The sequence below is a fragment of the Narcine bancroftii genome, chromosome 4, assembly GCF_036971445.1.
Source record: "Narcine bancroftii isolate sNarBan1 chromosome 4, sNarBan1.hap1, whole genome shotgun sequence".
Classification (NCBI taxonomy): domain Eukaryota; kingdom Metazoa; phylum Chordata; class Chondrichthyes; order Torpediniformes; family Narcinidae; genus Narcine; species Narcine bancroftii.
In genome coordinates, this window is record NC_091472.1 from 285868974 (window position 1) to 285924436 (window position 55463).

At 42.3% G+C, this 55463-nt stretch overlaps 1 protein-coding gene across 2 annotated transcripts; it reads left to right on the forward strand.

Moving 5' to 3' along the window:
• Positions 1-7660: 7660 nt before the first annotated feature.
• Positions 7661-46143, forward strand: LOC138762053 (protein mono-ADP-ribosyltransferase PARP14-like). Of its 2 annotated transcripts, XM_069935272.1 has the most exons (12): positions 7661-7741; positions 7841-8077; positions 8172-8393; positions 13008-13086; positions 13880-14029; positions 18841-18903; positions 26446-26625; positions 31792-31998; positions 36016-36642; positions 37481-37626; positions 40612-40789; positions 41427-46143. In XM_069935272.1, exons 2-12 carry the CDS (start codon positions 7868-7870, stop codon positions 41705-41707), a joined length of 2343 nt encoding a protein of 780 aa, XP_069791373.1. In that variant the 5' UTR covers positions 7661-7741; positions 7841-7867; the 3' UTR covers positions 41708-46143. The 2 variants fall into 2 exon arrangements, with proteins under 2 accessions (XP_069791373.1, XP_069791374.1); XM_069935273.1 differs by lacking the exons at positions 7661-7741; positions 7841-8077 and adding an exon at positions 13632-13773 and having other exon boundaries at positions 8292-8393.
• Positions 46144-55463: the final 9320 nt, after the last annotated feature.

Consider the following 55463-nt stretch of genomic DNA (forward strand, 5'->3'; position numbering starts at 1 on the left):
ATCTGCAAAAGAGAGGCATTATTAGTTTTACTGTCAGACTTCCATCTCAGGGTGCTAAGGAACAGGATGGGGAAGCAGAAGATCAACAGACTCCAGGGCAGGATGTAAGTTTATATGTGCATTGTGGAATTGGTGATCATAAAATATTTTATATTTTCTTTTTCAATCTTGACATTGATTTTCTGTTTTGACAGCATATGGTTTTCGTAGGAAACCAACCCACTTCAGGAAAAGGTACTTGTCCTTAAAACATTAAAGCATTGATTCACTCTAACTGATGATTGCTGACTGCAAAAGGGCTTTCTTTCAAAAGCATCTTTCCACAAATTGATTAATGTTGACTTGAAAACCTTGATGTAAAAATATGTATAACTGAGTGGCAAAAAAAAAAGCTGAAATAAGTGCTGCAGGGTTGATGAAAGTATTTTGGTTATGAATACATAAATCTAATATTAATTTGGGTCGATCCACATAAGCAGGAAGGAGACGAGAAGGATCCAAAAATGAGAGGAATGTTGCTCCAGCAATGCTCCAAAACATCAGTGCACAAAATACTGTCCTGAAGAGTCATTATCAGATCAGAGCTGTAAACCTGGACCTTCATCCCAAGGATTCATGAGTCTATGCAGACTGATGGGCTTACTCGGTGATGGCAAGTGAGGTACTGCACTCATTTGCTGTCACATGCATGAGCATCAAGGGGCTTAAAGGACTGATCTGGTTTTAGTTAAATGTGTGATAAGCTGGGCTGCTGCAAGAGAGGAAGATTTTTTTCCTGAGTGGCTTTTTTTAAAAAAAAACTTATTTCCTCTTGCACTATATCCCACTTTGCTGATAATACTCTCAAGGTTCCCTTCCTCAGATGATTGGTTTGACCCTGTGATGTGTTTGGAAAGTATCAGGTGAGTCTGGACACAAGTGTTGCAATCAAAGGTAACTTTATTGAACACATGGGAGACAAACAGGGGAAGATGTCAAACAATACTTAATTACTCTACTACTAAACAACTGCAGAGACATTCCCATTGAACCAAGACTGGACTCTGATACTACCGGCCACCTATCTTCTACACACTCATGTACTTGTACATACTCTACCAACTGACTTTCAAACAAACTTGCAGTTCCCAGAACCAGTGCTGCTCTCCCCAACCACTGATCTATCACAGTACTACGGCTCAGCTTAAGTGTAGTGCACACCTTGCCCTCGACTCTTCCAGTGATATCCACAGCAGTGACCTGGCATGGACTGATGTCTAGGACTTGGATCACAAGGCAGAGAGAAAGAAATGTGCTGTGCATCGATGTTTTATACAGTCTGAGCTGGGCATCCAGCCAATGATGACCCTGAGTAATTTAAATTAGCCAATGGCAAGGTGTGCACTAATGAGTGGCTGGAGTCCAACCTTGATTGGCAGGTGATGCAATTTCCAAGTAAGTTTCAGTCAGAGGTGCAAGTGACCATCCTCATTCCACAATGTTCCAGACAGGAAGGCTATGTGTTCCTCAACAATCTACAAATAACATTGCTGTTTATTTGCACAATATTTTTTTGCCAAGTCTCATTCTTCTCTAAGCTCATGCCCAAACTTCCCATGCCACATCAGGTCTCAGTCCTTATTCCCATGTCTCCAGTGGCATATCTAGGGAAATTAGTGTCTATGGAAAGCACTGAATTACACCCTACCCCCCAATTAAAACTTACTTCACCCCACCACCATCCCTCACTGCCACCACGCCATCCACTTTGCCTTACCGCCCTTCTCCCCGTGACGTGCTCCTTGTCCTCTCATTTTGCTGACCCCATGTCTCGGAGGGAGGGAGGGAGGGAGGTACGCACCGCGTACATGTGTGTGAATGCCAGTCAGCGGTCATTGATTCTCTTCCACCTCGCAGCATCCCATGCAACCCAATGCATTGCAGCTTCCGCGGACATTCACCTGCCGCAAGTCAATGAGGCGCGTGGTCTTTTGTGGCTGAGAGACAAAGACTTTGTGAATGAATGAGGCTTGACTGAGAAAATAAAAGTGACTTTGAATTCATAGATACGACAGGGGTTGCCCATTTGCCGAAGATGCATCTTCTTAGAAATTTTTAAATTTATAGTTTTCTACACTGTTTTCTGCCAAATTTTCCTTTCGCCTTTTCAACTAATTTGATTCATAATCTTCTTCAATTAAATCCTTCCCGAAAAGGATTGATCGCTAATATTTATAAGAGCTTACTTAATTTGTGTCCTATATCCAATGATAAAATTAAAGAATTTGAGCAGCTACTTTCTGACTTTCTGATGATTTATGGGAAAGAATTTTTTGACTTGTCAATACTTCTTCAATTTGTGCCTGTTATTCAGATCAAGGTAGTGTACAGGACACATATGTCTAAGGACAGATTGGCCCATATTTTTTCCTAATACAAGTCCTATTTGTGATAGATATAAGTCAAAGTGGCCTCTTCGGATTTATATGTTTTGGTCCTGTTCAAAGTTAGCTAAGTTTTGGCAAGGTGTTTTTGAAACTTTAGCTAAAGTGTTGGACATAGATTTACAGCCTAACATTTTCACAGCTATTTTTGGGATCAGAATATTGGGATCAGGCTTTGCACCGGCTTCAGTCCTTCGGACAGTAGCCTTTTCAAGCTTGATGGCAAGGAGAGCTAGATTACTCAAATGGGAAGATTGCAATCCACCTACGTCAATGGCTTTCCTCCATTATGTGATGATTAGATTTCGTCGGACATTTGATACTACCTTTAACTTCAAAAAAACCTGGCAACCATTTAGTTAATATTTTCGTTTGTTGTGTTTCTTTTTATAACCCAAATGTGCTGTGTTTACTCAGGAAGAATCTCTTTTCTATTACCTGAAATTACTCTGAGTGGATTGACCAGTTGTTTTTTTTTTTAATTTTTCTTCATCAGTTAGATTTTTTGTTTTATGCATTAACTTTTTATTTCTTTACTCAATCTATATGGAAATGTTCAATTAATTTGAAACTAATTGCTTGCTATATTCATTACATTACTTTTTCATGTTTTCTGTATATTCTGTTTTTTTTTGAAAATAATATTAAAAAAAGAAAGATGCAACAAGGGTTGCAAACTTTACAGAAAGTGTATTAAAAATATACACTTTGATCTTTATGAGATAATATTAACACCTTTCGGGGGAATGATATTGTTACAAGCCCAGAGGACCCTAAAACCCAGCAGCAATAGATATTCACCAAGGCAAATGGTTACTTAAACAAAAGTTGCTTTTAATTATCTTTAAATATGAAAACAGAATCACACTCGAACTTATCACTATTGACTTAACTAACCTAACAACCCCCTTCTAATTCTAAGCGTACTTGTATGTAGTATGTGCGTAAATTCAGAAAAGTTATTTGATTCACAATCCAATCTCACTTCTCATTTCTCGAAGTTCATTGGTTGTGCACAGAATTTAACATTTATGATGTTCACCAGGCTTTGGTGCTTGAAAGGTAAATGGTTACTGCTCAGGAATGTTCTTGTCGGTTTTCAGAGAGAAATGTATTGTTTGCTGGGCGCTCACGACTGATTACTTATAACCAGCCACTTCAGTGCCTTGCTGAAGAAACTTGACCCATCAGGGTTCTCCAGATGATAACCTCTTTCTTTCAGGTCACCACAGAGTTCCTTTTTGTTTCTCTTATTTGAAGTGAAACATTAGGCAGCCAGTCCTCTTGCATGAAGCACAAGGAATTTGACCAGACTGAACTAAGCACTCACAACCCATCTTCCAAATGGGATTTTTGCACAAGCATTCCAACTTGTCCTATTCCAGTCCCAGCTGCTGCTGCTGACTATAGAACTGCAGAACTGAATTTCCTCTCTCCCTCTGAGACAAAGCCTGTTTTACTCTCTTTGCTTGCAAAACCACATCACCCTCTTAGAACAGCAAGTTCCACTCCAGACAGCCTGTGGTCACCTGTTGCCTTTTTGTAAACAACAATCCATTAGTGAAGTCTCTTGGGCACTCTCAAAAGCTTTTGCAAAGGCCCTTTGCGCCGGCCTGTCTAACATGAGCAGAGCTCCAGTATTTTAAATAAGTTTTAAAGTGTTTGTATGTGACCTACATTTAAAAAAAAAACTTCCCCAATTTATCTCCCAAAAACATATCTATATACAATACAAATGCAATATGCAATAGCGAACATTCTGTGGTGGCAGGATAGGAGAGGGGGGAGGATTGGTTTCCCCTGGGGAGGCCCCACCTTTCAGTGTCTATGGCATATTATGCCACAAAATAATCCTTTCTCCTGCTGCGTAGCCTGGTTGCTGACATTCCCTCAGCAGCCTACAGAGTTAAAAGACAGGAAATAAACATATTTAATGTAACAAGACAATCCACCATCGCTGTCATAAATAGAACTGGAACCTATCATGCCCAAGTAAATATTTTAACACTGTGGGTGAATGGGCCCCTCCTACCTAATCCTGAAATATTGAATTTTCAATTTCAGTCATATGAAAAATAATCGACTGCCAACAACTTGCTATCAGTGTTCTAAAAATTTACATCCCCACAATGGATAAAGTAATGAGAGCAATGTGACAAAGACAAGATATTCCTTTATTGCAGTAATGGAAATGGGAATAGATGAATGGAAATTTCACCGTTTCACAATATTTAAAGATTATAAAGTCCCTGTGGCAACATCAACACTTTTGTGGTGGCTAAAATAACCCATTTTATTTTTGATTATCCCATGTTATTCTCCTAATGTTACATGCCAGAATTGCAACAGTGTTAATTAGCACTTCCTGCAGTAATTCATGGCAATTAGGTTTTTTTCAGCATGATTCATTTGCTTCAGGCGCAGATACCATGCAGTCAATCGTGGGTGGAGTCAAGAGCCAACAGGCGGACAAACTCTCCCGACCAGCTGCTTGGGGGTCCTGGTACTGCCTTTATTTATGAATGAAGTGTATCTACTAATGAGAGAACTGCGTGTGTGGAGGGCGGGCAGGTGGGTTGAAAGGGGGAAGGGGTGGGAAGTAATATTGTAAATTCACTCTGCACTTCATTTCACTGTACCACTTTTTAAAAACTAATTTCATAAACAATAACTAATGGTTTTTACTTTGTGGGTTTTATTTGGCTCCATCCAAAACAGAGCTGCATTAGCACTCTACAGGATCGGAAAGTTGATCCAGACAAATCCCAATATTATTTACTCTTTCCATCAAAAATACCCATGAAATTATATTTCTCTAATATTCTGGTCCAGTCAACAATGACAGACATTGTTTACTCTTGTGAATGCACCAACAGTCTTGATTATAATGCTGCCTTATGATCCTTCTCTCCATGCTATTATTAGTTTTTCTTTCTTTACAATGTTTAGTCATGCAATATGCACAGCATCGTGTATTCATAGAATTGAAGCAGAATACCACAAAGCGGATGTCTGATTTTAAAATGTATTTATATCTACCGTTGGCTATCTTTAATAGCTGAATTTTACTTGGGACACAAAGCCCTGAAAATAGGTAGGTAAAGTTTAGAGTCAAGTAGGTCGTGAGTCATTGGAGCTCTCCTCCTCAAAATATGGTGGAAAGCCAAATCTTTGAACATATTTAATTTAGAAATGAGTTGCTCAGAATGTGGAGTTGAATGTGGATCATAAATGGCAGGGCAATACTCAAGAGCCAAAATGACTTGGCCTTTCTCTCGCTTTGTATGTTTGATTTATGTTGTAATGTTTATGTGTTTGTATTAAAATTAGTTAAATGCTTTACAAAGTGTCATTATTGTATATGTGTGATGTAGCCTCATCATCAAATGGCTGAATTTTGTAAAATTTTGTATCCTTTTCATATAGAAAAAGAAGATGGACAATTGTTTTTGGAAGAACAGAAAACACTTCTTGTAATTTTATCCAATGCAGACATCAGTGATGATCATCTCCATAGATATTTCAAAAACTTCAGTTCTAGTGCTGGACCCCTTCCATATTTTAACCGAGAGGGCAGAAAGCTAACGGTGACCTATGCAAATGTTGAAGGCAAGTCGAGTGATTAACATTTTCAAGTATGAAATGGAGAATTAAAATGTTTGTGCCTTCCTTGTATTTTATTCTCTTTCAATCATTTTTATTGAGTTTTATAGAACAAGCACTAATTTGTATAGAAAACACAAAGATACCAAAGATGAAGAATATAAGTACATTTCCAAAAATAAATAAATAATGATATATCCCTTTCCCCCCCCACCCCACCCCCTCCCCCTCCCCCTCCCCATACAATGATGCCGGAATGACAAAAAAAGTATTTTTTTTTTTTTTTCAGGATGGAATTGATCTAAATGCTTAATAGATTTTCTAGATATAGATTAGGCTGCAACCAAATATTTTATTTAGCTATTTAATCTGCTTGACTTTGTATATTTCAACACAGTATGAAAAGTTGGAGGTTTATGGTTTCTTAAAAGAAAAGTTTCTGATTTTAAGTGGGTTTTGAAGAAGTCTTAAAGAGCATTCCCCTCCTAGATGATGGAGGGATGCAGGATAAGAAAAGAACTGTCACATCTCAACCATCTTCAACTGGAAGTGTCGAGTGAATTTCTGCTGAAGTTCACTGAAGCTGTCTTCGGCCAATTTGATTAACACCAGAAATAAATTGATGGGAAAACTAGTGACAGCAAAAGGAAAAAAAATGATTTGGGGAATAAGATTGCTTCGTGAGCTGGCATAGACTCAGTGGTTTGAATGGCTTCTTTCAGTATTGTAGCAAAATGTGTAAAAACAAAGGCTATGGGACCTCGTATCACCTCAGTTGTGGTAAGGAACATTTGCACTCTAGTCACACTCGTGTCTAAATATTCTCTGCTGACAAAAATCAAGATAAATTTGATTCAATTTACTATGTAGACTGCTCTCAAACATCAGAAAAGCAATAAAAGAAGGCATTAAAAGTGCACTCAAATAGAAGTTACTCCTTGGGAAGTTGCTGAATGATATGTCAGAATTTGCCGGGACTGTTCAGCTTCAGACCGCATTACAACCTTGGTTTAATAACACAGGACAACAATTTTTTTTTCCCCCAAAAGGTTTGCTTCCTGTTTTTTTTTTAAAAAAAAAGGTTGGGAATTATGAAAGACAACTTTAAGCTGGACACAAAGATAATTTCAGATTTGCTGTATCATGTACTAAGTTGGAGAAACATTAAACTAACTTTTGTAGTAAGTTGGAGAAACATTAAACTAACTTTTGTTAAATTTGTATGTCTAATTACATCATGATGGTGACATAGAAGAGGAGTACCCTGTTTCCAAAGTTCCAAAAACCAAAAAGATCCCAAAAAAGAACTTTTTAGCACCAACATGATACCACAAGTGGAACAAGTTCAACACCCGACTAGCCCATGTGGGGCTCTGATGCTCTGTTGGTGCCAGTTTAATTGCAATAAGTTTTTATTTTAATGAAATCTTTGCTTCAGTCCAGGAAGATGCCAAATGGAGTTGGGTCCAAGTCATCAGCAACGGCGACTCCATTCTCAACATAGGGTGCAGTGCTGTCCCCATTGAAGAAGTTGCCTCTGACACACAGGCAGGAGCGGGGACCTCGGGCTCCCTGGGAGGTTTTTGGGACTGGTGGCGAAGACAGTCAAAAACCACTGTCAATGAGGCAGATGGCACTGGTGCAAACATTTGAAAAACCCATCAAGAAGTGGTCTAAAAATCCTTGTTGTCAAAGGAAATATTGAAAATATTACAGTAAGTCTTCCATGAAACTTGTTTATTTGAAATTGATAGTTGTTCTCAGAATTCTCATTTCACCTTTATTCTCCCATTGAATTAATGTCCTATTTTTAGGCTGCAGTTCTTGTCAATGTTATTGGAATGGATCTAAAGCTCTCTTCAGGTGCAGTGTCCAAAGCAATATCAGCCAAAGCTGGCCCAGAACTTGGAATATTATTGCAGAAAGAAGGACATAAGAAAGGTCCTTACATGGGAAAGATTTATGAAACAAAAGGTTGTAACCTTGACTGCACTGAAGTGTTTCATGCTGTTGTTCCTCATTTTGACAGAAGAATTGGGAATTCAGAAAAGGTAACAGACTTTATTGTTAACACCATTGCCCCAATTTATATTTTCAAAAATTTATGATATTAGTTTGAAGATTAAATATCAAATTACATTGCAGGTCTTGAAAAACATAATCAAAGATTGCTTGAAGAGCACAGAGGTGTCACAGCTGGATTCCATCGCATTTCCAGCAATTGGAACTGGCAATTTATCTTTCCCAAGGGATGTTGTCGCAAGAATTATGTTCAAGGTAGTTCTGAAGTATAGTAGTGAGAGACGGTCAGCACATCTTAAGACTGTTTACCTTGTAGTACATCCTAATGATCATCGTACTATTCAGGTAAGGATTAAGCAGAAAATTACTCATCTTTTACTGAAAATATACACCTTGACTGGTTTGATTTACAAAGCTACATATTTAAAATTTATTTTGTGTTTTCCATGGAATTAATAATTTAAAATACAGAATGTTTTGATTGTATTCACTGTTCATTTGCTAGGTCTTTTTCTTTGGCTTGGCTTCGCGGACGAAGATTTATGGAGGGGGTAAAAAGTCCACGTCAGCTGCAGGCTCGTTTGTGGCTGACCAGTCCGATGCGGGACAGGCAGACACGATTGCAGCGGTTGCAAGGGAAAATTGGTTGGTTGGGGTTGGGTGTTGGGTTTTTCCTCCTTTGCCTTTTGTCAGTGAGGTGGGCTCTGCGGTCTTCTTCAAAGGAGGTTGCTGCCCGCCAAACTGTGAGGTGCCAAGATGCACGGTTTAAGGTGACATCAGCCCACTGGCGGTGGTCAATGGGGCAGGCACCAAGAGATTTCTTTAGGTAGTCCTTGTACCTTTTCTTTGGTGCACCTCTGTCACGGTGGCCAGTGGAGAGCTCGCCATATAATACGATCTTGGGAAGGCGATGGTCCTCCATTCTGGAGACGTGACCCATCCAGCGCAGCTGGATCTTCAGCAGCGTGGACTCGATGCTGTCGACCTCTGCCATCTCGAGTACCTCGACGTTAGGGGTGTGAGCGCTCCAATGGATGTTGAGGATGGAGCGGAGACAACGCTGGTGGAAGCGTTCTAGGAGCCGTAGGTGGTGCCGGTAGAGGACCCATGATTCGGAGCCGAACAGGAGTGTGGGTATGACAACGGCTCTGTATACGCTTATCTTTGTGAGGTTTTTCAGTTGGTTGTTTTTCCAGACTCTTTTGTGTAGTCTTCCAAAGGCGCTATTTGCCTTGGCGAGTCTGTTGTCTATCTCATTGTCGATCCTTGCATCTGATGAAATGGTGCAGCCGAGATAGGTAAACTGGTTGACCGTTTTGAGTTTTGTGTGCCCGATGGAGATGTGGGGGGGCTGGTAGTCATGGTGGGGAGCTGGCTGATGGAGGACCTCAGTTTTCTTCAGGCTGACTTCCAGGCCAAACATTTTGGCAGTTTCCGCAAAGCAGGACGTCAAGCGCTGAAGAGCTGGCTCTGAATGGGCAACTAAAGCGGCATCATCTGCAAAGAGTAGTTCACGGACCAGTTTCTCTTGTGTCTTGGTGTGAGCTTGCAGGCGCCTCAGATTGAAGAGACTGCCATCCGTGCGGTACCGGATGTAAACAGCGTCTTCATTGTTGGGGTCTTTCATGGCTAGGTAATGCATTTCCAGACTCGCAACCATTTTTGATGCATTTGCCATATTGTTGAGTATCTTCAAAGCCTTTCAAACAAATTCGCTTACAACAGCTAATTTCCTGTCCAATAAATATCTACTTCAGTTTCATTTATCAGCCCAAGAATTCTCTTTTACACCCTTTCGTTCTTTTTCAATGTCGGTAATACCTAGTTTAAGGTGATGTCTCCACTCTGCTGCCAATGGCTTCACTTTATTGCATGTGGTCTATCATTTCATCATTGTTCATGTTTTAGATTTTTATATTTTTTTAAACAATTACAATGTTGCTTCTTTTAAATTTTCAAAGCAGATGCTTCGTCATTTCAAACCAATACTTACTATCTTTGGTTGGGCAAGTCTAATTCTCCTCCCATCAATTAAAAGATTTATTTTTATTTAAAATGGGATTCTGTTCTTCTATATAATGATGCCAGAGATACCCTGTAAACTTCTAAATCAGTGGTCCTCAACCTTTTTCTTTCCCACTCACATACCACTTTAAGTAATCCCTATGCCATCTGTGCTCTGTGATTAGTAAGGGATCGCTTAGGTGGTCTGTGAGTGGGAAGGGAAGATTGAGAATCACTGCTCTTGACCCAATTGTTGCTGAAATATTTGCTTGAGAAAAATTGATATTGGCTCATTTCCTTTGGAGTTATGAAACCATGCACATAATAAGTCAGTGAGGTATGATTAGAGCTTCCCTTTCCACCCACATACCACCTTAAGCAATCCCTTACTAATCACAGAGCACCTATGGTGTAGGGAATAGAACCACTGCTCTAAACCTTAGTGATCCTTCTAAACCTTCAATTACAATTCTGGAAAAGATACAAAATAAAATTGTACTTGTGACATATTTCCTTTCACATTTCTTTCTTTTAATATATTTTACTCTCAACCTTGAAGTTGTTTGGACTAGAGAGTCAATAATATAATTGTAATTTTAACATACAGCATGGGAACAGGCCTTTTAAGCCCATGTCCCCAAATTACACCAATTAACCTTGGTTTTTGAGTGGGTGGCAGGAAACCACAGCACCTGGTGGATTCACATGCAGACACGGGGAGAATGTACACATTTCTTACAGTGCCAGATTCAAAATTGGGTCGCCTTAATATTGTTAAGCTGACTGTTACACTGTGACCCCCATTAACAAGAAACAAATAACAAAATACACTAAAAAGATTAAACTCATCTATTTCCTCTCATTCTCACAGTGAAGCCCAGCTGTAACTTTGAATACCTCTAAAGTTTGATTTGCTTATACTATTGTTCAAGTACCATGAATTATACCAAAAGTGTACATGCTACCGTTGTGAGAGATTCAAGCCTCTAAAGTCACAATCGGCAGCATTTAATTTCTGCTAAGACAAGTTGCATTCTTTTGAACAATGGTGGACGCTTGACATTTTCAATATGTACCTGTAAATATTCATTTTAATTTAATGCAAACTTTTCTGTAACCGTTCCAGTTTAAGGGATATCATTAAGGTGTAAAGAGTGCAGAAAAGATTCACAAGAACGTTATTAGGACTGAGTTAAAGAGGAAAGTCTGCAGATGCTGGGGTCAAATGCAATACATGAATGTGCTCGAGCAACTCAGCAGGTCACACAGGTTATTTAGTGCATCTGATGCAGCCTCCTCTTCATCCTTGAGATTAGATGCAAACTGCGATATCGTTTTGTTCAACATCTTCGCTTTGTCCACTGCAATAGCAAGGACCACCCAGTAGCCAACCATTTTTAATTCTACACACCATTCCCCAAACTGACACCCTTATCCATGGCTTCATGTACTGCTAAACCAAGGCTACCCACAAATTGGAGGAATAACACCTTGTATTCTGTCTGGCCAGTTCCCAATCAGACAGCATTAACATTGACATCCAATTTCCAATAAACTCCTACCCCGAGCCTCTCTCTGTCCTGCTTCCTTTGTCTTCTTGCCCTCCAGCTCCCCGCCCACTTCCCTTTTCTCTTCTATCAGAGGGTTATCCTCTTCCCCATCACTTTTCAGCTTGTTTTCTCTTCTACCCTCCCACTGTATCCACTAATACCCTCTTAATGGTTATCCTGTGCTCTACCCCTGCCCCTTCCCCTTTCCTCTCCTCCCCCACCTTCCCCATCCTTAATTCAGGCACCCGCCTTTTGTTTTGCTCATACCTTGACGAAGAACGTAGGCCCGAAACATTGGTTACCCTTTACTTCCTTTAGATGCTGCATGACCTACTGAGTTTTGTGTATTGCACAGTTAACAGGTCTGGTGGACTGGTAAATTATAATCATGGGCTTAAGGCTGGGACTTTTCTACCTGGAACATTGGAGGCTAAGGAGGGGTTAATTTAATTAATTAGACATCTAGCACTGTACCAGGCCAATTTGGTCCTATGAGTCCGTGCTGCCCAAATTACACCCCATTAATGTACACCCAGTACTCTTTTGAAGGGTGGGAGGAAACCGGAGCCCCCGGAGAAAACCCACGCAGACACAGGGAGAACTTACAAATTCTTTACAGACAGCGCGAGATTCGAACCTAGGTCCAATCCCATTTGCTGGCACTGTCAAGGCATAGTGTGGGATTCAAATCTAGGTCCAGTCCCAATTGCTGGCGCTGTCAAGGCATTGCACTAGCAGCTACGCCAACCATGCCGGCCATTTTACAGATGTTTATAAAATCATGAGGGACATAAAAAAGGCTTTTTCCAAAAGAGTAGGGGAATCTAATAGATTTAAAGTGAGAGGGACACCTTTTTCCACTTAGAGACATTTTGGGTATATGAGACTAGCTGCCAGAGAAAGTGGGGCCAATTGTAATGTTCAGTAAGCATTTAGACAGGTACGTGGACAGAAAAGAGTGAGAGGACATGGACCGAAACAGGCAAATGAAGCTAGCTTTACGAGTTGGGCCGAAGAGTCTTGTTTCTGTATTGTAAACCTCTATCACTTTGCAGCCTCATTGCAATACTGATCTAAATTTGTTGATACCTTTCTTCATACCTTTTTCTAATAGTCGTATGAATAAATGTGATGTTATGGTCATAGAACAAAATAACCATAGAAACTGGAAATCTAAGATAAAGGTCACAATGAAAAAAAATAGTCAGCGTTAGTGTGGAGAGAAAATTTAATCAATATTTTAGGCTAATGACCTAACATGTGTTAAGCATGATAGAAATTGATGCAAATAGCTGTCATTCTTTACTACGTTTCATCATTTTGTACTCACTTACATTTTTCATTTTCTGTGAGCTTTAGAAGCTGATCCAATTTCTCAGAATATTAACAGTGTTTTGTTGTGTAGGCAATATCTTGTGAATTCCAAAACATTTTTGCACAACAGACAAAATCCAAAGTACCCATTGAACAGGAGAAAGCTACAGGTAGGTCATTACTTATTGCAAACGCTGATTTAAATATGTTGATTTGCTCAGACCACAAACAGGTAATAAAAGAAAATAAATTTGTGACCAGTCTGCGGGTTTTCCGACTTCTTTGTTAGATTCATATAAAGTTTTTTTTTCCATGTCTTATGTGCTTTTTCTGACCATTGTTTTCTATAAACAAACCACTAAATTGAGTTCAAGAAATTCTCAAATGCATTTTCTGGTTTGCTTCTGCAAAGTTGAACTTCAAGATCTGTTCTTGTTCCCCTGTACTTTATTATTTCACAAGTACTTTAAGGACCAAATATTTATGAATGTTTACTCCTCTCCTTTTTAGTCTTAATACTTTATGTTCATTTTCAAATTCTGAAATACTTTGCTCTGAATTCTTGCAACGTCATTAAAATTGAATTGCTCATCGAATTGCTGGAGAAAATCAGCTGGTCTTGTAGTGTCCATAGGATGGTAAAGCCAACATTGTAATTATTCATTATTAAACATTTTATGTTTAACACAAAAGATATGATATTACACTTCCCCAGGTTCTTGGAAGGGTTCAATTGAAACAACAATCAAGAAGTTCCACAACATTCAGGAGAAAGCAGCCCATTTCGTTCCCGCCATCCACCTATCAGGACATCTTGACCTTGCAATGCCTGCTGTCAAAAAGCACCAGGGTTGCATGTGCGGTCTATTATTATGTCTCCAAAGATAGTTTTCTTTGATTATTAAAACAACATTTCTTAATACCAAATGTATAATTACAAAATATTTTGGAATATTTTTACAGATCTGTTTGGGAAAATGTCTTCCTCTTCATCTGATCAAGCTGAAATGCAAATAGGACCAATTTTACTGCAAGTTGTATCAGGAGACATAACGAAGGAGAAGACAGATGTCATTGTCAATTCATCAAATGAGATGTTCACACTAAAATCAGGTATTTCAACATGATGTTCAAAATTAATTTGGAAAAGAATCTGATTCGTTTAACTTTTATATTGGTTTTATTCACTGTATGGAATGGACCAGATTTTGCAGTAATTACTTATTTCCACCTGTGTCGATAGTTAAATAGGGAAATCTAGATAGGCTGTTAGCTGTAACTCTGTTCCTTCACGGGTCCTCGAACCAGCATTGAACGTAACACAACCACATGAAATGAGTTGATTGCAAATCTTCATTAAACATAACTTGTGCACTTCAAATATTTTTAAATGAATGATAAGTACTGTGAAAGACATTTCTTCAGTTTTGAGTGTGAATTTTATGTGAATTTCATCCCATTTCCTTGGAAATAAACAATATTGGAGATTTTAAAGCAAAATTAATCCCTTCTCACTTTTGTTATCCCTTCTCCATTTTACTTATCTCTATTTCACTATTTCTATACGATTTAAATTGAAATTTTAGTTCCTCCTGTATAATTGATTTAGGATTTGTAAATTTCATAGATTCATGGAGAGAGACAGATACAGTGCTGAAACATGCCTTTTGACCCATCATTTCATGCCAACCATCAAGCTACCATTTTCTTTTATATTAATCCTTTCTTCGCCCATTTCATTCTTCTGTAGTGCCCGCTACCCAGGAGGCAGCCCCACACACAAAATGGCAGTCGAACGCGGCGATTGCACAAGGCCCATGCAGGCTAATGGCCTTTTTCCTCTGCTGTGTGCCCGCTTGGTGGGAACATTGGCCAATCAGCAACCGGGATGCTGTTGATGTCACTTCTGCCAACAATGGCGGGAAACTGGGCCTATATAAGCAGGGGCAGAAAGTGCAATAAACCAGTCTTGACTATAACTGCATTGAGTGTGTTATTCTTCCACTCTCTGCTGCAGCAACTTGCTACACTGGTGACCCCAAACGGCATTTGGTCCTGAAGATGACCAACCAGTCAACTGTACATGCAATTTCCTTGAAACAGCTGACATTCTGGACAGCGAAACCACTGGTGAGGTTTGAGCAGGTCAAAGCCCAGTTCCAGCTCCAACAGATCTCTGCCGATGTGATGAAGTACTACTGCGTGGTGAGCTCGCTCAACCAGGACACAGCAGCATGAGTAATCGATTTCCTGTGGCAGCCTCCAGAACAAAGCAAGTATGAGGCACTCAAAGAGCTTTTAACCCAAACTTTTGGGCTTTCACAGCGCAAGCGCGCTGCCAAACTGTTGTACATGGATGGCCTGGGGGACCCCCATCCATCTTCATGAATGACATGCTGGCCTTGGCCGAGGGGCACAAGGCTTGCCTGCTTTTTCTGGAACAGCTGCCTGAGGATATCTGACTGCTGCTCACCGATGAGGACTTCAGCGACCCCAGGAAAGTCTGGAGAGCGAAAAGGGACGTCAGCTCTGTGGTGGAACAGGTCGCTAGGCCATGCACGCAGAGAATGCCAAGGCCACAGAAACTGACAGAAAGCCAAGTGGGCTCCCCCACCAATCAGTACTGCTTCTACCATCAGAGTTGGAGTACAGAAGCCCGCCAATGCTGCCCCCCTCCATGTTAAAGGGAAAAGCCGTGGCCAACCTTTGCTAGTGGCTACGCCGGTTGGCCAATGAGACAGCTTCCTCCACATCTGGGACTCCCTCTCAGGACAGAGGTTCCTTGTCGACACGGATGCCAAGGTTAGCATCCTTCGCTCCCCTTAGCCTTTGACACCCCGAACGGGAAACCTGGCCTTCATGGTGGTGAAAAGTAGCAGGATCTTTGTCACATGCACCATCCCACTCCATTTTGGCAACAGCCAGTTCACAATGGACTTTTACACTGGGGGCAGTTGCACACCACTCCTGGGTGCAGACGTCCTCCGAGCCCACTGTCTGCTAGTGGACCTCAAAAGGCAGCGTTTGGTGCACTCCAGAACTTTCCAGACTTTCTCCCTGGGTGAAGTCAGACTACTGGCCCCCCATCTCGATTCTGTCACGGTGTTCGAAAATGAGTTCACATGCATCCTGGTGTAATTCCCTTCCATCATGACACCCCAGTTTACTTTGGCCAAACCCAAGCACGGGGTATGGCGCCACATCCTGACAACAGCATCTCTACTCCATGCTGCGTCGCCTTCCTCCTGAGAAACTCAAATTTGCAAAAGAGAAATTTTAAAAGATGGAGAAACTGGGAATAGTGCGGAGGTCCAACAATCCCTGGGCCTCCCCCCTATACATGGTACCAAAGGGTGCAGGAGGGTGGAGGCCATGCAGAGTCTACCATCTCCTGCACCACGTGTACAAGATTTCACGGCAAATCTACAAGGCATGAGAATATTTTCCAAGGTAGATCTCATCTGGGACTATCATCAAATACCAGTCCACCCCGATGTTATCCCTAAAACTGTGATCATCACCCCACATTTGGACTGTTTGAGTTCCTAAGGATGCCCTTTAGGCCTAAGAATGCAGGTCAGACCTTCTAGAGACTCATGGACGTGGTAGGACTTGACCTCAGGTTTGCGCTCATTTACCTGGACAATATCATGATAGCCAGCCGCAATCACAAAGACCACACGGCCCACTTAAGTCAACTGTGCACTTGCCTGAGCGACTTCGGCCTTACAATCTACCTGGCCAAATGTCAGTTCTGGCTAGAGACTGTCAACTTCCTGGGTCACAGAATCAACCGTCATGGTGCAACACTTCTGACTGAAAAAGTAGAGGCCATCAGAAATTTCGCCAAACCCCATAAGGTGAATGGCCTCCAGGAATTCATCGGTATGATCAATTTTCACCACTTTCATACTGGCAGCATTTTGTGCCCCCTATTTACATTCATGGTAGGGAAATGAAGAGGTAACCTGGGACAAGGAAGCATCAGCGGCATTCCAGAAAGCAAAAGACACATTTGCCAAAGCTATGCTTCTGGTGCACCCTAGGACAGATGCCCAGACTGCCCTCACAGTAGATACCTCCAAACTGGTGGTCTGCGAAGTGCTTGAACAGTTGATTGAGGGACATTGGCAGTCCCTGGTTTTTTTTTAGCAGACACCTCCGGCCACCTGAACTCAAATACAGCATCTTTGATTACGAACCTTTGGCTCTACACCGGCAGTCCAACACCTCAATACTTTTTCGGAGAGACAGGATCATCGACTGGAATGTTGCTAACTTCACTTCTGCCAGCAGCTGAGCCCAGTGGCAGGAAACTGGGCCTATATAAGCAGGGGGAGAGAGTGCAATAAACCAGTCTTGACTATAACGGCATCGAGTGTTTGTTGTTCTTCCACTCTCTGCTGGAGCAACTCGCTACTCTGCACATTCCTGTCAATCTCCCACATATTCAACCACTCATCAGTATGCTTGGTGGAATGTATCTTTCTTCTTTGGCTTGGCTTTGCGGACGAAGATTTATGGAGGGGGTAAAAAGTCCACGTCAGCTGCAGGCTCTTTTGTGGCTGACAAGTCCGATGCGGGACAGGCAGACACGGTTGCAGCGGTTGCAGGGGAAAATTGGTTGGTTGAGGTTGGGTGTTGGGTTTTTCCTCCTTTGCCTTTTGTCAGTGAGGTGGGCTCTGCGGTCTTCTTCAAAGGAGGTTGCTGCCCGCCAAACTGTGAGGCGCCAAGATGCACGGTTTGAGGCGTTATCAGCCCACTGGCGGTGGTCAATGTGGCAGGCACCAAGAGATTTCTTTAGGCAGTCCTTGTACCTTTTCTTTGGTGCACCTCTGTCACGGTGGCCAGTGGAGAGCTCGCCATATAACACGATCTTGGGAAGGCGATGGTCCTCCATTCTGGAGACGTGACCCATCCAGCGCAGCTGGATCTTCAGCAGCGTGGACTCGATGCTGTCGACCTCTGCCATCTCGAGTACTTCGATGTTAGGGATGAAAGCACTCCAATGGATGTTGAGGATGGAGCGGAGACAACGCTGGTGGAAGCGTTCTAGGAGCCGTAGGTGGTGCCGGTAGAGGACCCATGATTCGGAGCCGAATGCTTGGTGGAATGTATAGTGGTCAATTAACATACCAAACTAAGCACAATCTGCTAGAATTATTCGGTAGGTCAAGCAACATTAGTGGGAGAAAAAGGATAGCCACCGTTTCAAGTTAAAACTCTGCCTCGCGTTTCTCCAACCTACCAAAGTCTACATTTTTGGTACATGGGAAGAAACTTGAGCACCCAGAGGAAAATGATTGCTAACTCCACCCAGGCTCAGGATTGAATGTGGTTCATTGGAACTGTGAGGCAGTGGCTCTGAGCCACTGTGCCACTGAGAATATTTCAGTTCCATTGCTTGGAGAGTATTGGAGTCTATTCAGAGATGCCACATGGAAGGTGCTACAAGGGACCAGATACAGATTGGTGACCATTTTGAAAACTTACAAATTGTCCAAAAACAATTTGGGATACACAAGTATTTCTCCGGTTGGCAATCACTGGCGAGCAGAATACCGCAGGGGGTTGATGCTGGGCCCACAATTTGCATTTTATGTGAAAAGACAAACCTCTTTATCATTAGAATGAATCTACTAGCAATACTGTTAATCAGAATTTATTGTCATGAACAAGTCACAAAATTTGTTGTTTTGTAGCAGCGTCAGTGCAAATAAACCATATAAGGACCACCTTACAAAAATAAATAAAAAAGTAATGCTCGAAAAGTCAAAGGAAGGCAGCGTCTTTGGTTCAAACTTCAATATGTGCCAATTTATGCACATTATTTTGCAGTAACAAGTGTGAAAAATTCATTATTGTTAACTCAGTATTCTGTTCATCTTTTAAGTTGATCATTTTAATGTGCCATTTAATTTCAGGCGTGTCCAAGGCTATTTTGGATGCTGCTGGTCCAAATGTGGAAATGGAGTGCAGACAAAAAGGTTTGGAATTTGTTTTACTGTTACACACCACACCCAGCACAGCAATCCTCATTGCCTTTCTGTTTTCAAGAAACACTAGAATTTCATCCTATCAATATTGAGTTCTAGCTTCTAGTTGACAAAAATGTGACAATGAATGAAAAACAAGGATTTTGTCCAAGATTATCAAGGAGTATTAGATAGGAATAATACCTTTCTAGTTACAGGTGCCTATCCTTTTATCTGGGATTCTGAACAGTGACAACCTCCAAAAACTGATGCTTTTCTTGGTAGATGACATTGCATACAAGTAATGTCAATTACCCATAATCAGTTCTCTGTTTTCAGAGGTTGTCCCTATCCCCACCTCTGTGGGCACCCTCTCTTACCTTCGGTGGAAAGGTGACTCTCAGCCCCCAGCACCCGGTGGGAGAGAAGCAGGCAGTTGCTGTCTTAATGCGGGAGCAATGGCAGTCTTCCTTACCCATAATCCCCACTCAGCTGGAACCGCGCTGGCAGAGCAGTTGCAGTTGCATGGGGGATTATGGGTAATGAAGACAGCCATTGCTCCCATATTGAGCCATTGCCATGATCTGATGCGTGCTCCGTAAACTCTGGACTCAGCAGCACTGCACCCCTGTTGCTATATCGGGAGTTAGATGGGAGGGGGTAGTGACAGGCGGCACTGTGCTGCCAGGGTGTGCCTGAGAGCCAGCCTGACAAGTTAGTGGAGCGCCTGAAAGCCACCGGCACTCAGCTCCTTCCCCCAGATGGGCCTCCTCTTCTTGTAGTTTTGCACCTTGACTCCAGCCTGCACTGCTTGGCCACCAGCTCTGAGCAGCCGATGCTGTCCGCCTTTTAGGTCGAGCTCGCCACTGACCTCTACCCGACCGATGCACCGTACAGGAGGCTCTTGGCCAGCACGTGGCGAACCACCGCTCAGCCCGATCATCACCACCCTACCCCCCATGCTCAAAATAGTCTGGCACTGGCCCTGGGGTGCAGTGAGGTCTGGGGCAGGGGGGGTTGACGGCCAGGTGTGTTGGGGGTGGGGTGATGGCTGGCTGGTGTGGGAGGGGGGAGACGAGTAGCAGGGGCTAAGAGCGAGGCAGTTGTTTAAAGGGACCATGAACAAAATGATTCCGAAATCTGGAAGATTCTGAACAAGGGCAGGCATCCAACGATCTCAGATAAAAGGTTTAGGTACCTGTATGCCATATATATTTGTATAATAGTTGATCCTGTGTAAAATTAAACCCCTCCCTTTTTTTGTCCCCAAAATCGCCTGTTGTCCATATGACCCATGTAAAAATTTATTCCCCCCCCCCCCCACCCCAACAATTTTTGGCCTGCTTATCTGCTGCCCTCACTGCAAACCCTCACCTCGACCTCCATCCATCCGAGCTCCTGAAGACCTGACCATGAACTGCCTGCTCGGTGCCAGCACATCTGAGCTCCCGATGCTCCGACTGCCCACCCACCAGTAATCCTGATGCCCTGACCATGGATCCTCGCCTCAGCCACCTGGCAGGGGACCTTTTCTGGACCCAGTACTCTAATTTCATTGTGAAGAAAGCATGTCGGCGTTTCTACTTTCTTAGGAGTTTGCGGAGGTTTGGTATGACATTAAAAACCTTGGCAAATTTTTACAGATGTGTAGGGCAAGTGTGCTGACCGGCTGCATCACAACCTGATATGGCAGCACCAATATCTCTGAGTGGAAAGCCCTGCAGTAGGTAGTGGACACAGCCCAGTACATCAGAGGCAAAAACCCTCCCCACCATCAAGAATATTTCCACTGATGTTGGAGAGCAACAGCAATCATGAAGGATCTAGACCACTCAGGATGAGCTGTGTTCTCCCTGATGCCATCAGGAAAGAGGAATAGGTGGCACAATACTCATAATACCAGGTTCAGGAACTGTTGCTACCCCTCCACTATCAGAATACTAAACAACCAAACCCAATCAGAGACCACCAGCCTACTGCAGGGGGCGATCTCTGTACCTGCAGGAAGACCACCTAAGGCTGACTCCACCTGGCCGGCTGTCAATCAGCTGACCTGAATAGACCCCTTAGGGGACTGACTCCACCTGGACAGCTGTCAATCAGCTGACCTGAATAGACCCCTTAGGGGACTGACTCCACCTGGACGGCTGTCAATCACCCGAACTGAATACAGATCTGAGTTGGCTCCTCCTGGGCCAGTCACACGGGAGCCACCAAGGCATGAACTGGTGATCAGACTTTTACTGGAATAAAGCTTCACCACAACTTATTCCAGTAAAAATTTAAAGAACGACCATGGAGAAGTTCCTGTTGATCGGGAGCCTGGAGATTGACCCTCAACACCCAGAAGCCCAAGCATGCTTCGAGATCTGGATGCAGTTGAGGCGATCGTCCTAACACAGGCTGAGGTGATCAACATGAACCAAAAATGGCTCATTGTGCTTCACACCGAGCTGGGCCCATGAGCTTTCCAGGTCATCGAGGACTGCACGGACTATGAACCTGCGATGGCCGTTCTGGAGAGCATGTACAAGCCCCCAACAAACGTGGTCTACGCCTGGTACCTGCTCAGCATCAGGTCTCTGCAGCCAGGTGAGATAGCAGATACCTATCTGGGGGCCCTGCGGGAGCTAGCTCGCCCGTGCCTGACCGAGAGCAGGGTGACCGAAGGGGACGTGAAGTGATTGATCAGAGTCGCCTGTATGCGAGGGCTGCGCTCGAGGAGCACCCGGCAGAAACTGCTGAAAGAGAACATTGCCTCATTTGCCAGGGCAATGGAGGTGGTCCGCTCCCTGGAGGCTGCAGCTTTTCATGCTCAAGTTTTGGGTGACTGACTCCCCCAACATCCAGTCTGACAGATGCAGACGACCGGTGTAGCCGAAGGGCTGCATGTGGAGGAGACTATCGCTGCTGCTGGCACTCCGCGCGCCTGTAAGTACTGCGGCTCCCAGTGTGGGTCAGACAGGTGACCCCGTAGGGCTGTCCAGCAAGCAGCTCTCACTGCTCCTGATGCGGGCTCCGTGACCAGCTGGGAGCCCTCCCGAACGTCGCCATGTGCGAGGATTGTGCAACGCTATCACTTGCCCCACCACTTCTGCCAACATCACTTCCAGCCCAGCCACTGACTGGCACTGCTGCAGTGTGTTCGCCCTGGGCGCTGCCATCTTCCGCCAGATGACTTCCGCCTGCTTCTATGATGTCACTTCTGCCAGTATGGATGCCGTCACCTGCTTCATGTCCGGTCAGGCTGCCCGATCACACTGACGCCACAAGCATCTACTGGACGCCGCCATCTTGGGCCAGTCGGGTCCCGACAGCACCTCAACATAATGACATGGTCAACACGGGCGCATACCCGATTGCCTACCTGACACACCCCATGCCTGGAAAGGAAGCTGCTGGCCGCTATTCGCCTCAATCATTGGGGAGCAGTGACTCGGACCCCAAAATGGTCCTAGTATCCACCACCTTAAAAAGAGACAATCCCCACGGACTCGGGCGCTCAATGATGGACGTCGCTGTCAATGGGAATGCCCATTTGATAGCGCTAGTACTGAGAACTTTGTGTGCCCGAATGTGGCCTGGACACTAAAACTCAAAATCTACCACACGAACTTTGAGATTGCTTTCGCAGCACAAAACCGCTCCATGACAGCCCTCGGGTGCTGCTCGGTGGATCTGACAGTGATGGGGGTGGGTGGGTGAACATACTGCAGGTTCAGGCTCATGGTTGTGCCCAAGTTCTGTGTCCCAGTCCTCCTAGGTCTGGACTTCCAGTGCCATCTCCAAAGCACCACCTTCACCTTCGGTGCCCCCCCCCCCCCAGCTCTCACTCCATAGCGCACAGTCCTGCGACTGTCCTCAATCCACCTGTGGCCTCTCCCTGCTATGGTTAACCCCTTCTGCCCTCTTCAACTACTTTATGCCAGATTGCAAGTCCATAGTTGCCAGGAGCACGCGCTATTGAGCGGCTGACCGGGCCTTCATTAAGGCAGAAGTGAGGCAGCTTTTGGCTGAAGGTGTCATGGAGCCCAGCACAAGTCCCTGGAGAGCTCAAGGGGGCAGCAAACTGAGCATTGTCATCGATTACATCCAGACCATAAACTGGTACACAGAACTGGATGCCTACCCCCTACCCAGCATGGTCAACGAGATAGCCCGCTATAAGGTTTTCTCGACAACTGACCTAAAGCCGGCCTACCACCAGCTCCCTATCCATACATGCGATAAGCCATATGCCACCTTCGAGGCAGATGGGCACCTCTACCAGTTCCGCCAGGTTCCGTTTGGGGTCACTAATGGGGTCTCCGACTTCCAGCGGGAGGTGGAGTGCGTGGTAGACTGGCACAACCTAAGAGTGATCTTTCCGTACTTGGACAATGTCACCATCTGCGGTCATGACCAGCAGGACCACGATGACAAATTGGAGAGATTTCTCCAGTCGGCCATGGAGTTTAACCTCACTTACAACAGAGAAGTGTGTGTTCAGCACCACCCGCCTCGTCATCCAAGGGTACATCGTGGAACATGGTGTCATTGGTCCTGACCCAGAACGCATGCGCCCACTAATGGAACTGCCCCTCCCCCACATGCTCGTCCCTTCGTAGGTGCTGTGGACTTTTCTCCTATTACGCCCAGTGGGTCCCTCATTTCTCAGACAAGACCCACCCACTGGCCAAAGCCACAACCTTTCCTCTTCCCCTCCCCCCCCCCCCCCCCCCCCCCCGAGGAGCAAGCACATCAGGCAGGACATCGCCAATGCCACAATGCATGTCGTGGACAAGGACACCCCACTCCAGGAGGAGTGGGAAGCCTCAGATGTTGCCCTCGCAGCCACCCTCAACCAAGGGGGCCGACCCGTGGTCTTCTACAGGACCCTCCATGGTTCCGAGCTCGGACACTCCGTCATTGAAAAGGAGGCCCAGGCGATCATGGAAGCTGTCCGCCACTGGTGCCACTACCTGGCAGGCAGGAGGTTCACCCTCCTCACCAACCAGCGCGGAGTGGCTTTCATGTTCAGTAAAACCCATAAGGGCAAGATCAAGAACAATAAGATCTTGCACCGGTGAGTCAGGCTGGGCACGTTCAGCTACTACATCCAGTACAGACTGGGGAAGTTCAACGATTCCCCCGACGCCCTGTCCCAGACCTGCGCCAAGGTACAGTCCAACCAACTGCAGGCACTGCATGACTCTCTTTGTCACCTGGGTGTCACACGCCTGTACCATTTCATCAAGTCCCAGGAGCTCCCCTTCACCGTCCAAGAAGTCCGGACCATGACCGAGCCATGCAGGGTCTGCAGAGTGCAAACTGCTTCTACCCGCCACAGGCCCACATTGTCAAGGCCACTCAGCCCTTTGAATGTCTTAGCATCGACTTCAAGGGCCCCCTGCCTTCCATGAACAAGAATGTCTACTTCCTCACGATTATAGATGAATACTCCCATTTTCCCTTCACCATCCCTTGCCCTTGCACCTCCACAGCTATTGTTATCAGGGCTCTGACGCAGGTCTTCACCCTGTTCGGATACCCAGCGTTCATCCACAATGAGGAGCTGCGCTAACACCTGGTACCACGAGGCATTGTGACTATTTGTACAACTAGTTACAACGCGAGGGGCAAAGGTCAGGTGGAGGGTGAAAACAGGGTGATCTGGAAGGCAGTCCTCCTGGCCCTGAGGTCCAAAGGCTGGTCCGTCAACTACTGGCAAGAGGCCCTCCCTGAGGCACTCCATGCCATTAGGTCGCTCTTGTGCATGACTACTAATCAGACCCCTCACGAGTGCCTTTTCTCATTCCCCAAGAAATCGATGACTTGAATCTCACTCCCAGCTTGGCTTACATCTCAGGGACCAGTGCTGGAGGTCTATAAGGCTGACCCACTGGTCGAGCAGGCGCTCCTCCTCCATGCCAACCAGAACTACACCTACATCAGGTATCCCAATGGCCATGAGGACACGGTCTCAACCAGGGATCTGGCACCAACAGGGGCCCCACCCTCCCAGCATCACAACTAACCAACCCAACCTCCCCACCATGGATACCCTTGACCTACCCAGGATCCAGGGGCCGAACCTCTCCCTCAGCCCCTCCAGAGAACCCCACTCTTGCCAATCCATACCTATCTGGCCACCCCCTGTGGTCAAACGTGCCGATAGACACCACACTGCCCACACCGACACCCGCCCCAACCACACTGGGCCCAGCCAGCCCTTAGGCAGCGACCACACCCTTGCCGACCTTTGACCAGGAGCCAACCACCAACCTTGCAACGGTCCCAGAGACTTTGACGCTGCCGGAGCATCTAAATTTGTAAATATCCCCGGCTCCATTCCAAATCTCCCCCCCCACTCCACCCTGGACAATTTTAAGAAGGGAGTGAATGTAGTGATATGACCACCAGCCAACTGCAGGGGGTGATCTCTGTACCTGCAGTAAGACCACCTAAGGGCTGACTCCACCTTGTTGGCTGTCAATCAGCTGACCCAAATGCAGACTTGAGCCGGCCCCTCCTGAGCCAGTCAAATCGGGAGCTACTGAAGCATGAACTGGTGTTCAAACTTTTACTGGAATAAAACCAGTTGCAGAGTCATTGAGTTTTGTGCTTGCTTGCTGCTTCCTCAGTGCACCACAGAGACTCATTTAAGGATTCTTGCTTTGCACATTATTTATTACTGAATTTTTTTTCTGAATTGCAGGCTGTTTACATTTCTTACATTGCTTATATTTTTCTCTTTCATTTACAAATCTTTTCTTTAGTTTTTTGCACTACCAATCAGTAGAAATTCGGCCTGGCCCTCGGAAAAATCTCAGGGTTGTATGCAATGTCATGTATGTAGTATGACCATAAATTTGAACTTGTTTTGCAGTGCAATTCCTCAATCCTCACTGCTACAAGTTACATTTAACGTTCACATTTGTACCTGTATAATCAGACAATAACGGACAAAGAAGAAAGTATTAGGAAGGGTGACCAAAAATAGTTTAAAAAAAAAATAGCAAGTTTTAAAAAAAGTGAGTTACAGAAGAACTGGTGGAAGGGAACAGTTCAATAGGTTTCAATCCACAATGCTGGTGTGAACAATATGCAAGGCTGAAGAATTGGAACAATATCAATCTTTGTATGATTGTGGAGGTGGAGAATGTTACAAGGTCATGCTAGAATTTATACATTCAAAAGTTTTTTTTAAATTAAATCTATGCATTATGGAATGGGGGTAATGTTACACAAGATGTGCAGACGAAAAGATCTTATTCCTGCATCTACAGAAGGTGCACAATTTGTTCCTGCATTTCTAGCACCCTCTTCATCCAAGGACCTAAATGGGCTTCCTGTGAGGCAGATTTTCATGTGCCCCTTTTCAATCTAATCTGCTGCATTTGGTGCGCTCAGTGTGGCCTCCTCCACATCGGTAAGACCAACTTCACCACTTCAGCGACCCCCCTGCCTCTTTCAAATCTTTTTAGATGAAAACATTTACAGTTAATGGCAGAATGTTATTTATACTGATGAATGGGCAAAAATGGATGAAGTAATTCTTCCTTTATTTCATAGGCTTAGCAGCACGCACTGAAATAATAATCACAAATCCTGGTAATCTACAAGGGTGTAAAGGTATCATTCACATAGTTGGAAAAACGGCTCCAAATCAAATCAAAGCTGCTGTCGGTGCAGTTCTTCAGATGTGTGAGCAAAAGAATTTCTTCTCGGTTGCCTTCCCCGCCCTTGGAACAGGTTGGAATTTTGATCATCTATTTATTTTTATTCATTGTATGCTGAGAAAAGCCTACATGTGGTTAGAACCCAAATTAAGATTTTTAAAAAATAACTAGTATACATAAATTGTATCTTGAATATGATCAACTATATAATGTGAAATCTGAGGCAACATGTGGGAATGGAAATAGAGACTCATTATAATGGAAAGACTGTAGTGTCTGAAAAGTAAATTAAACAGGCTGGCAATGATCGTCTCAGGCTTAGCTAAAAGTATTGTTCAATGTGTTGTTGGCTCTTGACTTCCCCTCCTGCTTGGTCCTTCGCTGGTAAAGACTAATAACCACAGGGTCCCCTCTCCCTGTTCATGCTGGAGGCCTTGGAGGACCACAACAGAAACCATCCTATAATCTTGAAAAAAAGCACTTTATCTCAATCATATTTTGCAAAGACAAAGAGCAAATTTCTTCAGTTCACTTCAGCAAAATGTGATACACCTCCAAGTAGCAGGCATATTTTGAAAAGTACATGGGGTAGCAATCTATTGGAGAATTTTACTGTTTAGACACAACTTCCTGTGCATATTTTAGTGTATTGGGCCCATACAAGCATTTCAACAGGACATTACAAATCAGCATTGCACACAGACTTGCATAACTAACTCTATACTTCCACAATGCATGTGAATTGGGGAATTCAAATTGATCAGTGTAAGAGATGTTCCAGTCTTGATATCATCAAAATCCAAAGTGGATGGCAAAACAGAACATGGTAAAGGTACCAAAAGCATTTGCACAGTGTATCATATATTCTGAATTTTTGCTACATTTACATTTATATTAAAAAAAAAATTTTTTTGGGTGCCAACAGGCAAATGCGGAACATCTTTACTTTGCAGAAGCCAAAGATGTGCTTAAGCCAGGCAGAATGAAAGATACAGTCTGAAGACTGTTACAGGAAGTGGAAAAATTAAGGTCATAAATATACTGACAATAACCACATGAGCAGTTCGAGTATAAGACAGCTTTAATAAACTAATATGTACACTAAAAGGTCTTGTCTCTCTGCAAGACGAACCTGGAAGGCTGGACTGTAGCTCTGGACTGCTTTATGTACAAGGTCACTGGGATGAACCCTGGTGACCTAGTGGTGTAATTACATATCACCTCAATAAATGACCACATTTGGTATCCTTGTACTTTATCATGTGTCTTAGTCTTGGTGAGCAACTTGTCCGTGAACTACTCTTTGCAGACGATGCTGCTTTAGTTGCCCATTCAGAGCCAGCTCTTCAGCGCTTGACGTCCTGTTTTGCGGAAACTGCCAAAATGTTTGGCCTGGAAGTCAGCCTGAAGAAAACTGAGGTCCTCCATCAGCCAGCTCCCCACCATGACTACCAGCCCCCCCCACATCTCCATCGGGCACTCAAAACGGTCAACCAGTTTACCTATCTCGGCTGCACCATTTCATCAGATGCAAGGATTGACAACAAGATAGACAACACTCGCCAAGGCAAATAGCGCCTTTGGAAGACTACACAAAAGAGTCTGGAAAAACAACCAACTGAAAAACCTCATAAAGATTAGTGTATACAGAGCCGTTGTCATACCCACACTCCTGTTCGGCTTTGAATCATGGGTCCTCTTCCGGCATCACCTACGGCTCCTAGAACGCTTCCACCAGCATTGTCTCCGCTCCATCCTCAACATTCATTGGAGCGACTTCATCCCTAACATCGAAGTACTCGAGATGGCAGAGGCCGACAGCATCGAGTCCACGCTGCTGAAGATCCAGCTGCGCTGGGTAGGTCACGTCTCCAGAATGGAGGACCATCGCCTTCCAAGATCTTCCCAAGATCGTCTTATATGGCGAGCTCTCCACTGGCCACCGTGACAGAGGTGCACCAAAGAAGAGGTACAAGGACTGCCTAAAGAAATCTCTTGGTGCCTGCCACATTGACCACCGCCAGTGGGCTGATATCGCCTCAAACTGTGCATCTTGGCGCTTCACAGTTCGGTGGGCAGCAACCTCCTTTGAAGAAGACCGCAGAGCCCACCTCACTGACAAAATACAAAGGAGGAAAAACCCAACACCCAACCCCAACCCACCAATTTTCCCTTGCAACCGCTGCAACCGTGTCTGCCTGTCCCGCATCGGACTTGTCAACCACAAACGAGCCTGCAGCTGACGTGGACATTACTCCTCCATAAATCATCGTCCGCGAAGTCATGCCAAAGAAGACTTTATCATATGCCTTCCCAGTAATTAACGTGTAATATGAAATACAATTATTTTTAGTAAGGAAAACATGGCAATCAATGTCATAAATTTCAACAAAAAGTAAATGAATTAATTGTACAATGATCAGTTTTACAACTGAGGTAGCATTGTTGCTTGGGAATATCAATGGATGCATTGTGCCCAATGATGTACTGTCTCAAAAATAAATTAAGTGTCCTACCAAGTGAGTTAACTAGTTTAAGGTAATAAAAAGAGCTATAGCTCATTGACACATCTGGGCAATGTTGACAGATAATGGTAAATCCAGGCAAAGCTACATGAGCAGATTGGTTTGTGGCTTAGAAAGTCTTTGTCTGCCACTTTTAGCTACAATGTAGTATTAAATCAAACAAGCTTTTAAACTTAACAGTTATTTTGTTCAAAATATTTTAATTGGAACATTTTGATTATGTAAGATAGAACAGTTAAAATAATAAATTTAAAAGAAATGTAGAAGATAAACAGTGTTAAAAAATTAAACATTTTTTACTTGAGATTAATATTTAGAATGTTTATATGTAACACTGAGTTTTATGGTTTCATGGATCAGGAAATGGAAAAAAAAATCAAAATCCTGGTATTGCTGAGAATTAAATGATTTGGAGAGAAACAAGGAATAGAATACTAAAATCTGGATGATCAGCCTTGATCATGTTGAATGTAGGAGCAGATGTAAAAGGACAAATGGCTTGTATATCGCTCTAAGTTTGATTTCTATATTTCTAACATCTGGCACAAAAAGAATCAATTAAAAAAAAAAGTAGGTCTTTTATCAATGAATTGTTTTAATCATGGTCAGTAATAAAATGTGAGGGGAAAGTATAGAGTTAACGACAGGACTCATAAAAGCATTGTCACACTGAGAGATCTGGGGATTCTGATTCATAGCTTCTTGAAAGTGGCTATGCAAGTAGATGGGGTGGTAAAGAAGGCATATGGGCATTGAGTAAAAGAGTGAAGAGATGGCGTATGGTGTGCCATCTGGTTGCCCCAATACAAAAAAGGATGTGGAGGCTTTGGGAAGGATGCAGAAGAGATTTTCCAGGATGCTGCCTAGATTTGAGGGTTTGAGCTATGGAGAGAGGTTAGATAAAGTTTCATCTGGCACTTTGGAGGCTGAGGGAAACCTGATAGAAGTTTATAAAATTGAGAGGTATTGGTAGAGTAGACAGTCATAATATTAGAGCGTGTGCATTTAATTCAAGGGGAGAGTTAAAGATAGTGACAGATGGCTGGAATGGGCTGCCAAGAGTAGTGGAGGCTTCTAGATAGACACATTAATATGAAGCAGATAGAGCAGGGGACTCCAAAGTGGTTGCTATTGACCCCTGGGAGTTGATGGGACAGTCCAATGGGGTCGATAAATACCCGGGGGGGGGGGAGGAGTGTCTATGAACGGCGGTCAAATTAACTTTTGTGGTCGAAAGCAGGGGTATGTCTACGGAAAACAGCACCTATACCAGGGGTGGCCAACCTTTTGTGAGAGCTGGCCTTGGTGGCTGCTATGCTGTATTTGGCTCTGGCCTCTCAATAAATAGAGATAAAGGACTGACGGAGTGGAGAAGAAGGAAGTACGAGTCCAACGCCGCTGCCACCCCCTTCTCTACTACCCCCCCACCTCGTTCAGCACCACCCTCCCACCTCGTTTACCACCGCCCCCCCACTTCGTTCAGCACCGTCCCCCACCTCATTCAGCACCTCCCCCCACCTCGTTCAGCACCGCCCCCCCACCTCGTTCAGCACCGCCCCCCCACCTCGTTCAGCATCGCCCCCCCACCTCGTTCAGCACCGCCCCCCCACCTCGTTCAGCACCGCCCCCCCACCTCGTTCAGCACCGCCCCCCCACCTCGTTCAGCACCGCCCCCCCACCTCGTTCAGCACCGCCCCCCCACCTCGTTCAGCACCGCCCCCCCACCTCGTTCAGCACCGCCCCCCCACCTCGTTCAGCACCGCCCCCCCACCTCGTTCAGCACCGCCCCCCCACCTCGTTCAGCACCGCCCCCCCACCTCGTTCAGCACCGCCCCCCCACCTCGTTCAGCACCGCCCCCCCCACCTCGTTCAGCACCGACCCCCACCTCGTTCAGCACCGCCCCCCCACCTCGTTCAGCACCGCCCCCCCACCTCGTTCAGCACCGCCCCCCCCACCTCGTTCAGCACCGCCCCCACCACCTCGTTCAGCACCGCCCCCCCCACCTCGTTCAGCACCGCCCCCCCCACCTCGTTCAGCACCGCCCCCCCCACCTCGTTCAGCACCGCCCCCCCCACCTCGTTCAGCACCGCCCCCCCCACCTCGTTCAGCACCGCCCCCCCACCTCGTTCAGCACCGCCCCCCCACCTCGTTCAGCACCGCCCCCCCACCTCGTTCAGCACCGCCCCCCCACCTCGTTCAGCACCGCCCCCCCACCTCGTTCAGCACCGCCCCCCCACCTCGTTCAGCACCGCCCCCCCACCTCGTTCAGCACCACCCCCCCACCTCGTTCAGCACCGCCCCCCCCACCTCGTTCAGCACCGCCACCACCCAAGGATTCCATGCCTTGGGGGTCCGTGAGGGATCAAATATTCCATGAAGGGATCGATGGTCTAAAAAGTTTGGGGCCCCGGGATAAAGTGATAAGGATCATGTGCAAGCAGCGGAGTTTTAATTTAATTTGGGCATTATGTTCGGTGCAGACATATTGGTTGAAGGGCCTGTTCCAGTGTTGTAATTTTCCATGTTTGATGCTTTCATTTGCATAAGGCCAAATCATCGAACATTATAGCACAGTACAGGTCCTTTGGCCCACAGTGTTGTGCCGACCCATATGGACCTACCATTAAAAACCCTCTCTATTTTTCTTTAATCCATGTACCAGTCTAAGAGTCTCATGTGTAAGTTTTGAAATTCTTTGCACTCTAATCAATAGGACAAGGACAGGCAAACCCTTCCCAAGTTGCTGATGCAATGATTGATTCAGTGGTGGAGTTTGTACAGAAGAAACCTTTGACTTGTTTGAAGAAGATTCGCATTGTCATTTTTCAATCTCAAATGTTAAGTGAATTTCATAGCAGCCTGAAAAAAAATGAAAGATCCAATTTTCCAGAAAATCAATCTTTCCTGGACAAAGTAACAAGTAAGTATAGACACGATGCAAAGAAAAATAGATCTTGTACTGAAATGAATGATGGGATAAATGTCTTTGAAGGGTGATTTATGAATTTAACTAATAAAACAATGAAGACAAAAGAGGTTTGAATTAAAATATGTTAAATAGATACCAGAGACATTACTACACGTTTAATGATTTGTTGGATAAAATATATATTATAAACCTGCCATCTTAATATTCAATGAAGTTAAAATAATGCAATATCTGCAAGTCATGTCAATGGACAATATTTAGAAACAAAAAGTCGTGTGTTGTCAGTTTGGATTTCGAAAGAAAAATGCTGCTTTAAAAAAAAGTAACAGGCACAAGACAATAGATTTGCACTAGATCTAGTTTACCTTGATTTTCAAAAGACTTTGCTAACACGGAGCTAAATCCCTTGTGCCTCAGATGAGGGAATGCATATTCAAAGAACAAGCATCAAAAAAGTGTGTTGGATGACATTAGGACAGAATGCAAATAGTGAGTAAAAAGGGCAATTGTTCAAGCTGAGAACCAAGGAAGTGGCATTCCTAAGATCAGTAGCAGGACAACCACTGCTCATAATTAGCAATTTAGATTTAGGAATCAAAACTCAGTTTTGAAACTTCAATTTCTAAATTAAAAGATGATTAAGGTGGGAAATGTGGGTCCCTAATAATTTGCATTGAGGAGCACCCCTACATATTAGATGAAGGTATTCATGAACTTGTAGAAAAGATGGATTATGTTCACCAATTTCACTCTTGTGTTTATGGCTCTACCCTTACACATTTTTTTTTGCCCCCTGGTTAGTGCCCCAGAGTACCTGAAACGGTAATCAGCAATAAATTGCAGCATGACATGTGAGCAGGAAAAATGAAGTTACTTTCTTTTCTTTTTAAAATATTTTTATTGATATCAATAAAAAGAACAATTCAATTATTTGTGCTACAAAACTAGTAAAAAAAGTTCCAATAATGATCATATGTAGAAATGATACAATAGAACCCAACAAAAAAAAAATAACAATAAAATAGATAAATTCTACCTCCCCCTGAGCAAGGTTGAAGATTAACATTAAAAAAAAAATCAAGTGGGATAATCTTGAAGAGAGACCGCACCAGGCCAAAATTCCAAATCAACATTAACGCTTAAGGTTATGATACTAGTCCATAAACGAGCCCCATATAGTAAGTTTAAGCAAGACATAATATCCTTTATCCATTGTGTATTTGTAGGTGAAATATTGTCTTTCCATTTAATCAAAACTGCACATCTGGGTATTAACGAAGAAAAGGACAAAATGCGACATTGAATTGAAGTTAGTTTAACATCCGTCAACATGAAATATTCCAAAAAGAGCTATTAAAGGGTTAGGTTCCAATTTTAATTTAAAAATAACTGATGAAGTTTGAAAAACTTCCTTTCAAATTTTTTATAAGTTTGGGCAGTCCAGAACATGTGAATTAAAGAGACATCGCCTGTTTTACATTTGTCATATCAAGGATTTATGTCTGAATAACAAACAAGACAATTTAGCATAAAGTTGCTTTCTACTTGGAGTAGAGGAACATAGTTTAAATACCCCATCAACAAAAGTTCTGTCAGAGACAATGATAAAAAAACAAACAAAGCATTGGGCTATGTTTCTATAAGGATGGGATTGAAACATTGGGACATTATGGTCATCCTATATTGAACTATAGCCATACCACACTTAAGTGTACTCCCCACCAACCTACTCTCTCTCTCCCACTACTGGCTCCATTTGCCTTTAATCACACATTTCACCCATTGGATACCTAGCCCCTTCTAGTTCCATCTCCTTTCCCTGTTCCCTGATGGTTCCCATATCAATATAATTGCCAGCAGTGGCACCCTTTGTTCCCAATTATCACCCTTCTCCAACTACCTCCCCCCCCCCCCCACCCCGGTTCACCTTAGTCCATCCATTTTTTTTCTCTCTCACTTAGCAGTTATCTGTCTCTGACTCTCAATTTCATTCCTCACCCTCTCCATCTACCCATCATCCTTCACCCTTCCCTGGTTCACTTTCTGACTTTGTGCTGGCTATCTCCCCTCTCTGCTATCAATCTCGATGAAGCCTTTCAGCCTCCACTTTCCGCAAATCTTTTTCTCTACACTAATGCACAATCTTCCTCCAGTGGATAATTTTCTATCCAGATTTCACCATCTTTTGTATCTCTTTTAAGAATTACCGTGTAGAATTATAGAAAAGATCATTAAGATTTGGAAGTGGATGCAGAGAAAATATATGTAATGAAAAATGAGGGTAGACATATCAGGAAAAGAGAACAGGTTGAGGGGTAACCCATGTTTTTTAGATTATGAAGGGTTTTGATGGACTGACCAGAGAGATTTTGTTCTACATTTGTGCAGAAGGACCAATGTCATCATAATAAGATCATGACTAGAGATTTTAGAAATATTTTCAATCAAAAATTGGTGAGGATGCGAAACTTGCATCCAAAGCAAATGGTTGAAGAGAATAGCACAGATGTATTTAAATAGAGTTGGAAAAACCACAGGCTGATATGTTCAAAATGTTCTAGTGATGTGCCAGAGGATTGGAGGGAAGCTCATGTTGTCCTGTCATTTAAAAAAAGGCTCCAAAAATAAACCATGTAATTATAGCACAGTGAGCTTGATGTCAGTAGTAGGTAAATTATTGTAGGGAGTTTTGAGAGACAGGATATATAGGTATTTGGACAGTCATGGGCTGATTAAAAATATAGTCAACATGACTTTATGCGTGGTAGGTCATGTTTCACAAATCTAGTGTTTTTTTTTTGAGGAGGTTACCAGGAAGGTAGATGAAGGAAAGGCTGTGGATGTTATTTACATCCAGTAAAGCCTCTGACAAGGTCTCACATGGGAGGTTAGTTCAGAAGGTTATGATACTAGGTATTTAAGGAGAGATGGTAAACTGGATTTGAAATTGACTGTGTGGGAGAAGGCAGAGGGTGGTAGTGAATGATTGCTTCTCTGATTGGAGGTCGATGACCAGTGTTGTGGCTCAGGGATCCATGTTGGGACCATTGTTATTTGTTGTATACATCAATGATCTGGATGATAATGTTGGGTTATAGAATTATCAAGTTTGCTATGATACAAAGATGGGAGGCACTGTGGACAGCAAGAAGGGTTATCAAAGCTTGCAGAGGGATCTGGACCAGCTTGGAGAATGGGCCAGAAAGTGGCAGATGGAGTTTAATGCCGACGGGTGTGAGGTGATGCATTTTGGAAGGCCAAAAAAAGGTAGGGGATATACAGTAAATGATAAAGCACTGAGGAGCAGAGAGATCTAGGAATGCAGATACATTGTTCCCTGAAGGTGCAGTCGCATGTAGACAGGATTGTAAAGAAAGCATTTAGTATCTTAGCCTTTATGAATCAAAGTATAGGAGTTGGGATGTTATGTTGAAGTTGTTTAAGACATTGGTAAGGCAACTTTTGGAATATTGTGTGCTGTTCTGGGCACCTAACTACAGGAAGGATATGAGAAGTATAGACAGAGTGGATGTGAGTAGGCTTTTTCCACTTAGATTGGGGGAGATAAATCAGAGAGGTCATAATTTTAAGCTGAAGGGGGAGAGATTTAGGAGGAACATTAGGGGGAAGTTCTTCACTCAGAGAATGGTGGGAGAATGGAATGAGCTGCCATCTTATGTGGTGAATGTGGGCTCGATCATGTGTTTTAAGAGTAAATTGGATAGGTACATGGATGTGAGGGGACTGGAGGGTTATGGTATGGGAGCAGGTCAGTGAGACTAGAGAGATGGTCACCACAGACTAGAGGGGCTGAATGGCCTGTTTCCCATGCTGTAGCATTGTATGGGGAGAAGGAAGAGAAGGCTGCTAGCAGATTTAAATGAGAAAGACACAACGAGGATTGAATGGAGTATAGGACATGGAATGGTGAGGACATGTATCCTGTGTATCTTTTGTATAAAATTATTTTATGTCACTGTTATGGATTTTTTTTTCTTCTGATACTAGATGCACTTGCATCAGTATTTTTTGGGGAAGAGAGCAAAAAGAATGAAGAATTCATCAATGAAACCAATACTGAATTCAAAGATGAGATCGAGCCAGCTCACTTTGAGATCTGTGGGATGGAACAGAATGCTCTAGACAATGCAGTGTCCTGGATTAAAAATATAGTATCAAACGAGCAGGCTGAAAAAATTATTATTAGTCGCTATCTTTATGAATTTTCTGTAAATGAATTTGAAGAATTAAATAACCTTCATAGAAGTCTGCAAATCATACTGGTGCTACAATGTAACCAATCTCAAGCTCAGATCAAAATTTATGGTCTCGTGAAAGATGTTTTGGCTGCCTTTACAAAAGTTCAGGAGATGATTGACTGCTTCCAAGGAAACGAATATCAAAGAAAAAATGAGGAACTTGTCAAAAATGTGGTTCAATGGCAATTTCAAGATGGCACACACTACATCCCATTCGACAGTGCCACAAACTTAAAACTAGAAAGGGAATTCAGCGATTTATCGACTTCAACAACTGTTGAAATTCAAAACAAGCATTTTAATGTGGATTTTAAAAACTCTACTGCAAATAGGAATGGAGAAGTAATACATTTGAAAAGGATTTTAAAAAATGAAGGTAATGTTTTTCATTTTGTATACTTTGCATGGATCTTTTGCATTCGTATTCATTAATTTTTTGTGAGATGATATAAATAATGCAGTAGATCAGGACTTTGTTATTTAGGTGATAAAAGGCAAGAATTTTAAAACCTACAAAATGTTAGTTTCAACAGACTTATTAATCAGTTGGAAAAAAGAGTGCATCGATTCACGGCCCAATTTCAGCCATAACATTCATCTTGCGTTGTCCTAAGCTTGGAAATTCAGCTTTTTTTAATCATGTAATTTCTTCAACCCTTAAAAAAAAATTTCTGTTGATATTTAATGGATTGAAATTCAAGCTGCAGAACAGCACCAAAGGACATTTATCAAAACTGATATGGGGTAAATTTCTCAGTGACGTAGCATCTGAATAGTCAGACATATATTAAAAAAATAATTTTTATATCCATGTCACTACAAGGAGTGATTATTTCCACGAATGGAATATCACCCAACTGTATCTCTGTCTCAGCACACTTGCTGCTGACTCCCTCGTCCATGCTTTTGGTTCCCCCTTGACGGATCATTCTCAAGACCACAGGCTGGTCTTCATGTTCCACTGTCTTGAGAACTAGAGGTTATCCAAAACCTACCCGCTCAAGATGTAGTTCTCACCAGGATTGTTCAACTGTAACCTGGTGCATGCTCATCTACTCTGGCTTCTGGTTAAAATCAACCTGCTCTAGCAGTAGTTTAAAGTGGAAAATTAGCCCAAGCCTAATCAGCTTATCAATGATGAATTAAAGCTTACATTTGACAAACATATAAACAATGGCAATAATTATGATATAATTCGTTTGATGTTTGTGCAGGAATGACAAATCTTAACTTTCCAAACCACTGGGATGACATGCAAAAGTCACAATGCAGAGCAGTACAACTGCAGCTGCAATCCCAGGAATACCAGAAAGTCGAGGAATTATTCAGAACAACAGTCAGTCACTTTGTTATTCTAAAGGTATTTCAACAATATTATCATTAATCAGACTGTAGTCCACTTTTCATCTTGTCATGGGTGGCTTTGGATAAATGCAATGAAGATGTTTAGTGCAGATCATAATCTCTTCATACAACAGGTCATTAACATTATTGTGCAAAATAATGTAATGGAGTGATGCATAAGCATTGGTTACAAAAATTAGGAAACTATCTTAAATTCATTGTCCAATCATTATTACATTGCTCTTGTGGATCTGTTTGTTACCTGTTATATTTTATGGTTTATTGTCATGACAACATATACAATTAGACAAACCAGCATTTCTCCAGACTATGATGCACGCTTATACAGTGACAATACACAGCACATTAATAATCTCGTGTGTGTGTGTGTTATATATATATATATATACATGCAATATATACTGTATATGTATGTGTGCAAAAACAGGCATGTATATATATATGTGTGCGTGTGTGTGTGTAACTATATATCAATATACATTGTGTGTGATATATAGATATATCTATATCTAGATATATCTAGATATAGATATATATAGGAGGTGATAAATGGAGAAGAGAGGGAGAGCAGCAGCAATCAAGGGGAGGTGGGATGGCGAGGTGAAGGGAGGGGGGAAGAGAGGGAGAAGAATTATATATCTATAGATATATAATTAACATTGACTTTTTCGGTTTCTGCTAACCTCCTCCTCTTTCCCCTTTCCAGTTCTTCTCCCTCCCTTCCCCCCTCCCTATAGATAGCTAGATATATAGATATATATCATTAACATTGACTTTTTCAGTTTCTGCTAACCTCCTCCTCTTTCCCCTTTCCAGTTCTTCTCCCTCCCTTCCCCCCCCCCCTCCCTATAGATAGCTAGATATATAGATATATATAATTAACATTGACTTTTCCGGTTTCTGATAACCTCCTCCTCTTTTCCCTTTCCAGTTCTTCTCCCTCTCTTCCCCCCTCCCTTCACCTAGCCATCCCACCTCCCCTTGATTGCTGATGCTCTCTCCCTCCCTTTTCCATTTATCACCTCCTGCGACCACCCCTCCCCCTTACTCTTTTGTTCAAAAGCTTGCTGACATTTTTCCATACCAAACATCAGTTAGGTATTTTTACCTTTGTTATGAGCCCAGGGGACCCCTTAACCTAGCAGCAATAGAAATTCATCAAGACAAATAGTTACTTAAACAAAAGTTACTTTTAATTATCTTTAAACATGAAAAAAGGATCAAACTTTAACTTATTACTATTAACTTATCTAACCTAACTTAAACCCCTTCTAATTCTAATGTGTATATAAGTTCAGAAAAGTTATTTGGTTCACAGTACAATCTTACTTCTCAAAGTTCACTGGTTGCAGGCAATTCTTATATTGTACACAAAAATTTAACATTTATGAATTTCATCAGGCTTTGGTGCTTGAAAGGAAAATGGTTACTGCACAGGAAGGTTCTTGTCGATTTTCAGAGAGAGATGTGTTGCTCGTTGGACACCCACAACTCATTCCTTCTGATCAGCCATTTCAGTGTCTTGCCGAAGAAACTTGCCCCATCAGGGTTTTCTAGATGATGACGTCTTTCTTTCACCACAGAGTTCCTTTTTGTTGCCCTTATTTTAAGGGAAACATAATACAGCCAGTTCGCTCCTTTTGTAAGGACCACAAGGGCTTTGACCAGGCTGAACTAAGAACTCACAACCTGTCTTCAAAATGGGGTTTTCTCCATGCTTGCCAGCTTGTCCTGTTCCTGTCCCGGCTGCTGCTGCCGCTAAACTGTAAAACTGAATTTTCTCTCTCTCTCCTCTCTCTCTCTCTTACCCCCACCCCCAAGAAAGCCACATGACCCTCTTGGAACAATCAATTGCACTCAGACAGACTGCGGCTCCAGACCTGTTTGTCTATCTGTTGCTTTTCAAAACAATAATCCATTACTCCACAGAATGTCAAATTAACACCTACTTGTGAAGTTCTTATCGGCATCCTTCGAAGCTTTTGCAAAGGCACCCGGAGCCTGGTCTATCTGACTTGAGCAGAGCTCAGGTATTTTAAATGAGATCTATTTTGAAGTGTTTGTATGTGACATACACTAATAAACTTGCCACAGTTTATCTCCTTTAAATCATATCTATATACAACATAAAATAAAACATAATCTGTCTCACCTTTGCTATATGAAAGGCACTGCGTGAACTGCTGAGTTTCTCCAGCTTTGTGTGTGTGTGTGTGTGTGTGTGTGTATACATACAATGTACACACACGTACATACATACTTTAGGATAATTTACTTATTTAGAGGATACTGTTAATCAGTAAATGAGTACAGCCTTGGGAAGAAACTCTTTCCCAGCCTTGTGGTCCTGATTTTGATGATCCTCTACTTCCATCTAGATGTTAATGGGTCAAAGATGCTGTACTGTCCTCAATAATTCTTTGAACCGTACTTAAGTAACACTCCAGTATTCCAGTGAATTTCTTGGCCATTTTTATGATCCTCTGATTTGACTTGCACACCAATGCTTTGCAGCTACCAGACCACTCAATGATCCAGCCAGACAGGACATTCTGAATTGTGCTCCTGGTAAAAATTGTCAAGATAGCTGATTGAATTCTCACAGAAGGTAGTTGCAATGATATTCCAGGTGTGGGGTGTAGGAGCTCACTAGGACTGCCACATTCCAGTACCATATAGCACTGATGAATTTCATGTCTTGCCTTTACATTGTGTTGTCAATCGAATGATAATTACTCAAAGCATCCCAGCACAAACCTGTATCCTGAGCACCAAATATACAGTAAGTGATACGGTGGTCAAGTAATTCATATATATCTTGAAGAAACTTCTGAAATGTATGATTGTAAGAGAAACTGAATTTTTTTATTTAAATGCTGGAAATTTGCATCTTGTGTGTAATGCAAACAGTATCATAAGTTGTAATGCTCATTTTATTTTTGCTAAAACACACACTTGACCAAGGAAGTTGTTTTAATAGATTGAAAGAATACAAAACATATACCTTTGGAATAATTATATGATTAAAAAACAAATGATCAATGAGAAAAATCCTGCTGAGACAAAGAATGAAAGCTGTTTATTCCATGGAACACCACCAGATACACTGGAATCCATCAACCATTTTGGATTCAACCGGAGCTTCGCAGGAAGGAATGGTATGTAATGAAACACTTTAATTAAATGGGAAGATTGTAAATTTGTAAATTGGAAAATAAAAATACAAATTGTAGAAAGAATAGGGCAATGAAAAGGCAAGAGGAAAAAAGAACCATGGTTTGATGTTTAGGTTTCATCAGAAATGTCTTCTTATTGTCTTTTAAGTTTTAAAATACTTGTGGTTATATGCATCAGCAAGACTGAGTTTCTCAAAAGTAAATCAAATATAAAATTTTTTAGCATGCTACTGGATGAAGAAGACAATTTTCATCAGACGCCTGCACTGTTTCAGCTGTTATTGTCAATGAGATTGCAGGAATAGAGTGAAACATTCTTTTCACGTGATCCACACCATCCCGATTTTTAAGTAGACTTTAAAACAGAAAGATGGTGCTCCTATTCAATGTAGAACTACATTGTGTTTTGCCCACTAGATCTCAAATTGGCTTAATTGCTCCAAATCCAAAATTGGTATTTTTAAAATAATATTTTTGGAGAAAAATCTTACCGTTGTATTAATCTGGAATGTTCAAAACAAATGTGATTCTGCATTTGTTTTCTTGAAATGATTAACAGGTTTACAGCTTGCTAAATGAAAAGAACAATTAAGCAATTTTTGTTTTATTTCTTTTATAGCAACAATGTATGGGAATGGCACCTATTTTGCCAAAAATGCACAATATAGCATCTCATACTCAAAACCTGACACTCACAGAATGAGGTACATGTATCTTGCTCGAGTACTTACTGGAATGTACTGTCAAGGACAACAAGGAATGATCACACCACTTCCAAAAAATCCAAGTAATCCCACAGACTTATTTGACAGTGCTGTTGACAACGTTTCAAATCCTTCCATGTTCTTGATTTTCAATGACATTCAAGCTTATCCAGAATACTTAATTACTTTTAAGTGACAGAATGACTTTAGCATTGAAGTACAATTTCTGAAGGTCTTTCAGTCATATAATTATACAATTTTAGCTTCTGATTCTGGGAAATCATTTTGAATAACTAATAAAAATGCTGAATGATGTTACTACAGCGCTGTTGTTTCATGTCTGAGATATACATTCAACTCAAGATCATATTAGTACAGGGGTTGATCATCTGCCATGAATACAATATCTCCAATGCTGTCTTCTTGGGATTGAAAGCAAATATGTGTCTGGAATGGATGTTCTACACAGTATGTATGTAGTAAGTCAAACAAATGTGATGCACACTGGTGATGACATATATTTGTCAATTGATCTTCTACATTGATGGGATGTATTGTCAGACCTCATTGAAGCAAACTGAGGAGACAATTAAGATTCAAGCACTTTGATGGGTCTGGAGTTACGTACATGGTCTACCAGATACATTTTCATAGCAATCCAGCAGTTTCAATAGGCTACTTTGTCTTGGATCCCAAGTGATTTAATTGTGAACACAACTCTTTCTTTCTCTCTTTTTTTTCCCTCCCCCTCCCTTTACCATAGCACTGGAGAAGGACAGGAATGGAAAATTTGGGAAAATATTTAATTGGGGTAAGGGAAAATATGATGCTATTAGGTTGGAAGTAAAGTATGGTAGAAATGTGGCAAATGTTCAGAGAGCATTTACATGGTGCTCTGCATAAATATATTCCATTGAGTCAGGATGGTGAGGTGAAAGAACCATTGGATCTTGAAAATCCAGCTAAGAACTGCGTACAAGATAAATTTGAATAAAAGTGAAACCATGCCCTTGACCAAAGGTACAGACAGTACCAACAAGGGAGCCAGTTTAAATGGCTGCAAGAGGGCATTAAATATTTGGGGATAAAAGTAGATAAGGATTTGAGTAATTTATATGAACTCAATTATTTCTCTTTGCTCTGGAAGATTGAGGAGGATATGGATAGATGGAAAACCCTGCCCATATCTTTGGTGGGCAAATGAAGGTGATGCCAAGACTACAATATCTATTTCAGTCCTTGCCAATTCTGTTACCCCAGGGCTTCTTTAAAGATGCTCAACAGATATGTCAGAAAGTTCTTATGGAATGGTACAGTGACTAGAATCTCCATGGAAAAATTGACTTGAGACTATAAATTGGGAGGCCTGATATTGCCAGATTTTAAAAAGTATTATTGGGCAGCCTAGTTGAAGTTCCTTGCCTCACTCTTTGAGGGAGGTGATATTCCTTCCTGGGCACAAATTGGAGAAAAGATAGCAGGAGAATTCATATATAAATGGGACACAAAATTGATATCAAAGAAAACAGATAATCCCATATTAAAACATGTAATTCAGATGTGGCAAAAAAAAAATCAATGTATTGGAATAAAGGTGGGGATATTTCCTAAAGTGCCCCGACCCAGAATAAATTAATACCCATGACTCTCGATAATAAAATCCTGGACACCTGGTGCCAGGCGATCAGATGTATCGAGGTTTGTTATGAGCAAGGGCAGCTTATGACATTCGAACAACTAAAATAAATATGATTTGTCCAATAAAACTTTCTGCTATCTCGAGCTAAGATCTTTCTTAAGGGATGATTTGAGACCAACTATGGGCCTGCCAATGTGTAGTGACATGGAGATTCTAATTCCAAAAGTGTATGTTCATTCGTAATTTCATCTCTATGATGCATTTCCTATTCCAAAGTGAGGGCCTGAAGCCAGGCTTACACATGTCAAGGGAAAGGTGGGACTTGGGTAGAATGATCCATGAGCAGTGCTGGTCAAACTGGTGTCTGGATAGCATGGCAGCTATTATTAATGCCAAGTACAGATTAGTGCAATACAAATTTTTGCATCAATTGTACCTCACACCCAAAAACTACACAAATCTAAACCAGAAATTTTGGAAATTTGCTTCAGATGTGATGTGGAGATTGGAACTTTTATCCACTCAGCCTGGCTGTGTAGAAAGGTGAGATCCTTCTGGGAAGACCTGGGGACATTCTGAACATAATTACAAAGGTGATTTTCCACAGGATCTGGAATTGTATCTTTTGGGAAACATTATGGACATGAGTTTTAAACTGTCCAGATACCAAATTCATTTTGTGAAGTTCAACTTGTCAGTTGCCAGCAAGTGTATCAATCATGTGGAAGTCCAACTCCCAACTAAATATTACACAATGGAATATGGAGATAGAGTTGTATTCCCCTGGAGAAAAACACATACAATTTAAGGAGAAAATATGACCCATTTGTTAGGGTGTGGCAGCCTTACCTGCAACATATAGGTACACCGCTTCTAAATAGAAGAAAAGTAAAAATCTGTACTAATAGTGGAACGATTGAGATAAATGAAGTGGGTTGGGGTGCAGATGATGTTCTCTTGTTTCATATCTTTCATTTTACTATGTTACTTTGGGTTTATATTTGGTTCCTTTAAGGGTCTGTGACTCTATAGATTTTAGGTTCTCTATGTTTGTTTAATTTACATAATCTTTTTCTTGTGGTTTTAGGGTATGGGAGGAAAGGGACAGAGGTGGAAGGGGGAAAATGGACTCTGAATGTAATATATAATTGTTGAGAAAAATTGAACTGTTGTTTTGGATTTGTGTGAAACTTGGAAAATCCAAAATAAAATATTCAAAAAAAATTCCAGTTTAGAAGAAAAGGTTATGAATAGTTTAAGAAGATTGGAACTAATAGAGCTCTAGAGAATCATGAGATTGTCAGAATAGAGCTTAAGAAATGATGCAGGAGAGTGAGAAGGGGCATGAGGAGGCCAAGATGAGCAGGATTAAGAAAACCCCCAAGGCATTCTACAAATATGTGGAAGAACAAGAGGATGTGCGAGGATTAGACACATCAGGGGTGATAGTGGAAATATATGAATGGAGTCAAAGGAAGTAGCAGAGATCTTTAATGAATATTTTGCTTCAGTATTCACCAGAGAAAAGAACCTTGGCAATTGTGAGAATGACTTAAAGCTTGAGGTTCTTTTATATTAAGAAAGAGGATGGGTCGGAGCTTTTGAAAAGCATGAAGTTAGATAAATTGCCAGGACTAGATGAGATTTACCCAAGGCTACTGTAGTGAGTGAATCAAGAGATTCATGAGCCTCTGGCAATAAACTTCGCATTGTCACTGGGGACAGAAGAAGTACTTTAGGATCAGAGGGTTGCAACTGTTACTTGCCTGTTCAAGAAAGGGAGTAGAGGTAACCCAGGAAAGGATGGACCAGTGAGTCTTATTTCAGAGGTGGGCAAGCTGTTGGGAAAGAACCTGAGAGATTTTATATATGATGATCTGATTAGTGGTAGTCAGCATGGCATTGTTCAAGTTTAAATTTATTCTCAGAAAACATACATGACATCACATACAACCCGGAGATTCTGTTTTCTGCAGTCTAACTCAAGGAAAAGATACATCAACAAAATAGAAATGTAAACAAAGTGCAATCACAGGAAAATATTCAGTAATAATATTTGTCAATAAAATTCATCAGAGAAGGTTGTGTCTCATGATTGAGTTCTTTGAGGATTTAACAAAGAACATTGATGAATGTAGAGTGGTGGATATCAGTAAGGCATTTGATAAGGTTCCCCAGGCAAGGCTCCTTCAGCTTACTTTCCGAATCCAAGAAATGGCATGGAATCCAAGGAGGCCCTGGTCAATACAGATTGACTTGCCCAGAGGAGGCAGGGGGTGGTTGCAGATGGCTTGTATTCTGCATTAGGTCAGTGACAAGTGGTGTTCTGCAGGGATTTATTCTGGGACGCCTTTGTGATTTTTATAAGTTACCTGGACGAGGAACTGGAAGGATGAGTTGGTAAGTTTATGGGTGACACGAAAGTGGGTGGTACTGTGGAAAGCTGGAGGGTTGCCAGAGTTTACAAAGGGACATTGATAGGATGCAGAGCTGGGCCGAGAAGTGGTAGATGTTTAGCTCAGAAAAGTGTGAATTAGTTCCTTTTAGGAGATAAAATTTGAAGGCAGATTGTAATGTTAATGATAGAACTGAGCAGTGTGGACAAACAGGGGCCCTGGGGACTGTGTGCATTGCACACTCAAAGCTGCTGCACAGGTTGAGAGTGTTGTTAAGAAACTGTGATTATATTTGCCTTCATTAACCATGGGATTGAATTAAAGGGCCATGAGGTATGTTACAGCTATATAAGACCTTGGTTAGACCCCATTTGGAATATTGTGTTCAGTTCTGGTCACCTCAATACTGGAAAGAGGATGCAGAGGAGATTTACAAGAATTTTGCCTGGATTAGTAAGCATGCCTTTTGAGGATAGGTCTTTTCTCCTTGGAGTGATGGAAGATGAGAGATGACTTGATGGAGGTATATGTGATGAGAGACATTGATTATGTCAAGGTCGGCGCCAGAACGAGTGTTAGGGCATTAGGGTAACCAGGTGGAGAACAGTTGGGGGGGGGGGGGGTGGGGGGGGTAGCCTACCTGCTGAGTGGACTTAAATCTCCTCTGTCCCTCTGAGGTAGCAGCCGAAAGCCCTGCTTTTGTGGCATGGAGATTCACTAATGTGCATCAAGCTAGGTGCTGGTAATGCTTGACGCACGATAGTGATGCAGGTGCGTCTGATGGCAAACACCTCGTGGGGGGTGTGGGCGGGCATGCTGCATGAGTGTAGGTGGGCACAGCACCTCACGAGGGAGGGACATGCCTGCAAATGCCCTTCCTTGGTGCTGACTATGGATCATGTGGATGGCCAGAGACTTTTACCCAAGGATGAAATGGCTTACACAAGGGGACATAGTTTTAAGGAGCATGGGATATGAGATAAGTTTTTCCACACAGAGTGGTGAGTATATGGAATGCACTGCCAGCAACGGATCTTTTAAAAGACGATTAGATGGGTACATAGGGTTGATAAAAATGGAGGGTTGTGCAGATGAGAAATTCTAGGCAATTGTTAAATAGATTATTAGGTCAGAACAACACTATTGGCCCAAAGGTCTGTACTGTACAGTAGATTTCTATGTTCTTCCACATTAACTTGCCATGTGGGAACTTGTCAAAGGCCTTGATAAAGTTTGTACAATGCCCACTGCCAATTCCCCCCAAAAACACTGATTTATGAGTCCGGGTCTGCCACACATGAAGCCATACTGACTATCTCCACTCATTGCGACTATCCAAATGCTGGTAAATCCTATACCTCAGAGTCCCCTCCAGCAATTTTCCAACCAATGAAGTCAAGCTCACGGAGCTGTATTTGCCTCCTTTGTCCTTGCTGACTTTAAAAAAAAAATGACAACAGTAGCTATCCTCCATTCTTCCACCACTTCATCTAAAGCTAAAGGTTATGTAAATATCTCAGCAAGGCCCTTTGCAAATTCTTCCCGAGCATCCCACAAGCTGCAAGAATGCACTTTATCAAGCTCTGCAGATTTGTGCACTTTAATATGCCCTGAAGGCTGCCAAGATCTGCTAGTTCGAAAAGGGTCCAGGACATCACCACTGATTAAACAATTCAGATATCAGTGAATGTTTCTAATTCATGATCTTCACCCAAAAGTTAAGAATTGTGCATTTTTCTTTTGTTAAAACTGTGGAATTGATTAAATGTATCTTAAATAAAGCATTTTTAAAAACTGAAATTAATAACCCTTGGTCGGTGATTTATTTAAGCCATTAAACAATTTGTTTATTTCATTGTCATTTTGTATGAATCTGTGCCTTCTCTGTATACTTATTGTTTCAAGAAATGCAGTCTATTAAAACAGTACAAACGTAATGAGCTGTCTACTGGAGCATTTCTACTGAAATTTGCACGCACCTCAATCAGACTTTCCAGTTAAGCTTCAGTTTCATTCTTGAGTAGAAAAATGTTTCACATTCTTCTTTTTCATTTGTCTTAATTAATCTATATTGTGCCCAAGGCTTCATTGTACTTTTTTGGATGCAAAGATTGAAGTGGGTACCTATATTCTCAGCCATCCAGTCATGAGTTCCTTGGCTTAGGTAGGCAAATATTTTGATCAATAACTAGCATTTAATTCAACCTATGCAAAATCCATATCACATTAAAAACTATATCCAACAAATTAGGAGATGGGAAATATAATGGCAGCTGCAGGTATACCAACATCTTCAACATAGAATGGCTTTATTGGAACCCAGTTTGTAGATGATCAACTGTGCCACAACAGTTGTATACTCACAAATATAACTAGCTGAAATCTTTACTTGTTTTGGCTATATCTCAGTGACTACATTTCAGAAATAGTTTTCTTTCTCTGGATGCTTTTTTGGGGCAGAGAGAACACAACATAAATAGAAATGGGCACCTCATTTCTTTGTTGATCATCAAGTTAGACAGAGTGTTAAGTTGGCAGTTACAGTCAATTTATGTTTTTTCAACAGAAAAAAAATATTTTCACATTAATAAAGACCTTTCATAATTAATAATGGTACCATTGGAATACCAAGGCTAAAATAAAATTAATAACTACAAATACTGGAAAACCAAGGCAGCAAAGTTAGCACAATGCTATTATAGCGACCTGGGTTCGAATCTGGTGCTGTGTAAGGAGTTTGTACTCCCTGTGTCTGCATGGGTTTCCTCCGGGTGCTCTGGTTTCCTTCCACACTTCAAAATGTACAGGGGTGTTGATTAATTGAGGTATTTGAGCAGCAAAGGTGATCATGACTCTCATTATGGAAAATAAACCACATGAACTATGTACTAGCTATTATCCATTCATTAATCCATTACTAAGTAACAATTTACACACTGTTACAAAAATAATAATCCATTCTGTATTTACTACACAAGGCCACAGTAATGAATAGGGAGCAGGTGATGAGAGATGATGAATCACGTGGTAAGAATACAGGATAGAGAGGATGGATAAAAGAGAATGGTGACAGAAAAACATGGAGGATGTGGTTTGAAGCATGATTAGATAAAGAAATGAGAAATAATGGTGGCAAACCAAGGATTGGTATGCTGCTAAGATGAGGGACATAATTAATTGAACAAGCAAGGTTAGAATTTAACTTAAAAAGAGGATGCATGCTGTGATCAGTGGGCTATCAGTGACTGGATTTTTTGATTGCCTCAGCTTTTTGCAAACAAAGGCTTTAAACTTTTCTGAAGAATTCTCCGCACGCCCGATTCATTTTTGAACATTTTTGATGGTGAAGGCTCCATCTGTGAGTTGAGACCATAGTCGATGTTGAGCTCATGATTATACATGGGAAATAATAATAAACCCATGCTGCATGCCTAAAATTTAACAAATAAAACTGATATCCTGCAAAGCTTATTAAGTGCATGGATTTTGTTTCATTTATTTTTTAAAATGTTTGATCTTGTCTTTCAATTATTCTCCCTCATGCCTATTATCATTCAACCTGAATTGATCCAGGCAGGACAATACAAGCCAAGACTGATAGAAGAATTTTTTTTTTAAAAACTGCAAATGCTGGAAATGCTTAGACTTAGATGGTTAGGTAGCATCTGTGGAAAGAGAAAGTCAAGTGTTCATTTGGTGTCATTTTCCATAGATGTTATCTGACCTGGCATGTTTCCAACACTTTTTATTTCTAATTTCCAGCAAAAGAGAGTCCCTTCAGAGTTACTGAGTGTCCATCGATTTACCTCAAGCCCTCCCGCAGCTGCACAGACCACCGTTCTATCCTTTGGCAACTCGAGCTCCAGATCCAAACCTCCGATGTGATCAGGAACTCTTCAGCATCCAAGGCCCTTTGGGAGCTCTTCTTTCCCTCAGCACCCTATAGAATCCCAGTTCCAATTCTTGGTTTCCCTGAGCCACTCTCCAGCAGCGCACAGCCTGTGTGGGTCCTTCGACTGCAAGTTGGCAACTGCCCATCATCTCAAAACTACTCAAAAATGAGATGGAGGGAAAATAAATCTGCATGAACAGTGCTTGGATGTTTCCTTGAAAAACTTGTAGGGTGTGAACACAGTGCTGGAAGATCTGATTCGGCTGGTATTCTTTTTCAACAGACACTAACACAGTGGTTCTCAACCTTTTTCTTTCTACTCACTTATTACTTTAAGTATTCCTTATGCCATAGAGGCTTTGTGATTAGTAAGGGATTGCTTAAGATGGTATGTGGGTGGGTGGAAAGAAAAAGTTTGAAAATCGCTGTTTTAATCATACCTAATTGACTCGTTATGTGCACGGATTAATTCCTCCAAAAGAAATGGGCCAATGACAATTTTTCTCAAGCAAAATATTTTGGTAACAATTGGGTCTAGAGCAGTGATTCTCAACCTTCCCTTCCCACTCACGTACCACCTGAAGCAATCCCTTATCAATCACAGAGCACTGATAGCATAGGGATTGCTTCAAGTGGTACGTGAGTGGAAAGAAAAAGGTTGAGGACCACTGATTTAGAGGTTTGTAGAGCATCTCTGGTAACATTATATAGAAGAACAGAATCCCATCTTTTTTCCAAAAATAAACTTTATTCACAATAAATTATTTACAAAGAAAATTGTTCAAAGTCTTCACATCCTTAGTGTCATATCCAAACATTTCCATTGATGTACATCGTTACAAACATTCTCTAATTACTATTCACCATTACCAGCACTGTGGCACCTTGTCTTTACTCTCCCCTCTGTTGTTTCATCAGCCCCTTAATGTTTGGTACCAGAAGGTCTTAAACTGTGGTCCATCCTCACAGTGCCCTTGCGTTGGTTGCACTGAGGCTCGTCGCAACCAATGCAAGGGTGCTGTGGGGAAGGATTACAGCCTGGAATGTCCCAGATGGCAGCATTTCCACACTGACATCTCCGTGTGCTGAAAGACCAACAGGTTTCAGGCAAATGAAAGGGTGTCTAAATAGGTCATATGCATTAAATGGTAGGGTATTGAGATGTGCAGAACAACAAAGGGATTTAGGAGTGATGGTAAATAGTACCCTCAAGGCTGATACTCAGGGAGATGGTGTGAAGAAGGCATTTGGAATGTTGGCCTTCATAAATCGGAGTATTGAATTCAAGAGTAGGGAGGTTATGATGAAATTGTACAAGGCATTGGTGAGGCCAAATTTGGAGTACTGTGTACAATTTTGGTCACCAAATTATAGGAAAGATATAAACAAAATAGAGAGAGTGCAAAGAAGGTTCACGAGAATGTTGACAGGATTTCAAGGTTTGAGTTACAGAGAAAGGTTGTGCAGACTAGGGCTTCTTTCTCTGGAGCGTAGAAGATTGAGGGGGGACTTGATTGAGGTGTTTAAGATTTTAAAAGGGACAGACAGAGTAAATGTAGATAGGCTTTTTCAATTAAGAATGGGGGAGATTCAAACTAGAGGGCATGGTTTAAGATTGAAGGGGGAAAATTATAAGGGGAACATGAGGGGAAATTTCTTTACGCAAAGGGTGGTAAGGATGTGGAATTAGCTTCCAGCAGACGTGGTTGAGGCGGGATCGTTGGTTACATTTAAGGAAAGACTGGATAGTTACATGGAGAGGAGAGGACTGGAGGGGTATGGACCGGGTGCTGGTCAGTGGGACTAGGAGGGTGGGGATTTGTTACGGCATGGACTAGTAGGGCCGAACTGGCCTGTTCTGTGCTGTAAATGGTTATATGGTTATACCAAGTTGATCATCTTCATGCAGTTTTGGATGTCTGTCTCTGTGTTTCCCTTGAAACAGCCCACAAATCAGAGAGGCCTCTGTCTTGTTGCTGCTGGGAATGAACTGTAACAAGGACTCTTGATCTTTCTTCACACCCTTAGCAAAATTGCATTCAGCAGAGAGGGTGACTGTCTGCAATCCTCCACAGTCATCTCACGGACATTTGCGATGTGGTTATTTATCTGTTGTACAGGCTAATTCCTGGTGCTTGTTAGTGAGCACTGGAGATGAGGCATTCTGTCAGACAACTTGGACAGTCTGCTGAGGGATCCACCCACAGTATCCATCGAGTCCTCATTTCTCAGTGTCTAAAGGACGTTTCATGCTGACCACTACTGATGGACTTTGTGGAAAACATTTCCACAAAGGATAGGTAGTGTGGAAAAGTCCAACTGACTGGGACATTGTGTGACAATGGGGCCAGGCCCATCCTTCACAACACCTGGGAAAGGTAGACAATAACAGCACTTGTCTTCGTACTTCGGTTCCAACACAGCCCAATGCAGCCACACTTGAAGGTGGTCATCAGAATGAGGGCCACATTGGGTATGCCCTTGCCCCTGTTGTCCAGCAACTTGTCCATGGTGACCCTTCAGACCCTTTCTATCTTGGAATCCCACCTGAACCAGAAGACTGCTCTGGTGACCACCAGAGCAGAGGTATGGGAAATGGACTACATCTGTGGCACTTACAGCATTACCGAGAGCATCTCACACCTGATAACCAGGTTATTCCCTGTTAGTGAGAGGGAGCACCATGCCCACATACCTAATTTTTGGAGGACCTTTGCGATCCACTCCAATCAATTTTTGATGCACACCTCGGCCAAATGGACTACATCTGTGGCACTTACAGCATTACCGAGAGCATCTCACACCTGATAACCAGGTTATTCCCTGTTAGTGAGAGGGAGCACCATGCCCACATACCTAATTTTTGGAGGACCTTTGCGATCCACTCCAATCAATTTTTGATGCACACCTCGGCCCCTCCAAACCAAATCCCCAATACCTTCATGTAGTCAGATCTGATGGAGAAAGGGATGGTGGACCAGTGTTTTGATGTGAAAGTGTCAGGTTCAGTAATTTAAAAGAGATACGAGTCTGGACACAAGGGTTTGCAATCAAACGTAACTATATTAACACATTAATAAGAAAGTGATTTAATTGTGAGTGTGGTAAAATATGCACATAATTTATAATGGAGCATGGGAACATTTGTGCACAATTCATAAGTGTGGCAATTTATAAGGAAGCGTGGGAACAGATCGTAACAGGAAACAAACAGGGAAGAACATGAGACAGTACACCAATATTAATGTAGTCATTCACACCTTTTAAGCAGGGGTTATACACACCCTTCCAGATCCCTGAATCAGGGGAGGTGGATCTGGTACCACTGTACCCATATTCCCTCAGAATCCTGATCATTTGGATGTGGCAGCTCCACTGCCAGTATTGATCTACACCAATTTGAGCTATAGCAATACCATGGCTCAGCTTCACTGCAATGTGCACCTTACCCACCACCCTTCCAAGCAACATGTGCAGCAGCGACCTGGCATGGAGTGGTGTCCGGGGCTAGCACCACAAGGCAGAGAGAGTTGTGCTGGTGCTAAATACAGGGCTCCATCCAGTAAAGATGCTGGGTGATTCAAGCCAGCCAATGGCAAGGTGTGCACTGACTAGTGGTCTGAGCCCAATCTTAACTGGAATTCCACCTACAATTTGTAACTTTGTCTATAACTTTGTAACTTTGAGTGGAACAAAAAAAAACATCATGGTGTGACTCCTGAATGACTTTCAGGTGAGGAGGCCATGTGACTACCAACAATAGGCAGGGACCCTTCATCACATACAACAACCAGTTATTGAAGAACATCGCCTCACTTTTCTAGTTTACCATGGTGTCCTATCCATTCTCAAACTGGCTGCAGATGCTGATCAGTCTGCAGACCGATCATGGATCTGAACAGAAGATGGCAACATCATCCATTAGCAGTGCCTCCACTATCTGGTAATAGCCCATTCTTCCAAAGCTCCAGCCAATTCTTTCTTTTGAACTAACTTCTTCATAGTTTCATCTTTCGTAAAATTTCATTAATTTTTGGCTGTGAAATTAGAAGCCCCCTGAAAAATATTGAATCTTTAATCTGTGGTTGTATGGCAGCATCCATAATCCACGACATTTGAATCTGAGGCCCAGAGGAAGCTTGACAATCAATTTTAAATTTAAATTTTAAATTGAGACATACAGCACGGTAACAGGCCCTTCTGGCCCAAGAGCCCATGCGGTCCAATAATACCCAATAGACCTACAACCCCCATGTTTTCAAGGGTGGTAGGAAACTGGAGCACCCGGAAGAAACCCACACAGACATGGGGAGAACATATAAACTCTTTGCAGAGAGTGCTGGAATCTAACCCAGGCCACTGGTGCTGTAACAATGTTGTGCTATCTGCTATGCTAGCTGTGCCTGTCCAATATTCAAGAACATGATTAACTAAGTTTGAATTGGAACTGGTTAAGTTTTACAAATATTGCAATTTGATCAGAGTTGTTTTAGCTCTTTGAGAGGTGTCACATGGCAAGATCACGCTCATCGAAATGGATGAAACCTGCATTTTAATTCAAGGAGCAAATATTTGGCCACTGGAAGAAATTGACTGAGAAGGCTCCAGGGATGATTTTTTTTTTCTATGGTGGAGAGCATGGAGACCCCTCTCCACTTCTAGTAAATGATTTGTCTCTGTTCATAAAGATGGCTATGGAAATATGTCCACTAAGCTCATGAGTATGAACATGCCAACGTGTCTGTCCATGGCCTCATGCACTGCCAAACCAAGGCCACCTACAAATTGGAGGAAAAAAAACAATATAGTATTACATCTGGTCACTCTCCAATCAGATGGCATTAATATTGACTTCTCTGGCTTCCATTAGGGTCCTTCCTTGAATCATTCTCTTTCCCCATCCCTGCCCCCTTCCCTCCAGTTCCCTGCCACCTTCCCTCTATTCAGAGAGCAATAGCCTCCCCTATATCTTCCCAGTTTTTTTCTTCTGCTCTCCCACGCATATCCACCTATGACCTCTTGCCTGTGGGCCTGTGCTCCTCCCACCATTTTATTCACATGCCTGCCTGCTTACACCTTGATGAAGGGCTCAGGCCAAAAATATTGGTTATATATCTTTGCCAGAAAGAATGCTGCATAACAAGCATTTTTTTAACAGCTTTATCATTTTGTAAGAAGATAATTCTCTCTTATAATATGTGATATTGGAATGCTCACTTCCAGAATAATTGCCCAAAATAATTTTCCATCTACAATAGATTGAGCAGAAATGAAATAAGCCAGTAACCGAGTTGGAACAGAGAACAGTTGGAGCTGTTAAATCTTCAATTGTTAACCTTTCACATCAAGTCAGTATTTAATCAAATTAATTGAATATTCAGGATAAAGTTGCAAAAGTGAATTGTTGTGTTTTTTTTGGTCTTATGAATTAATTATTTGTTACATATTTAAAAGAATATGATTAGAAAGGTAGAACAATCATGAACAGACATGATCTGTTTGCCAAGCATTTTACTTTTATATGATCACCTGTCTCGGAGAGGTGGAACATAAATCAGATTTACTTCCACTGTGGCCTGCAGAACATACCTACTGCTGGAAATCTGGAATAGCAGAAAATGTTGGAAACATGCAGCAAGTCGGATACATTTCGAGAGGAAACAAAGTTAATATTACAAGTTGATGAACTTATATTGGGACTGTTTCGCTCTGACAGAAACTGGAAATGTAATATTTGCTCAACATTAATCTGTTCACTGATGCCCACTTTGAGCTTGACTAGGACTATGACACTGGATATCATCACAGCTTTGATCCAAACCTGGAGCAAAGAGCTGAATACCCAAGATAAAACAAGGAAGAGTGCACTTTACCTCAATACTGCATTAAATTGAATGTGGTATCAGGAGGCCCTGGCCAAATTGGAATCAACGGGCTTCACAAAGGAAGCACTCCAGAGATTTGAGTGGTTCCTTGCACAAAGGAGCTGTTGGATGTAGTATTTCCAATTCTATGACATCATCAC

Coding starts and splice junctions, on each gene's coding strand:
- LOC138762053 (XM_069935272.1), top strand. CDS start 7,868: ATGGATCTAAAGCTCTCTTCAGGTGCAGTGTCCAAAGCAATATCAGCC. Junction 13,087..13,879: donor TGAACAGGAGAAAGCTACAG/GTAGGTCATTAC, acceptor ATATTTTTACAG/ATCTGTTTGGGAAAATGTCT. Junction 40,790..41,426: donor GAGCTTCGCAGGAAGGAATG/GTATGTAATGAA, acceptor TTTCTTTTATAG/CAACAATGTATGGGAATGGC.